We start from the raw sequence: 72,089 nt of genomic DNA on the forward strand, positions 1-72,089 counted from the left end.
CGTGGTGTTCGACGCCAAGTCCTATATTCACACCACGTGAATTGTACTGCAGTACCTTGAGGGTCATTATCATTATCGGTGATTCCTCTCGCGCTTGTTAACGGTTTACATCATTGACCGGTAATCAAGCGATGTCTTTCCATGTTCGACTTCAGCGCAATTCTCACATGTATCGGCTTGTACTTAGAGTGAAGATCGAACGAGTTTGGAGACCCCGGATCTAGTTTCATCCATCCGGGCTGCGATATATATTCAGGAAATATAAAGACATTTGACATGTACATCATTGCAGCAGATGATCATCCTACTCAAAGGATGATAATTTCAGCAGAGAATTATCAGTCTACCATCAGACGATCGTCTGTTCTATATACCAAAATGAATTTATAAAGCTGAGCATGGGAATGCCCGCCTCAGCTAGATCATGAAAGCAGAATGAAAAATAATGTATTGTATTGTATTGTATTACAGGTCACCTCTCAGCGATTGAATGAACTTCGGATCCTCCTGATAAAGCATTTCACTCGATAAACGACCTCATACTTTAGGGGGCAACTGTTATAGACATTTTTGTGCCTTACAAGCATGAAATGTCCATAATCTAAGGGATCCAAAGTCCCTAAACATGTTGTTCCTACCCCTAGAGGAACAAGGTCAGCAAACCACAACACTGAATAGAAGTTCTCCACCTGAAAACACTAAAAAACAAGGCAATTCTGGATCATGTCAACTGCTCCACTGAGCATCTGCGCTGAATGTCAACTGCTCCACTGTCTACCTGCGTTGAATGTCAACTGCAAAGAAGGCTACCTGCGCTGGGCGAGTTTGGACATGTGGCACAGTCATTCCTCAAGGTGTCAATGCCCAGGAAGCTTCCAAAATGACACTTGGATCAAGGAATTCGACTGGTGATGAGTAAGAGGGTCTAGATCTCCAAGTGGAAGCAAGAACCTCCAAGTGGACTCAAGAACTGAAGAATAACTGAAGTGAGAGAGGACACTAGTCAGCTCTCAAGCTGACTCATCCTTTCTCCAAAAATCCTATATATAGATCTCTCTCATGAGGTCTAAGGAGGCTGGAATCTTGTGAATATAAGGAAGTGCTGTTGGTTTGAGTTTAGAACTATTGGGTGATTTGCTTTGAAGGAGGTGAAGAGGAGATTTCTTTCTGCTGGGAAGGTGATGCTGGATTGGGCCTCTTATGGTTGTATCACTTCCTGAACTTTACTTCTTCCATTAATAAAGCATTTGAGGTTCTTCTATATGCATGTGTTTCAATGATGTATTGTTATGCTTGTGTATTTGATTTATTCTAATCCTTGAATCAATTATGAATGTATGCTTCTTGTAGTTTCCCTCTCTTGCCTTTTTGCAGGATCTTGGTGTAGCTGGGCCAGTGAAAGAGCAAGGAGCTGGGAGCAAGCAGCAAGGAGAGAAGATTGGATCAACCATTAGCGAAAGACATCGGTTAGTGGATCTCTTTCTCCCCTATTTTACTTTCATAAAGAAGAAATCTTAGATAGCTTTGCTTTGATTGTTGCTGAGGTACTATCACCCTTAGAGTGGGATAGGGTCATTCCGTATTGGATACTTTTCCCAACAACACAGTGAAATGATTCTAGTAGAATTGTTGGGTTTTTAAATTGTGTTATAATTTAGAAACATTCCCAATGTTTTGAGTGGACTTCTTGCCCATCATTATGGAATCCAATTGAAGGTTTGGTCCCCTTCAAAATTTCAAAGCTTTGGTCCATATTTATTTTCAGCATGTGTTGACAGTCCCATGTCTTTTAATCTGAAAATTTCATTTCCAGAATTCTATATGTTGAATGTATGTTTATGGGAAAGGGAATTTAACTGAATGGGAGTGATAAGGCGAAATTAAAACTAGGTTGGAATTGCAGGAAACTTTTTTTTAGTCATCAAATTTCAACAGTAGCACTAATAAAAATAAAACTAGACCTAATGGAAGCACGATTTGGTTAAGATGGTTAAGTAGTGCCTTCCATTGGTTGTTTTCCTTTGCCTGATTTGGCTATTGATTATGGTTCCAATGGCATTACTAAATCTGCATTGTGATCAACCCCCTTGTCTCTATGTCGATATTAAAATCAACATCAAATTTAGCTGGTTGAGTTTCCTTTCCTCCACCCATTCTGATGTTGGATCAATATCATCAAACACAATGGGATCTAGATCAGGTTTTTTGTTCATCAATTGGTTGCACCTTAGTTTAAGGTTGTATTGCACAAAGATAAGATCATTTAGCCATTTTTGTTCCAAATGGTTTCTTTTCTTCCTGTGTATACGCTCAAAAATAGACTAATTGCGCTCACAACCATAAGCACTGCAAGCTTGGCTGAGGACTTCAATTTCAACTTTTGTAATTGAGGACATTGACCGCCAAATGACTCGCACCAATGTGCTACAAAGAAAAAGATATTAGTTAGTTCATTTCATTACTTAGTTTCAAGTATTTATAGTTTGAATTGTAAACAATTGAACTTTAAAAGAAAAACAAATTGGAATTGCTTACTTGGTTGATCCACATCTCTTGCCGTCTTTGTCGAGTTTTTGCCAAAGGTACTTGCTGCCATATTGAAAAGAGTAAGTTGTATATGTATTTCTAGCTTACCAGAATAGTTAGGGACCATGCGCTCCAAACAATCGTAAAACCCATCTCTGACCTCCCTATTGTGCACATCTCCTTGTCGAGCTATATAATGATACTTTGGGTTAAGGAAATACCCGACTGCATGTATAGGAGAATGGAGTTGATTGTTCCATCTATTATCAATGATCTCCCAAATAGGCCCATATATACCCTGGAATGGTCGTAGATGTATTTTGTGATGCACTTGGAATGCTCTACAATGTTTTTTACCCACTCCACTGTGCCTATGTCCTCAAGCATGAGGTCTATGCAATTTGCAACACATGGAGTCCAAAATATGGTTTTATATTTGGACTCTATTATCTTTCTAACAAGAACATGGTTTGAGACATTATTTGTGATGACCTGCACAACATTCTCCTCCCCATTGCCTGAATAATTTCTTCCAAAAGCTCAAATAGAAGGTTTGCATCCTTCACCCTATTAGATGCATCAATTGATCTCAAAAACGTGGTTCCTTGAGGGAAAGAAACAAGGAAATTATTGATAGTGCGCTTCTTTCCATCGGTCCATCAACCTAACATGATGGAACAACCTGTTTTGGCCCATGACTCTCTAAATACTCATCGATTTAAAAAATCTCTTTTTGCAAAAGAGTTCCCCTCAAGTCATGCACACTATGGCCTTTGAAGCCCTTTCTTGCAGCTATAACAAAGTCCCACACAACTTGGTAATAAGGTGAGCATCCAACATTAAATGGGATATTTGCATCATACCACCATCTAACAATGCATTGAAAAGTAGATTCTTTGCATTGCTTTTTCTAATGCTCATCCAAAGTGGTTTGACGTTGAGTTAGACTTAGTTGGGAGGAAGTGGGATTAGTAGAGGCAGTGGTGTGCTTGGCGGCAGAAGTTGAGAAATAAATTTGGATGTTCATCCTCTTTTTTCCTTCAATTGTTGGCCTTGATTATAAGACCTAAGAACAAGAGGAACATAATGAAAGGGATCATTGGTAGAAGGGATAGAAAAGGAGTCTTGGATCTCAATCTTTGAAGTTCATACCCACCATCTCTCATGACTTGCAAAATTTCCTTCTTCCTTGCAATTTCTTCTTGGATAGCCTTATCCATAGCTCTTATTCTCCTTAAACTTCTCAAACTTCGCAAGGTAATCTGCCCTAATATCACTTTAGTGCTTTACATGGCTTTACTCAGACACTCATCCCATCCCAGTGTTGTTTCAACCTGAGAATACCCCCCCTCCAATAGATTTTTGGCAATATTTGTAGATCATTTTTCCATTAATCATTTCACAATAAGCCCATGTAGTGTCGGCTTTTGGAGGCATGGTGGCTACTAGCTAGTGAAATATTTAAAATTTGCAAATGAAAGAAATATGTAAATTAATCAAAAAAATTGTATCCAAGTGCAAAACCTACGATAAATTTGGGGAAAATTGGGGCATGTATAGCCTATAAACAGGTTGAAATTTAAGACTTGAAAACTAGTGGTGGAAATTTGAAAAACACAAAAAAAAATCAAATACATGGACAACAATGAAATATGGATTTTTTCAAGTGAAAATCCTTACCTAGAAATGAAAACTAGCTCCCTTAGCGTCATCTTGAAGATGCCAACTCCAATAAGAGCTCGAAAGTAGCTCCAAGATGATTACTCCATCAAAAAACTTAGCACTCTACAAGCTCCCAATGAAGCTCACAAAAACTCCAAATGAGATGTGTGAGGCAAATGAGGGGAGACACCCAATGTTTTAAAACCCAGACTCGGCCTCAGCACTGGTGGAGGGTCAACTCCGGCTCGGAATCGACTTGAACAAGTTGATTCCAATGACTCGCTCTTTGTAAAAAGTACATTAAATATTTAATTTTTAATGAAAAAACATATTTTTTAGATTTTCATTCATGTTACCAAACTCAAAGCATTACAGTAATAGAGAGAAGACAGCATATGATCAAAGCATGCTCATGAATATATCTATTATATCAAAATGGCACCCAGTGCACTGTCCAATACATGTAATATATGGTGATCAAAACAAAAACACATAACTAAGGAGGCTCTAAATGGCTTGTACAACAAAACAATACAATTGCAGAGTACAAGTCATTAATACAGAATACTATCTCATTGATCAACATGATCAATGATCAATCATCAGTGATCACTACTGGTAGAAATGAGAAGATCATTTGGCTCAGACTCTGGATCAGAGTCGACAGGGAAACCTATGGCTCCTCCTCTTCATCAAGATCTCCAACTGCAACTGTAGAAGTAGTAGCACTAGCACTAGCTACACATTGAGATAGATGAGATATGCGCTTGCGTCATGAAAAGTAGAGGAAGTTCCTGCAGTTGGAGGACTTGGGGCTGGTACTAGTGGATCTGCATCTAACTAATTGGTCCCTAATGCATCCCATATCAACATCAAGATCAATATCCTTGTTATTGACAAACTCTGCTGGTTGAGTCTCCAATACCCAATCTGAGGTTGGATAAATATCTTCCAACACAATGGGATCTGTATCAAGTCTTTTGTTCAACAATTGGTTGTGTCTTAGCCGGATGTTATATTGGACGGAGACTAGATCATTTAACCATTTTTGTTCTGAATGGTTTCTCTTTTTCATGTGAATCCTCTTAAAGACAAACTAATTGCGCTCATACTTGGAAGCACTACAAGTTTGAATCAAAATTTGGATTGCAAACTTTTGCAATTGAGGACACATGCTACCAAATGCCTCCCACTAGTGTGCTACAAAAAACATAGTTGTGTAATGAGTTAGTTCAACAAATTATATCCAATTTTCAAATTATAAACAATTTAACGAAATAAGAATTTGAAAATTGAAATTGTTTACCTAGCTCATTTGCTTCCCTTGCAATGCTTGCTAGGTTTTTGCTGAAGGTACCTGTGTGGCTCTACTGAAACAATTGATCTGTCAGTGTATCTCCAACTACTCACTCTCTTTAGGGACCATGTGCTCAAGGCACTCATATAATCCATATTTCACTTCCCCAATTTGCAATTGAGGATACTGGCTACCAAATGCCTCCCACTAGTGTGCTAAAAAAACATAGTTGTGTAATGAGTTAGTTCAACAAATTATATCCAGTTTTCAAATTATAAACAATTTAACGAAATAAGAATTTGAAAATTGAAATTGTTTACCTAGCTCATCTGCTTCCCTTGCAATCCTTGCTAGGTTTTTATCGAAGGTACTTGTGTGGCTCTATTGAAACAATTGATCTGTTGGTGTATCTCCAACTACTCACTCTCATTAGGGACCATGAACTCAAGGCACTCATACAATCCATATTTCACTTCCCTAATCAACTCTTCTCCTAGTTGAGCTTTATGATGATACCTTGGGTTTAGGAAATACCCAGTTGCATGAAATATCCATGAGTGATTGTAGATATACTTTGTTATGATTTTGGCATGCTCTACAATGTTCTTGATCCAATCTATTTTACCAATATACTCAAGCATGAGGTCTATGCAATATGCAGCACATGGGGTCCAAAAGATGGTTTTGTGTTTATCCCCTTAACATTTTCCTAGCAAAAATATAGTTAGTAGCATTATATACGATGATCTGAACAACATTAGCCACCCCCACCTTTTCAACAACCTCATCCAAAAGTTGAAACAACAAGTGCACATCTTTTACCTTATTAGATGCATCAACTGATTTTAGAAACATGGTTCCCTATTGGCAAAAAGTAAGAGCTTTCATCAACTAATTTTAGAAACATGGTTCCCTATCGGAAATGTTTATGCAAAAGAGATTCCTTTAATTCATGCATACTAGAGCCTTTGAAGCCCTTACCAGAAGCAATGATGGCATCAAAGTTCCAAACATAGGTTCATAATACAGTGAATGAGCAACATTGAGGGGGATGTCAATATCATACCACCATTTGGCTATGTATTCATAAGCAATTTCTCTACATTCCTTCTTTCAATGCTCATCTAGAGTAGGTTGGATTTGACTTCAATGAGCTTGAGGACCATGTGCTCTATTAGAGGGAGAAGAGGGTGAGAAATAACTTTTGATACCACCCTTCTTTTTACCCTTACCCTTATCTTGAATAGACTTCAAAGAGGGAGGAACAAAGAGAAAGGGGTTGGATGCATTAGTACAAGGATGAAGAACTCTCATAATCAAAATTGGGGTTGGCCACCATCATTCGTTTTAGACTCCTTTTCTCACTATTCCAGCCTCTATTGCTTTTTTCTTAGCTTTGTCTTCCTCAAACTTCTCAATTTTTTCTAGCAACTCCTTTCTAATTTCCCCAATCTGCTCTGATTGTGCTGCACATGGGACAATTTGGCCTCTAATACCGGCCAAGTGTTGTTTCAGCCTGTGAATGCCCCCTCCCTTAATTTTTTTATGACAAAATTTGTAATACATTTTGTTGTTGATCATTTGAGCAAATGCCCAAGCAATGCCTTTCACTATAGGAGCCATTTTTTTTATAGTTGGAATTGGAAATGAAAGGGCAAAAGCTTGAAAATGAAAAGAAAAGAAAACAATTCTTATTCTTTTCTAGAAAATTTACTCATTTCAATTTCCAGATTTGAAAAAAAAGGAAAAAAAGAAAAACATGGGCATATTTGAGAAGTAAAAAAAACATACTTGTAGCCTCCTTCAATGCTGCAAAAAAAACCAACTCCTCAATGACAAATGCTGCTCCAAAAACCAACTCCAACTGCTCAAAAGCTCCTCACAAATGCAATGAGATAGTTGTGAGGAAACATGATGGTTTTGGGTTACCTTTATAGGCGTGGGAGAGGGGTAGAGGGGCTAGGGTTTTAGAAAAACAAAAAAATATAATTTTTGGGGTCCCCAAGCTCGTCTTTTTTTGCTGCGGCTGTGCTAGTCCGGTTCAAGTCATTCTCGACTGATTAGACCGGTTCGGTACAGGACCTGTCCTCGATCCTAGTTAAGGGTCGAGTCAAACCAGAATGGGGTTCTGATCGGTTGAACCGACCGAGCTTAAAAACATTGGAGATATCCTTTTAAAGGCTTGGAGGGGATGTTTTTGGAGGGAACAACCCCTAGTTTCCCTCAAAATTGCTTCAAAAATCAAGAAACCGCCTTCTGTGGGGTTTACGGCTGGCCTGACAATAAATTCGCCAGCGATTGGCTTATGGGAAAACCAACTAGCTTTTTGTAAACCAACTGATTTATGGCTGGTTATACCTAGAAACCTTAGGATGCAAGGATGTAACCATTTTTTCTAGTGGTTGGATGGCTTGGGCTAATGAACCAACTGGTTTGACCAGTTTACAGTTCTAACTGACCGGTTTTGAATACTATGAGTAAGCTTACAATTAAAAAATCTTCACAAAGACAACAATCACAAGGGGATTAAGAAATATATCCCCAACATTTTATTGAAATTCGTGCATGTGTGTGTCATGTGAGTGATCATATTATTAGTTGGTGGAATCCTCAACAAATTTTATGCCATGTTAATATTTATCAAGTTTGTAATTGCCTTTTTTAATTTTGTAGAGAACATTTGTTTGTCTCGTAGATGGTTGCTTTTGCAGTTACAAGAGTACCATTTAAATCGTCACATGATAAAGCATGAAGGAAATTCATTTGGGCACCCCAAAGATGATTGAAACTCGGTTATCATCTATGTCTAATTTGAAATGCCATGTGAAGCTGCATAGAGAGAGATACAAGGCATAGAGAGACAAGTGAGTCATGATGGAGTCTAAATCTACAATCCAGATAGGTGAAGAAGTATCCTTGCCCAAAGCCATGTTGTGGGAAGGTTTTTGAAAGTCCATCAAGGCTAGTGAAAACACCTGGATGATGTGCATTGTAAGTATTTACCCTCCCTCCCCCCACTGCAAATATTCCTCGTCTGTTTGCACAAGAACTGTGTTTGATTATTGCTCAGAATGATGGACCTGTGTTGGTTTAGTTAAGCATTTGTTATCTGTTCTACTTATTTATAGTTCTACACTAGGGGCTGCTTGAATATGGCTAGGTCAATCCTCCTACATATAATTTATTATTGACATCTAAGACCCATTGTATTGTTAGGTTCAAATGAACTTTCTACGGATTATCTTGTAGCAAACCTCCCTTTGATTCATGGGCCATGGGTTGCAGCGATGGCCTAGTCCTCTCAATTGGCTGGTGTCAGAATTTGCCTTTTGATAGCATGTCCAATTCCATTGTATTATGCCTCATTCTATCTTACTTTCATATTTGTAGAATTCTAATGACTATCTAGGTCGGATTCTAATGACTATTTAAGCATCACTAATTTGCTTCCTTTTTGTGGCTTTTGATACTAATTCTATATTAATTGGAAACATTTTTTAATATGTTTTATTGTTCGTTTTACCAGTTCTTAATACAGGAGCGATCAATCTTTCCTGTTCTATTTATCTTGTGAAATTCTCCATTGCACTTGTACATTCCATGTTCCCAAGACGTAAGCTTTCTAGCAGCCCATTTTGATTTGATTGTTTTGACACAGTGAAACCAGGATGGCAACACAACATGGGCAGTTTATCTTTCACTTTGAGTACCATATTTGCTTTCTTCACCTCAGATGAAGACGAACATGTTTTTTTTCACATAGAATTATGGCAGCGTACATATTTACTACTAACTTAGTAGATGTCTCTTTAAGAGAAGAATTTTATTAGTTTGTGCTGAAATGGCAGGAAACGAGGCCTGTGAGAAATTGGCAACTATATGTTTGCTTGCAAACATGATCGTCTACCTAACAAAAGAATTCAACATGTCAAATGTGGCCGCTTCATACATCCTTGACCCATGGGCATGAACGACAAACCTTTCCCCGCTGCTAAGGGCATTTATTTCTGATTCTTATATTGCCAGATATTGGACCATTGCTCTTGGCTGCATAACATCTCTTGTTGTGTGCTTCTTTTTCAGTTGTCTTTGCTCATTTCAATAGTCATTAGTATTTCAAGATGCATAGTCAAGAAATCCATTCTAGCAACTATAGATTTGGCTTGATCCTCGTTATTTAGAACTTTCTCACCCATTTTATATTAATACACATTAATATTTTAATTTTCCTAAGTTTAGACTTAGGAACCCCATTAAAAATATTAATTTTTTTAATATCTATTCATCCGGGTAGAATTTCTCCAAACGATTTTTGGGTCTTGGAGATCTCATGTGCCTTAGCCTCTCCACCAAGTTTCATGGCTAGAACACATCCGATGCTACCAAAAATCAACACTCTCTCTTAGTGAGGAATGTGCTCTAGTAATGCTTCACCATAGAAACATCACACTGATCCTCCGCATCGATACCTGTGCTGATGCTTGCATTGCTGCCTCACATCCACTGCACTGCTGCTTCCTGTACTGCTGCCCATGACACTGCCACTGCACTGCTGCTTCCTGTACTACTGCCCATGACACTGCCACTGCCACTGCTACATTTGTACTACAGCTCCCTCTCAACATGCCGCATCATGCTGCCATAGCATTGCCACTGCTAACTGTTGCACTGCAACTCAGTTATCGAGAAGTAAGTATTTGACTTCACCCAAACACTGACATCCTGGTCAGTCTGGAAGCCTTATGATGTTGAAGCTACCTCTATCGCTGCCTGTGCTCCCTCTGCTGCCACTGCGCTGCTGCAACCTCTACTATGCCTCTCGCGTTGCTAAAACCTCCACTGCGCTACTACAAACTTCTGCACTCTAGCACTGCCTTGTCGCTCCATCACACCTTGTTCCAAACTTCCACCGACACCTACTATCATGCCACTGTTGTTAAGGGCTCCCGTAGCCGTATGTGATCCAAAAGTTTGGGCACCTCAAAGATCCTGCCCCACTTCAGTAGTCCTCTTGACTACAACTCTATGTCTCCCCACCTCTTCTCTAGAGGTGCATAAGCACTCATGGCAAAATCATACTCAGTCTTGACATCCTTCTCCACCTTTGTTGGAGCAACCTTTGAGTCATAAGCTTCTCCCTTGTCTTTCTTCCTGGGGCATTGGGAGGCATAATGTCCCATCTCCCCACAATTGAAGCACTTGACCTTGGATATGTCCTTCCTCTTCCTCTTCTGAACCCCCTGGTGTCCTGCAAATGCTAGAGCTGCATCCTCCTCCTCTTTCTTGATTTGAACTCCCTTACCGCTACTCCCTGCCTTAGTCAACCTCCTGATCTCTTCTTGTCGAAGAGCTGCTCACATCTCCTCCCTACTGGGGAGAGTCGCTCTGCCCAAAATGCTTTGGACTAATGTCTCCCAGTCCTCGGAGACCACATCCAGAGCAATCTTGACCTTAAATTCTAGATCTAATGTAGACGCCATGGACGTAAGCTAGTTGCGAATTCCTCGCAATTTCAGAAGTGATCTATCTCCTCTCCTTTCTGCATCTGATATGACCTCAGCTGATTTTCCAATAACATCTTCCACTGCATGGAAGAGCCTTGGTATAAGGTGGTTAGGGTCTCCCACATCTCCCTTGCTGTTGACTGCTCGGCAATATGTGGTATTACATGATCCTTGACCCCGTCTAGGATCATGCATTTCGCCTTCACCATGGCCTCCTCATACTTCTCATTTGCATCAGGGTCAATTGGGACAACTACGGTTTTCAAAGCATAGTCCTTGATGTGATGTTTATCCAGGATTGCCAGGATCTTGGCCTTCCAGATGACAAACTTGGAAGCCCCGTCCAATCTGTCTTGATCCCTCAATCCGTTTACTGCCATCTCTGCCCCTCTTCTAGACTCCCTCTGAGTCTCGAATTCCCTCCTGGAAATCCTCTGGCCAACAGTGGAATCACTCCTCTCCAATCCTCCTTTGCCGCTGCAACTCGGATCTAGATTTTCTTGGCTAGAAATCTATCGAGGTAGTGCTTCCCTCTACCTTGGTTCCGTCTCCTTAGACATTGTTCTGCACAGACAGAAATGACGTCCCACTAGCTCCTCAAATCACAATCTGCACAACTCCGTTAGCCACAACAACTAAAGAATCTGAGCCCTTCAGGCTCTACGCAATCACGACTTGGGCTGAATCTGCTCCTCCCGGTGTTGGAAATACTGAGAGGGGGGGTGATTCATTATTCCTTTTCAATTGTTATTTTTACTAGTTAAATCATTTATATTTAGAACACAAAATGAACAAGAGGAATAAATGCTTTTATTGATATAATGTTAATTTTAGGTATGTTCTATGTTAGAACAATTTATTTCAATTTTCACAGTTAGCTCAATATCTTTTCCAAATTAGCAATCACATCAACATTAAAGTAAACTGCAGATAGAACATAAATATAAATCGCAGAAGAGAAGCCAGGACAAGAAGACACAAGATGTGGCGCTAGCCAGGGACAAACCCCAATGTGGGGAAACCCTTGATCAATTCTTCTTATATGTTCTTTAATAGTTCAGCAAAGAGAGAGAGAGATAGTACGTTTACAATAGAAGTCAACAATTTTGACTTATCTAGATAAGAGCATAGATCATCTCTAAGAAGATGATACATGAGATCAGTTGAAGACATGTTGCTTCAACGAATTCTCCAAGATGACTCCTTCACCTATCGTTGTGCTACATTTCGTCATCATGCTGCACCTCACTGTGCTGCACCCATTATCACTATGCTGCATCTCATCACGCTTCATTAATCATGACTGTACCCATCACTTTACTGCATTATGTGCCATTGCTGCACTGTGTTGCCATCCTGACCTATGTGTTGGCTGCACCTAGCTTGCTTGTTGTCCCTAGCATGCTTGTTGTTGCATGCTAGTTGTCCCTTGCATGCTAGTTGTAACATTGCATGCTTGGTGTATTTGCTGTTAAGTACCATACAACTGTCCCAATGTTAGTTAGCTATCCCTTGCCTGTTGCTCTCCTTCGAAGATAGATGCTCTAGCTATTCTCGGCAGTTTTGGCCCGGTAGTTCCTGTAGTTTTCGGCAGTTCCGGTTGTTCCCGGTAGTTCCGACAGTTCTAACAGTTCCGGCTTTTTTTGTAGTTCCGGTTTTTCTAGCAGTTCCTACTTTTCCAGCTTTTCCGGCAGTTGCGACTTTTCCCGCTTTTCAAGTTTTTTCGACAATTCCAGCTTTTCCGGATGTTTCGGCTTTTCCGACTTTTCCGGCAGTTCTGTCAGTTTCGTCTTTTTCGGAAATTCCGGCTTTTCTAGCTTTTCGGGCAGTTCCAACTTTCTGGTAGTTCCGGCTTTTCCGGATTTTCCGGCAGTTTCAGCAGTTCCGGATTTTTCGGTAGTTCTGGCTTTCTGCCCTCTGGATTAGCGAAACGTTATCCCTTAGGATCTCTCCTCCTACTAAAACCCAAAGACAAGTAGAGAGAGGAAGAGATCCCAAGTGTGTGTTGAAATGACTTGAAGGCCACCTCTATTTATACTAGAACGTTGAGCACATGTGGGGTTTATTTGGTTGCTGGCCGACCTTGACGAATTGTCTTATAACACAAATAAATTCATAACTCCATGAATACTTATTGGAATCGTATGATCTTTAGATCAATCCTACACCTCTGGATGAGAGGGATCCAAGAAAAATATCTGCTACCATAAATAAGATGACCCACATGGAGTTTGGCCCTAGTTGCCAATTTTAACACTCCCTCTCAACTAGGGAGAATTCCATCCATTGATCCATATGTCCGATTGTACGATCTCTGCCATCAGTGTCCTACACTGCTCTGATCTGATCTGATCTGCTCTGCGTTGCTCAACCATGAAGAAGAAGAATTGATCGAGAATGTCTCATACCATTCTCTACTGACTCGATGTCAGTTTCATCTAAAGGGAGTGTGTCACATCACTCTTACTAACCCGAAGTCAATTTCATTGATCCCGGATCAATGGAGGTCATCCTAGCATAGGGAGTACGGTAGATACAACGATGTGTCCATCGATAGAACTACTATGGTCCCTATCCTCATTTCCATGCTCATTGATCAGATGAGAGGTACTTCCCATGAGTCCCAGACTGCATGGGTAGGATGCCTCGACAAGAGAATGAATCTTGTCCATAGGAGAACGAATCATCTTGTCAGTGGATGCCACGGAGAACGAATCATCCTAGCCCACAAGAGAACGAATCATCCTGTTTCACAGTCGCCACGGAGAATGAATCATCTTGTTTCACAGTCGCCACGGAGAATGAATCATCCTGGCCCACAGGAGAACAAATCATCTTGTTCCACAGTCGCCATGGATAGCGAATCATCCTGGTCCACAGGAGAACGAATCATCCTGTAACACAGTCGCCACAGAGAACGAATCATCCTGGACCATAGGAGAACAAATCATCCTGTTCCATAGTCGCCACGAAGAACGAATCATCCTGGCCCACAGGAGAATGAATCATCCTGTTCCACAGTTGCCACGGAGAACGAATCATCCTGGCCCACAGGAGAATGAATCATCCTGTTCCACAGTCGCCACAGAGAACGAATCATCCTGGCCCACAAGAGAACGAATCATCCTGTTCCACAGTCGCCACGGAGAATGAATCATCCTGGCCCACAGGAGAACGAATCATCCTGTTCCACAGTCGCTACGGGGTATTGCAGGGAAAAGGTTGAACCTCTTACCCTGTACATAGTTCACTACCAAGGGATGGTGAGTCGCCCTGTGGTCACATGTCGCTCCAAGAAGTACCCGAAGCCCCCTAGACCTCCCAGAGCTCAATGTATGCAACATGCAGAACCCTTTTACAAAGGTCTCTCAACGACTCCAAGTCGTTCGGGAAAATCACAGATTTGATCTTTCTTGAGGCTTTGACAAAATGTCTGTGACCTGTACATCAGTCTCAATGCGATGGAGCCTCCTCGCTCATCGACTTACCATATCCTAGATAAGGCAGTATCTGATGTCTATTCGCTGGAGCAATCATCGAATACGAGATTCCTTAATAATCGAATCCCCCCTTTGGTTGTCACAGAGAATCACAGTGGTATTCATCATGTGTACAAACAACTCACTTAAGAGCTTCTGCAATCATGCAACTTCACACGCGATCATACTTGTAGCTATGTATCCGGTCTCGGCGGTGCTTATAACAACAGACTTTTGCTTCCTGCTCATCCACGATATCGAAGCAGAATCCAAAGAGAACTAGCACTGAGAAGTGCTCTATTGTTCTTCCACATTGCCTGCCCGGTCAACATTCGAATAGTCATGCAGTTTCATATTTCTGGTAATGTATCTCAATCCATGGGAGATTGTGCCCCGAAAATATCTCAGAAGATTCTTGGCACCAATCCAGTGAGGCTCAACCAAGTATGAGCTCACCATGGTAATTGCAAAACATATGTCTAGACAGAAGTTCACCAAGAACATAAACGCGAATGAGTTTATGAAACTTAGAGGCATTTCCCAAATCTGGTCCGACATCACTACCATGTAACTTCTGAACGTTAAGATCCTCGAGGTAGTCACAGGCTGTAGTTTATCATTCCACATTCGGAATCCAACTCCCTCTTACTTTTGCAAATGAGAGGGTTTGCACTTGTCAGAAATAGGTCATCCTCATAAGGTGTTGGTATGAGAGGTCTATCATCCACAACCTTCGGGTAATGGTTTGGATCGGTTTCACTCCTAGTGAATCTCAGCTTCATCTGACAACTATCAATCCTCTCATACTACGCCCGGGGAGTTTTGCTTCAAGCCATAGAGGGCTTTCTTCCACCTGCATAAGTGAGATTCTTGATCATCAATCTCAAACCCCTCGGGTTGTTCCAAACCTGTGGACGTGCTACATGAGGGGAATGGTCCCCTTGTAAGATTTTCCTTCGGTACATCTCAGACATGTACTTTCATGCTCTTTTTGAATTCAGGCATCTCTGTCACCATTTGACTCACAGCCCTTCGATGCTATGTGTCAATGGACATGGTTCCCAGTGGACTTCCTGTAACTTGATACAACCTTGAACTCAAAAACATATTTGAAAATTCTATTTTCAAACACGTACCTTTCCATCGATGAGTGCCACCCTGAAGACTTTGACTTCCATTGCTGAAATGGACACCAGGTTCTTCTTGCGATCAGGTACATAAAAGAGATTCTGTAAATGAATTGAGTTACCCTCATTCAATTGAGGGATAACATTCCCTAAACCCTTTTCGGGATAGGTGGCATCGGCTCCAAGTATAATCCCACGATTGTTTCCATCTCTACCAAATTAGAGAGTGCATCCATCTATCCGATGAAGTGCCTTGAAGCACAACAATCAATAAGCCAGATTCCCAAAGAATCTGAAGGAGAGGGCCAATACAAGATAATTCTTCTTCATCTTATTAGAAACAACATTTGATTCTTCATACCTGGGGTTCCTTTCTTTCTTTGAAGAGTCGACCATTTCCTTGATGACCTGCATTACTTGTCATTCCTTTGATCATTGAAGATGTCCCTGGAATGATTGTTATCTTCATCAAGAGATGTGTCTCTGCCATTCGGACACTCCTTCGCATAATGGCCAAACTTATTGCAACCAAGGCGTTCGCCTTTCTTTCCACCCTTGGATCCGAACTTCCCAATGAAGTGATCTTTAGGTAGGCCATCAGAAACTTCCGCTATGCCATTCTGATAATATTCTCTGCTTCGACTTCACCCTCGATGAATTTGAAGAAGGATGAGGAATCCATTGATCCTTTTGTCCTTTCCCAACTGTCTTCTGTGATTGCTCTTTCACTCTTGCTTGGGCATTGTCTTCACCTCAGCTCTGACACCATGTTAATTTTAGGTATGTTCTATGCTAGAGCAATTTATTTCAAGTTTCACAGTTAGCTCAATATCTTTTCTAGATTAGCAATCACATCAGCATTAAAGTAAATTGTAGATAGAACATAAATATAAATCGCAGAAGACAAGCCAAGACAAGAGGACACAAGATGTGGCGCTAGCCAGGGACAAACCCCAATGTGGGGAAACCCTTGATCAATTCTTTTTATATGTTCTTCAATAGTTCAACAGAGAGAGAGAGAGAGAGAGAGAGAGAGAGAAAGAGAGAGAGTACGTTTACAACAAAAGTCAACAATTTTGACTTATCTAGATAAGGGCATAGATCATCTCTAAGAAGATGATGCATGAGATTAGTTGAAAACATGCTGCTTCAACTGATTTTCCAAGGCGACTCCTTCACCTATCGTTGTGCTGCATTTCGTCATCATGCTGCACCTCACCGCGCTGCACCATGCTGCACCCATCATCACTATGATGCATCTTATCACACTTCATTAATCATGACTGTACCCATCCCTGTACTGCATTATGTGCCATTGCTGCACCATGTTGCCATCCTGGCCTATGTGTTGGTTGCACCTTGCTTGCTTGTTGTCCCTTGCTTGCTTATTGTTGCATGCTAGTTGTCCCTTGCATGCTAGCTGTAACATTGCATGCTTGGTGTATTTGCAATGTTCCACCAAGACTCCGGTGCGGGGAGACGCGGGTGCGGGGAGACGCACAGGGGGGACGTGTGGGAGTACCCTCAAATTTTAGGGAAATTTCGGGGGTGCGGGGAGTCGTCAAGGTATATATATGTATATATATATATATATATAATTCAAGTTCATATTCATTGTCCACTGTTCAATAATGAAAGCATAAAAATATTAAATAGACAATTGAAATTTAAATCATTGATCCATCCTCATCATTCATTTTGATACATACATCATTCATATGACATACTCAAGTGACAAGTCTCATTATTGAATTAATTATTATTCATACATACCATGAGATTCAAAAAACAAAAATAAAAATCAATAATAAAATATTCAAATACATTGATCGATATCATTCATCATTCAATGGTTCATCATTCTACAACAATGACTCGGCTCACTGTCCCTCAACTTAGCGTCTCAACGTTCAGGCAAACAGTGGGCTGGAGCAATGCAAGGCGACTGGCTCAGAGTCTTGGCTCAGCAGCGGCGGCAGGGAGGTTGGCTGGGCGTGTTCTCTGTTCACGCTTTCAACTGTGCGTGGAAATGGTATTTCAGCGCTGTCTGGAAATGCCTCTGCGTGGAAATGGAAATGACTTTGGATTGAAATGAGCTTTTAGTTATTTAGTTTTAATTTTAATTTTTTTTGTAGACTTTTAAGTTTTAGTTATTTAGTTTTAATTTTAGTTAAAAAAAAATTAATGGTTTTGATTTTTGAATTTTGAATTTTTAAGTCTTATTAGACAAATTTAAAGGGGGACGCCCAGGCGCACCCTTTTTGGGGAGTCTAGACTCCCACACTGAAGGGGGACGCCCAGAAGCACCCTTTTTGGGGAGTCTAGACTCCCACACTGGGGAAACGCACCCCCCTGCGTCTCCCCGAGACTCCCCAAAAAGGGTGCGTGGGGAAACGCACCCCCAAGAGACTCCCCGTCCCGGGTGCGTGGGGTGCGAGGGGTGCGCGCACCCGACCCTGGGGGACGCGTCCCCGTGGAACACTGTGTATTTGCTGTTAAGTACCATACAACTGTCCCAATGTTAGTTAGCTATCCCTTGCACGTTGCTCTCCTTAAGAGACAGATGCTCCGGCTGTTCCGGCAGTTCCCGACAGTTCTGGCAGTTCCGACTATTCCCGACAGTTTCCCCAGTTCCAGCTGTTTTCGACAGTTCCTGCAGTTTTGGCAGTTTCAACTGTTCCCGGCAGTTCCGGATTTTTCGGCAGTTCCGGTTTTTCCGGCATTTCCGGCTTTTCCAGCAGTTTCAGCATTTCCAACATTTCCAGCAGTTCCGGCTTTTTTGACTTTTGCAACTTTTCAGGCTTTTCCGGCTTTTCGGCAGTTCCGGCTTATCTGGTAGTTCTGGATTTTTCGACAGTTCTGGCTTTTTTGGGTTTTTCGACAGTTTCGGCTTTCTACCCTCTGGATCAGGGCAACGTTATCCCTTAGGATCTCTCCTCCTACTAAAACCCAAAGACAAGTAGAGAAAGGAAGAGATCCCAAGTGTGTGTTGAAATGACTTGAAGGCCACCTCTATTTATACTAAAACGTTGAGCACATGTGGGGTTTATTTGGTTGCTGGCCACCTTGACGAATTGTCTTATAACACAAATAAATTCATAACTCCATGAATACTTATCGGAATTGAATGATCTTTAGATCAATCCTACACCTCTCGATGAGAAGGATCCGGGAAAAATATCAGCTGCCATAAATAAGATGACCCACATGGAGTTTGGCCCTAGTTTCGAATTTTAACATATAATCTTTACAATAAATCAGATACAATATATATAAGGCTTTAACATGTTTCCAATCACCAACTTGGATTTTTTGTGAGGCTCCAACCTCCAGGGCACCAACCCTGTCTTGTCAAGGCACCAACCTTGGATTTAGGAGCACGAACTCCAAGGACACCAATCCTTCCAATTTTGAGGCACCAAGCCCAAGGGCTCTAACCCTTTGCTATATATTGTCTGGATATTTTTGGTAGTAATTCTCTGCTCCCAAAATTTTCTTCACTGAATTTTGTCAATCTACAACTTCATTGTAGTCTCCATGCTACATCATCAATGACAACTTGTCTTCATATGAAGGAGTCTTCACAACTCTTCATATTGCCCACACAGAGTCTGCAAAGTTACCTCATGATGATTTCAAATAGCCATCATGATCTCCAATAATGTCTCCAAGATCTACTGATACTTATCAACAAGATATCAACGCTAGGCCTCAATGTCTTTTCAAAAACAACTTTGTTTCGACCCTCTGTTCTTACTGTCACAGTAACTGCTTCGGGAGTGAGGCTTCAGGAGTAACTGCTTCAAGAATGACTTCTTCAGAGGAGTGACTATCGCAATTTCATATTGTGCGTTCAATTAAAAAAACAACCCTCCCTTGTTCATACTCAGATAATCTTCTTAGATCCACAGAGCGTCCTTTTGAACTGTTATCTGAAATCACTTCAAAACACAGGTCCGAGCTTTTCAATAAATAACCCAGTCAATAGAATGTTTGACGTTCGGTTTCCTCCTTCTTCCGCTGGGCCCTTCAGCTTCCTTCTTCACTCACGCTTTGGCTTCCTTTCTTCTTCTGCTAGACCTTTCGGCTTCCTTCTTCAATCGCTTGATCTTCGGCTTCCTCTGCGCTCACTCGACCTTCTTCGCTCGCTTGATCTTCGGCTTCCTTTGTGCTCACTCGACCTTTCGGCTTCCTTCTTCGCTCGCTTGATCTTCAACTTCCTCTGTGCTCGCTCGACCTTCGGCTTCCCGATCTTTGGCTTCCTCTGTCTCTTCGAGTTCACCAATACTCAAAAGACACGTTCATTTGGAAGAGAGGCTGAATTACAATAGATGTTGCATATTAAAATTATATCAGAGAGGCCCTTTTTTTTAATATTCATACAATAGACTCATTATTTACGGAGGATTTCATAGGAGAGACCGTACCCAATGAGGTCCCACATCCACGTCATCAATCGCAATCGCAACTTTTGGAGGTCCTGCAATCACAACTCTTAACATCACCGATGTAACATGGCCGATATTCATACTGCCGATGAAATGGACATGATATAATATTAAACAGTCGTCAATAGATCTGTTGGGTCCATAGCTCCATTGTAATCGGCGGTCTGTTGGGTCCACAAGTCTTATCGCAATCACAGTTTACCATCGTTACATTTCTTCAAGATTTGCGATATGCGATATTTCAATAAACAGTTGTTAATAAATCCGTCGGGTCCACAGCCTTATCTTAATCGACGGTTTGCGGGTCTTCGATTGGCACATGGATTATAAATGGCCTTAACCCTCGCAGTTGACCGTGATCTAAGGGTTGACAATGAGATCGACGGCTAGGATTGAGTGCGGGACTTCAGGCACGATCAAGGAAGTCCGTACTTTCCTCACCCCGCTCTTTCAATAGCTGTTGCTCCTGTGACTTGTTTCTTTGATGGCATTCGATAAACTCTTCATCTTACTCTTTGGCTTCTTGCTCCTGTTGCTTTACTGGATCTACTGCGTCATTTGTTGTTCAATTGCTGATCAATTGATCTCTTGCGTCATTTATTGTTCAATTGACATGTCATTTGCTATTCAATTGACCTCTTGCTGTTCAATCCACTTGGGTCCTCCATCTCATCATATCATCATATATCAAACTTTGCCCATTATGATCAATGGGCAATCATGTATCAAAGAATTTTTCAACACAAACACTGCTATATTGACATCAATGACAACCTAGATTAACCCCCGGCCCACTGCGTTAATCCTTTCTGGCTGAGAAGGATGATGTGGCTTTGCATGAGCCTGTTATGCCCAGCTCTGATTCTGCGCTAGCCCTTCTCCTGGCTCAGAATGCTGACGCAGGCTTTGCATGAGTCTCTACATCACCCTCTTTGCACTGCGTCACTCCTCTTGCCTCTTCAGCTCTAGAACAACGCTGTCTCTCAGGACAGCTTCTTTGCTGCAAATTTTCAGATTTCTTAGGCTGGTGTCTCCAGTCCTCTTTGATTTGCAATCCCTCTAATACCATGTGAAAATTTCTAAATCTAACACATTAGAAACCCCTACTGCAATTTCATGTTTACTATCTCCTACTTTCTTTATATTGACAAGTTATTTAATTATTGATCCAGGTGGACGTTGGTGGCCACCCACCTTCCACGCTTGGACCCCCACAACTGTCTCTTTCAGTTTTTCAGTTTCCATAATTGTAGCACAATTTACTATTTTTAGCAGTGTTTCGGGTCCTAAACTTCCGAAGCCGTATTGAGGTCCTAAATGACGTTTTTTTGAAAATCTACCACAAAATTGTCTTTTCTGTCGTAGTCCTTGGAGAGATCTTTCCAATGGGTTATCATTCGCGTCAAACAGAGATAATATGACCAAGTCACGACCACGGGAAGTTGGCTGTCCAACTCAACCCAACCCCAACGGGGCCCATAAACTCTTGGTGTTACATCTCCTCGGGTTAGGGTTTTGGTTGTTTGGGGTTTGCTCTTATTGTTAAATAATAAAGAGGCACTTGAGCCTCATTGTAAGGCAGTTCAAAGGCATGTAGTTGCCACATCTCTTCTCAGAGATAAGCTACCATCACCCTAGCTGGTTTATTTCCATTTCTGTTTGTAAGAATATTTTAGTATTTTACATTAATGAAATGAAGTATTATTTCCGCTGCATCTTTGTGTTTATGGTTATCTCTGTAATTTGTTGCGTTCTTGTTTAAATCCGGATCAGTGGTATCAGAGCGGTCTACTTTTTTCTTTGTTTTTCTTTGCATGTCTCCAACGAGGTTGGGATATAAGGAGTTAGGGCTTGAACTGGTCGAACCTTTGCAAGTATAGCCCTGCAAACCCCGACTGCCTCCCATGGCAGACGAGTAGAAAGACAAGGGGGCAAGAGATCCTATCAAAATCTTGCTTGAAGAAGCCCTCGAGCGGTAAAGGAACGCGATGATGGACAACTTTGCCCAGATCCTTCAGCGGCTACCCAGGGGCGATGCATCAGCTTCCAACAGCTACTTTGGAAACGCCACACTGTTTAAGGTACAAGTTAATTTCGAAATCCCCATATTCGAGGGTCAGATAGATGCAAATGCTGTAGATAAATGGTTAAATCTGCTAGATGGGTATTTTTCTGTTCATGATTTTTCCAGTCGGGAAAAGATTATTTTCGCTCTTCTCAAAGAAGCCCCCCACGTCAAGGACTAGTTGAAAACCTATTGCGAGCAGAAGGATGAAAGTACGGGCTCACTATTTTTAGCTGCACCCACTTGGAATTCATTCCGGGATGCCATTAAGGAGCAGTATTACCTTGTCAAAAGCTATGAGGACAAATACATAAAGTGGACCATGTTGCGACAGGGAAGGGACCAAGATGTGCCAGAGTTCACAAACATTTTTCATACCCTTCGCACACAACTAGGTATTAAGGATTCTGAGCTACATTTGGTACTCAAATACCGCGACTGCCTACACAGATACATCCAGGAAGAGATGGAGTTCCTGAACATCTTCTCGCTCGGCACAACATACTGATATGCTGTCAAGATCAAGCAGAAGTTTAAACAGAAGAAGCGAGACTTTGGATCTGCGAATCCAAAGACCAAAAGACAAAGCCAAGGGGGGGTGACCCAAGACAACTCGTCGAAGCTGCAAGAAAAGAACAGCACCACAAAGTCGAAGAAGGACACAGAAAAGTGGTGTGAGTTCCAAAAGAGTCCCACTCATAACACAAGTGAGTGCCAGACCAAGCAGTCGCTGGTGGCCGAGTTGAAGGCTTCCAAATCAGATACATGTTCCGACCCTGAGTCAGAACTCGACAAGGGGAATGGCAAAGGGAAGCAAATCATTGACGCGGAGCCCAGCACCACTGTTGCCACTGCCAAGGTGCAGAGGAATGAGCCCGAAGATCCAGAGGAGGGGGATCGTCTTTTCCACTCACAAATGTGGGTGAAGGGTTCGTCGCTGCAATTCATTGTTGACAGTGGCAGCGAAAAGAACCTCATTTCAGCAGAGGTCGTGAAGTGGTTGGGCCTATCGACTACACCACACCTGTAGTTGTACAGTATCAGGTGACTTCACCAAGGACGAGATCTCCGAGTTTGCCAATAGTGTCGCCTTCCTTACAGCATCAAACCCTTCACAGACGAGGTATTGTGTGATGTTGCACCTCTGGATGTTTGTGATGTACTATTTGGCCAGCCATACTTGTGGAGGCGACATGCTGTGTATGAGTCAAGGCCTCGCGCTGTTATTATTACTTTGGGTAATTCATTATACATGATACCAGAGGTAGCCCCACCTATCGCCACCTCTTTGATCTCTGCTAATAAATGCACCAAGATCGTCTCCTAGACTAGGAAATTCATTTTCTATCTGGTTCGCTCCCAAAGTAAGGGGAAGATCGTCGCCACATCCATGACCCCCGCGAAGGGTTCCTCCACGCAGCAACAGCGACAGAGGGATACGGTCATGAATGAACACATGAACAACTTATCCTCACCCACAGGGGCACCACATAAGTTTCAAGTGGGTGACAAAATTTGGTTACATATGTAGAAAGAATGCCTTGCAAGAGCCCATCAAAAGCTCAGACCACTCTGACATGGTCCTTACAGCATTACCAATGCTGTGGGAAACAATGCTTTGGAGCACAATATTCCTGCATTTCTTCGCCTGCACCAAGTGTTCAATGTGTACTGCCCTCGACCATGCTTCCCACCATTACTGGACACATCCGAGATTGCAGAACAGCTCACTAGGGACCAAGTTCAGTAGATGGAGGAACTCAACGCAATGGGGACCATTGCTTCCTAAGGGGGGAGGAATGATCCAGGTGGATGTTGGTGGCTACCCACCTATCCCACTTGGACTCCCACAACTATCTCTTTCAGTTTTTCAGTTTCTGTAATTGTAGCACAATTTACTATTTATAGCAGTTTTTTGGGTCCTAAACTTCCGAAGCCGTTTTGAGGCCCTAAACGACGTTTTTTTGGAAATCCACCACCAACGGTTTTTTTGTTTAAAATCGTCTTTTCTGTCGTAGTCCTCGGAGAGATCTTTCCAACGGGTTATCATGCGCGTCAAACGGAGATAATATGACCAAGTCACGACCTCAGGAAGTTGGTTGTCCAACTCACCCCAACAAGGCCCATAAACTCTTGGTGTTGCATCTCCGCGGGTTAGGGTTTTGGTTGTTTAGGGTTTGCTCTTATTGTTCAATAATAAAAAGGCCCTTGAGCCTCATTGCAAGGCAGTTCAGAGGCATGTAGCCGCCACATCTCTTCTCAGAGATAAGCTACCATTGCCCTAGCTAGTTTATTTCCATTTCTTTTTGTAAGCATATTTCAGTATTGTACATTAATGAAATGAAGTATTATTTCCGTTGCATCTTTGTGTTTATGGTTATCTCTGTAATTTGTTGTGTTCCTGTTTAAATCCAGATCAATTACATAAGCATTGAAGTAAACACAAATGCAACCTTCACAGATATACAAATCATACACTGAAGTAAACAGAAACAATAACACAAGGGACATCATTATTTTTGGACAATCGTCCCCGGAAAAACCCAATGCTGGAAAATCGGTGCAACAAATATGAAGGTTTTATTATGAAGCAAATTTCTGAATACAACTAGGGTGCCAGAAATGGCTCACCCAACAGAGAATATCCTCGACAGTAGTACCTCTATCCGAAGACAAATATTCCGGCAAATCAGCAACCGGATGATCAATTCCACAGTGACTCTGGCTATTCCTTGTGTTGGATAGCGAAAGCTGCTCCAAGCACTGCTCTGGAACTGCGTCACCCTCTCTTGGCTCTGCGTTCACTGATTTGTGCCTAGTTTTCGCCTTAGAATCTCCCAGCGCTGTCTCTGAGCCCTCTGTGTCCTCTACATCAGCCTCTATGGCTTCTGCGTCAGCCTCTACAGCCCTCTGTGCTGGCTCCTTCGGCTTCTGCGTCAACCCTTCTTGGGCCTGTGTTGTCTCTCCTGTCACTTCACTGCCTCTCTGCTGTGTATTCTTCAACCTTGGATGAAAATCCCTTGCTGAACTGCCCCTCGATGCAACTGATCACTAACTCGATTTCCTCGGCAAACCCAGCCCCAGAAAATCGAATTCTTGATCTCTCTTCAATTGACCCTCAAGCCTCCTCTGATACTTTTCCTATTGAGGATTGAACGACTGAGATTAAGTCCCTAATCAACGGCTAAGATTAGATCTGGATTGATCCTCGTTGTTTAGAACTTTCTTGCCCATTTTTTATTAATACACATTAATATTTTAATTTTCCTAAGTCTACCCCATTAAAAATATTAATTTTTTTAATATCTCTTCATCTGGGTGGAATTTCTCCAAACGATTCCGGGGTCTTGGAGAACTCGTGTGCCTTAGCCTCTCCACCATTTTTCATGGCTAGAGCACATTCGATGCTACCAAAAATCTACAAATCCATGTAACACAATTCTCATTGATTTACTCTTAATAATGAGTGTTGGGCTGGTGGCTTGTTTGGGTATTTTTGCGATGGTTTGGAAGCGTAGGAGGACATGGTCATATTGTGGGGCTATGCAGGGAGAGGATGCAAGCGTAAAGGATTCATAACCAATGTGTTTCACAATAGTAGAGATAATTTGAGTGATATTCCATTTGTTTGGATTGCACTAAATGTTGAAGAAAGTGTAACTAGGTTCGGTCTTCATAATGACATGATCTTTGTAAATGATGAAATAAAAGAAATACATTTATTTTTGTATGCCTTGATATATTGGTTTCATGAGCAAGAGGTTTATTTGTTAGTGGCTCCCATTGAGAGCCTTAGGATTTATTCAAAGAGTCAATGTCATATGAAGAAGCTCTTCTTGAGCCTATGTTTAATGTATAGAAATGTGTAGAAGCCCTCCAAAGACAAGCATAATCCCTCTTGAAGAAGTCAGCCTCCAAATGATATAAAAAGAAGTCATGTTAGCTCATATAAGGAGACACAACAATTCACTCTCTCATGTCGGCTTACATGCATGACTAACCACTATAAATAGGTGTGTAAGATCCGCATTACAGGAAAAATAGGGACTCAGATGCCTCTGAAACTTCGGTGGTAATTATAGTGAGTAATTACAGTGTTAAGACCTCGCAATCTTAGAGATCTCTGTTCTTCAGATGGGTACCACAGAGATGATTTTTTCGGTCTCCTCATTGTCTTAATGAATATAGTCTCGGCCTCCTCATGGTCTCGGTGATCACAATCATCACTGAAGCAGCATTATAGTCTCGACATATTTGTGAAGAGGAGGATCTTGAAGTGACACTCCCTGTCTTGACCTATGTTGATTTGGGGTAGCATCGGATGTGCTCTAGCCACAAAATTTGGTGGAGAGGCTAAGGCACATGAGATCTCCAATATCCAGAAAGAGTTTGGCCAGATTCTAAACAGTTTGGGAGATATTAAAATAATTAATATTTTTAATGAAGTCCCTAAGTCTAAACTTGGGGAAATTAAAATATTAATGTGAATTAATATAAAACTGTGTTAGAATGGTCCAAAAGTCATGGATCAAACCAGATGTAATCTTAGCCGTTGATTAGGGACTTAATCTCGACCGTTGATTTGTCAATGAGAAAAGTATAAGAGGAGGCTTGAGGGTCACTTGGAGAACACACCAAGAGATCAAGATTTCGACTTTCTGGGGCTGGGTTTGTTGAGAAAGTTGAGAGAGTGATATGGAGTTGCCGCTGAGAGGCAGTGAATACAGAAGTAGAGAGGTAGAGATAGTGCCAGGAGGATCAGCGTAGCAGCTGGGAAAGCTGACGCAGAGAGTAGAAGCTAGAACTGCCAGAACTGTCGAGAATTGCTAGAACAACCGGGAAAGCTGACGTAGAGGGCAGAGGCTGGAACTGTTGGGAATAGCCGATGCAGAAGCCGGAATTGCTGGGAACAACCGGGAAAGCTGACACAGAGGGCAGAAGTCGGAATTGTTGGGAACAACCGGAACTGCAAGAACTATCGGGAAAGCTGACACAGAGGGCAGAAGAGGTTGACACAGTCCCTAGAGGCTGACGCTGGGGTTTTTCGTGGGGTTGAGGAGTTGCCAGAGTGTTTATCTGGGGTTTCAGTCGGAGCATTTGTCTCTGAAGGAGAGGTACTACTGCAAACATTTTTCTCTTTTGGGTGAGCCGGATTTGGCACCTAGATTGTATTATGAAACTGCTTAATAAATCAAACCCTCAGATAGTTGCATCGGGTTTCCCGCAATGGGTTTTTCCAGGGACATTAGTCCAAAAATAACGGTGTCATTTGTGTGCTTGTTTCTGTGTCCTTCAGTTGATGATTTGTAATGTGTTGAGCATGTACTTGTGTTTATTTTCAGTATTTAAATGGTAAATAACTTGTTAATTAATCAGAACAAGTAGGAAGGAATAAATCAGAAAGTACATGGAGGGTTTCTAACTGTTAGACTTAGAAACTTCAACATGGTATCAGAGCGTGGTTGCAGATCACAGGAGAACTGAGGACATCAGCCAACCATAGTAGCAATAGCAGAAAACAACTGTCCCGAATGATAGAAGCTGTTCCTAGCAGCAAAACAACAAGGAAGGGGTGACGCAGTGCCTGCATCATCAAGTTCGGGCCAAGAAGAGGCTTGCAGAGGCTGAGGGAGGCAAAGACAAACTTACGCAGAGCAACGCAGAGGCCTGGAGGGCTGACACAGTTGGATTACGGAGCTAGTTTGCCGGTGCTGGGACTGTGCAAAGCCTAGGAGCTCTCACCTTCAGGTTGCTTGGGTTTAGGAGGTTGTGGATAAGTTGCAGAGTGGAGCTGGTGGGGCACTGTTGTCAGAACAATACCTAACAGGGCAAGGCCAAGGAGGAGGGAGTTGCTACTGAGGGTTTCTAGCCGAGAAATCTGGATCAGTGGTGCGGTTGCACAAACAATTAGAGTGTTGATTTGGGGGTAGCATCGGATGTGCTCTAACCACAAAATTTGGTGGAGAGGTTGGGGCACATGAGATCTCCAATACCCAGAAAGGGTTTGGGCAGATTCTAAACAAATTAGGAGATATTATAATAATTAATATTTTTAATGGAGTCCCTAAGTCAAAACTTAGGGAAAATAAAATATTAATGTGAATTAATATGATTCTGTGTTAGAATGGTCCAAAAGAAATGGATCAAGCCAAATCTAATCTTAGTCGTTGATTAGGGACTTAATCTCGGCCGTTGAGATGTCAACAGGAAAAGTATAAGAGGAGGCATGAGAGTCACTTGGAGAACGCATCAGAGTGATCAATTATTCTATTCTCTAGAGCGGGGTTTGCTAAGAGAGATAGAATCAGTGATCGGAGAGCAGCTGAGGGGCATTGAGTACAAAAAGATAGAGAGGTAGAGATAGTGTTGGGATAGTAGCAGAGCAGCCAGAGAGAAAGACGCAGGAGTAGCCAGTGCTCACACATGGCCATGTAGAGGCAGCTAAGCGCTGCGCAGAGCACCAAAGGGGCTAGCGTAGCTGACGCAGAGGCTCAAAGAGCTGACGCAGGCAAAGAGAGGCTGACGCAGGGCTAGCGCTGGGCTAGGAGAGGCTGACCGAGTCCAGATTGGGCAAACACTGGGGTTTCTAGGGCAGACTGGTGCTGAGTAGCTGCTAGAAGGATTATCTGGGGTTTTAGCCAGTAGATTTGTCAGAACTGAGAGGTATTACTGCCAAGGAAATTCTCTATTGGGTAGGCCAGTTTCGGCACCCAGATTGTACTATAATATTACTTAATAAGAAAACCCTTAGATAACTGTACCGGTTTTCCCACATTGGGTTTTTCCAGGGACATTAGTCCAAAAATAATGGTGTCATATGGTGTGTTTATTCTTGTTTCTTTTAGTTGCTGATCTGTAATATGTTGAGCATGCACTAGTGTTTATTTTCAGTATTTACATTGTAAATAAATTGTTAAGGAAAATAACAAGTAGGTAGGAATAAATCAGATAAAGTGCATGGAGGGTTTCTAACTAAGATACTTAAAAACTTTAACACAAAGTAGGGGGCGTCTCGACATCGACAGAAGGATTTCCAAGAGGGAAATCGAGGCTCAGAGGGAGTCACATCGAGAACTTCTAGGAGGCAAGTAGAAGAGCAGCGAAATGGCACTACATGGAGTAAGAGACCAGGACAGACTGGACGGAGCCTCAAACTTCGTAGTCTGGAAGGCCAGAATCTTATCCGTACTTGACAAAAATCGTGTCAAGCACTTCGCTTTGAAGATGATAACGGTCCCATTTGACCCAACTGACAATGACAGGTATGAGGAAGCAATGGCGAGAGACAAGACTATCATTCTTGACGAGGTCAAGGATTGTATAGTACCACATATTGCCGAGAAGAATAAGACACAGGAGATGTGGGTGGCCCTGACCAAGTTGTATCAACATACTTCCGTGCAGAGGAAGATGCTCCTAGAAAATCAGTTGTGGTCATACTAGATGCAGAAGGGAGAACATATCGACACCTTCCTTGGTTGATTTAAGGAGATCCGAGATCGACTGACTTCCGTAGGGGCCACACCAGATCCAGAGTTGATGGTGAGAACAACTGTGAATGCAGTCTCAGAAGATTGGGAGGTGTTTGTCCAGAGTATACTGGGCAAGGCGACCCTTCCAGATTGGGAGGAAATGTGGGCGTCTTTCGCCAAGAAGAGATCAGGAGGGTGACCAAGATGGGAAGCAACAGCATGGGGATCAGAATCAAGAAGGAGGAGGAGGTGGATACTGCCCTAGCATCTGAGGGTAAGCAAGAAAAGTTAAATAAGGACCTCTCCAAGGTCAAATGCTTCCATTGTGGGGAGCTGGGTCATTATGCGACCTAGTGTCTGAGGAAGAAGAGCAGGGGAGGCGCTTCCGAGACCAAGGCAGCGCCAGCAAGGGCAGAGAAGGAAGTGGAGACAGACGATGACTGTGCCATGAGTGCACACACACCACTTGAGCAAAAGTAGGGAGACATCGAGTTGTAGTCAAGAGGACTATGGAAGATGAGGGGCAAGATCCTCGAGGTACCCAACCTCTTGGATTATACCTGGCTACGGGAGCCCCGAAGAGTAGCAGGATTGGCGGATGTCGGTAGAGACGGATGAGGATGGAGCGGCAGAGAGAGCTACAGTGCAGGATTCCCAGGACAGCGCGAGGCTAGCAGGCTGCAACAGTGCGAGAGGCACGGGAGTGTTGCACCAGTGCAGGATGGCACAGAGAGGTGTGCAATGGTGATAGATGCAGGGAGTTGTTGCAGCAGTGCAAAGGTTAGAGAGGGAGCACTTGTTAGCGACAGAGGGAGCTTCAGCATCGAGAGTGTCTCTAGGCTGACAAAAATATCAGAGTTGGGATATCAATTACTTACTTCTCAGTAACTGAGTTGCAGTGCAGCAGTTAGCAGTGGCGGTGCTATGGGCAGCATGATGAGAGGGGATGCAGTGTAGATGCAACAGTGGCAGTGGCAGGGCCATGGGCAACAACACAGATGCAGAGGGAGCTGTTGTACAGATGCAACAGTGGCAGTGGCAGAGCCATGGGTGGCAGTACGAGATGCAATAGTACAAATGATGGGCAGTAGGCCTAGCATCAGGGACCGATGCCGGATGATCAGAGTAATACTCAGTAAGGAGTATTGCTAGAGCACAGTCCTCGCTAAGAGGGAGTGTTGATTTGGGGTAGCATCGGATGTGCTCTAGCCACGAAATTTGGTGGAGAGGCTAAGGCACATGAGATCTCCAATACCCAGAAAGGGTTTGGGCAGATTCTAAATAGTTTGGGAGATATTAACATAATTAATATTTTTAATGGAGTCCCTAAGTCTAAACTTAGGGAAATTAAAATATTAATGTGAATTAATATGAAACTGTGTTAGAATGGTCCAAAAGTCATGGATCAAGCCAGATCTAATCTTAGCCGTTGATTAGGGACTTAATCTCGGCCGTTGATTTGTCAGTGAGAAAAGTATAAGAGGAGGCTTGAGGGTCACTTGGAGAACACACCAAGAGATCAAGACTTCGACTTTCTAGCGCTGGGTTTGTTGATAAAGTTGAGAGAGTGATCTGGAGTTGCCGCTGAGGGGCAGTGAATACAAAAGCGGAGAGGCAGAGATAGTGTCGGGAGGATCAACGCAGCAGTCGGGAAAGTAGACATAGAGGGTAGAAGCTAGAACTGTCGGGAACAGTTGGAACTGTTGGAACAGCCGGGAAAGCTGATGCAGAGGGAAGGAGCCAGAACTGTTGGGTACAGTCGGAATTGCTGAGAAAGCTGACGCAGAGGGTAGAAGCCGGAACTGTCGGGAACAACCGAAATTGTCGGGAACTGCTAGGAAAGCTAACGTAGAGGGCATAAGCTAGAACTGTCGGGAACAACCGGGAACTGCCGGGAAAGCTGACGCAGAGGGAAAAAGAGGCTGACGCAGTCCCTAGAGGCTGACACTGGTGCTTTTTGTGGGGTAGATTGGAGCTGAGGAGTTGCCAGAGTGTTTATCTGGGGTTTTAGCCGGAGCATACCTCTCTGAAGGAGAGGTACTACTGCCGAGATTTTTCTTTGTTGGGTGAGTCGGATTTGGCACCTAGATTGTATTCTGAAACTGCTTAATAAATCAAACCCTCAGATAGCTGCATTGATTTTCTTGCATAGGGTTTTTCCGAGGACATTAGTCCAAAAATAACGGTGTCATTTGTGTGCTTGTTTCTGTTTACTTCAGTTGATGATCTGTAATGTGTTGAGCATGTACTTTTGTTTATTTTCAGTATTTACATGGTAAATAACTTGTTAATTAATCAGAACAAGTAGGAAGGAATAAATCAGAAAGTATATGGAGGGTTTCTAACTGTTAGACTTAGAAACTTCAACAACCTACATTCTAGATGTAGTCATAATATCGGCATAGAAGTAATCATGTAGACACAGTTTTGATCTTGAAGGAGGCATAGCTGCAAGGTCATAATCTCAGTGAATCTAGATGCAACTCTCATATATACATACATATCTCAGTGCATAGATCTTGTTGTTTTGGTGTAGATCTCGATGAAGGTGCAACAAAGTTGCAACAATGATGATCTTGGTTATGGCCTTGGTGTAGCAACAATGATAATCATCTCAACAGTGACAAAGAAGAGGGTTGTTGTCTTGGTCTTGGAGTGGCCTAATAGGTCAAGGGTCATGGTCTTGGTATTCGTCAATTGGAATCTCTATAAGAAGAATTTTGTGCGTGTTTTCCTCTCAGAGAGTGAGAGGTTTTGGCCCGGGTAGAAATCCAACTTTTTGTGTTCTTGTCTCTTTCGTTTTGGTAACTATTTGATGGACTTCAAAGACACTCTAATAATAACAAGAGAAGATTGTGTTAATAAGAAAAGTTAAAAATACCTCACAAATAGTTATCATGGCGAGAAGAACCTCATTAACTTAATTGGCCCTAGATTCTTCAATGTGGTATCAAAGCTAAGGCGCTGAAGTCAAAGGAAGGGCATAAAAGAGACATTCAAGGATCAAGTTTCAAGAAGGGCATCAAAGCAAGTTGAAGGGCTTTGTGTTTCAAAACCTACATCAAATATTGAAGAATCAGTCTACAACAACAGTCTACAATGGCAAGGGCTTTTGTCTATATAATCAAGGAGACAGTCTACAACAACAAGACAATTCAGGATAAGTACTACAGTGAGACTGATTTGATCCTTATCTGAAGTTCTTGGTTGGTGATATGACTACAATCTCGGGTTCCAGTCAGGTGACATACTACCCACAGTCCTGGTACCTTCCACAGATCATTCATGGCTCGGATAGTTTACCTAGTGCTCAGAACTCGGATCACAGTCAAAAGAAGAGAAGGCAGTTTTCGGTACCTCTCACAGTCTTGGTGCTAATTCAGTCTCTCTATTTAGTCTTGAAATAACCACGGTGCTAGCCACAAATTTGGTGTCATTACAATCTCTGTCATACCACAGTGATCTCAATAACTTATAGTCTGGAGCAGTTTCGGTGCTTGGTGCTAGATAGTGCAAGAAGGTCTCAAAAGAGATCTTTGAAAAGGGATTTCAGTTGTTCATGCTAGGAAACTCAAGCAAGGATCTACAATAAAATCACATCAACTCAAAGATCACTCGGAGGAAGCATCAATGCATCTTCAACGTGATCAAGGTGAAGATTCTATCTTCTCTTGCCAAGTAAGTATTTTTCATTCTATAATCAAGTTTGGTTAAATGACTTCATGTTTGCAAGGAAATCTATAAACTGGTTGGGTCATCAAAATTCCTTGCATGAGAGAGGAAAGATATCTTACCTGGAAGAGAAGTCATTGATGTCTATGGAAAAGTCTCTGAAGATCAAGCATTGTTTGAATGCATGTAAAAGGATCAAGGGACTCATAGGATTCTTATGAAATCAGTCAAATGTCCTCTCATCCCTATATAGCAGGAGAGGAGACATAAAAAGAGATATATGAAATGCTAGAAGATATATTCTCTGAAAATGAAGTAAAGAAGGTCATATCACTTGGACCTAATCTACACAAAATTGAAGGTATCAAAGAATGAAGGAATATCTTCATGAGATCTCAATTGGGAGATCTGGGAGAGATGATAAGAAGATAATCATCATTGTTCTAACTGATAAGCAAGGTAACAAATGTCCATGAACAAGAAGGTTGCCTCATTTGACAACTTGTGGTCTCTATGCTAGATAGAAAAAGACAAGTTGAGGGCAAAAGTGTTGAAGGTTAAAGGACTCAAACATTTGCAGAAAGGAAAGGGAAGTTTGGTCCTCAAACAAGACAAAATAGTATAGCTCAGATTCAATGCTATGCAAAGATTATGGAAAGAAAGCTCATATCTCTACTATGATTGAGATAGTATCCCAAACAAAAGGGTCTTATCATAAGCTCCTCAATATTTTGATATGACCATGATAATGAGATTCATCATGGAAGCATTGGAAGCAAGAGGTCGTGCTATCACCACGGGGAATCGTGAAGGACATAAAGATCAAAATCCATGGCAGTCAAACATGAAGGATATAGCTCTTGGGAACCTCATTGGATATTGAAAGAAATGATGAAGTCATCACATCAAGTCAAAAGGAAACATTTGCTAGATGGGGATATGCAAGATACTCAAGATTCTCTGATGGATTCCTCATCGAAGGGATCACTAATCTATAGAGGAAGCAAGTGTTTCATCAGGAACTCCAACTTATGGAATTCATGGGATGATGGTATGATGAAGCAGATCAAGGGATTGAAGATCTTTTCAATCAAGGAAGTAGCTGAAAGAAGCCTAGATGACCTAAAGGTAAAATGAGGTATGTATGCTTGTATTTAATATTATGAAGTCATGTCGTATGGTTGCAGATAACATGGATCACTACTTCTATCTCGAGAAGCATGATTAAGAGAAAAATGATCTCCTCTGAAAGGATGCAGGAAGACATAAGTCACACAAGATGAAATCAACATAATATGTCCTCATATGAAGTATGAGGTGGTTGACTACAATAAAAGAACTCTGATTGAAAGCTCCTGGGAATGTGAGGAAGGAAGAGATCATGAGATATGCAACACTTGAAGGCAATAAACATCCAAAGGACCAAAAAGATTTGAGTAGAAATCTCCCGGAAAGATATGAAGACTCTGATGAAAGTGTGGAAAAGATGGAAGCCCTTGACAATGGATATCTTTGGGAGATATGTCAACATGTATGCAGGATGTTGATACCTACATGAAGATGTCATGATGAAGAGCCATCTTGTAAGGTACTATTTGATTTCTTGAATAATATCTAGATGAGTTCATGCAAGGCTACTGGAACAAGAGTTGTAAGTACAGGTACAACTAGCATTCATGTGGCAGATGGAAATTCCTGAAAGAAACATGATGAGGAGGAAGTAGCCATATGACGAAGCTTCCAGATATGTATCAAGAAGGCCACCTTCCATGAAGAAAAGAATGACATGACGAACCAAGAAGGAAAGTGATCAATGGCTAATTCCCTACAAGGAAGAAGCTCCACTGAGTTACACGACATCAAGGAAGGAAATTGATCAAGCAACTGAAGGACCCACGAAGAAGAAGTTTTTGATGAAAAGGAGAGTCTCTAGTTAAGAGGGAGATCTGACAAGTCCCTAATTGAGAGGGAGCTTGGGCAAGTTCCTGGTCAGAGGGAACTTGGGTACATTCCTTAACAGGAGTGGGCATATCTTCCCTAGTTGAGAGGGAGAGATAGACACAACATTCTTGTCTTTACTTGGGAAGAAAGAATGGAGGATTGTGTGATCATCTGGCATTTGATGCTCTTTGAGGACGTGTAGGGCATCCAAGATAAGAGTAGGCAAGAGGATTGATATTCTTTGAGGGCTGGGAACCCAAGATAAGAATATTCCTTGAAGGTCATACTTAGTGAACACCTGGGTGGGTATGTACCTTGAGAGACAATGATGAAGGTGTCTATAGTCATTGGTCTCGCCAACATTGTGCTCTGATCTGATGAGAGATAGAGATGTGAGTCAAGGCCTTGCTGTGGAAACAATGTTGGTTACTATGATGCTATATAGATGGGTTACCAATTTGATTCTTCTTATGAGAAATTCTTCAGATTGAGAATGACCAAGTACCATTATGAATATCTCCATAGTTAAGAGGGAGTGTTGAAGAAAACGTAACTAGGTTCGTCTTCATGATGACATGATCTTTGTAAATGATGAAATAAAAGAAATAAAATTATTTTTGTATTCCTTGCTGCATGAGTTTCATAAGAAAGAATTTTTATCTGTTAGTGGCTCTCAATGAGGTTTATTTGTTAGTGGCTCCCATTGAGAGCCTTAGGATTTATTCAAAGAGTCAATGTCATATGAAGAAGCTCTTCCTGAGCCTATGTTTAATGTATAGAAATGTGTAAAAGCACTCCAAAGACAAGCACAATCCCTCTTGAAGAAGTCGGCCTCCAAACAATATAAAAAGAAGTCATGTCGGCTCATATAAGGAGACACAACAGTTCACTCTCTCATGTTTGCTTATATGCATGACTAACCACTATAAATAGGCGTGTAAGATCCGCATTATTGGAAAAACATGAACCTAGATGCCTCTGAAACTTCAGTGGTAATTATAGTGAGTAATTACAGTCTTAAGACCTCGCAAATCTCAGAGATCTCTATTCTTCGGATGGGTACCGCAGATGCATTTTTCGGTCTCCTCACTATCTTAATGAATACGGTCTCAGCCTCTTCACAGTGTCGGTGATCACAGTAATCACTGAAGCAACATTGCAGTTTCGGCATATTTGTGAAGAGGAGGATCTTGAAGTGACACTCTCTGTCTCGGCCTACATTCTAGATGTAGTCATAATCTCGGCATACAAGTAATCATGTAGACACAGTCATGATCTTGCAGGAGGCATAGCTACAAGGTCATAATCTCAGGGAATCTAGGTGCAACTCTCATATATACATACATATCTCATTGTTTTGGTGTAGATCTCGATGAAGGTGCTGCAGAGTTGCAGCAGTGATGATCTTGGTGATGGCCTTGGTGTAGCAGCAGTGATAATGATGATCTCAACAATGACAAAGAAGAGGATTGGTGTCTTGGTCTTGGAGTGGCCTAATAGGTCAAGGGTCATGGTCTTGGTATTTGTCAATTGGAATCTCTATAAGAAGAATTTTGTGCGGGTTTTCCTCTCAAAGAGTGTGAGGTTTTGGCCCTGGCAGAAAGCCAACTTCTTGTGTTCATGTCTCTTTTGTTTTGGTAATTGTTTGATGGACTCTTTTTTGTTTTGGTAACTATTTGATGGACTAAGAAGACACACTCTAGTAGTAACAAGAGAAGATTGTGTTAATAAGAAAAGTTAAAAATACCTCACAAATAGTTATCATGGCGAGAAGAATCTCATTAACTTAATTTGTTTGCCCTAGATTCTTCAACACTAAAGTCCTTTTTGTTTGATTGAAATTGGTGTCATTTGTTTTTATAACTTAACTGAAATGGGTTTTCATTTATTTGGATAACATTCAAATCGTTTCCCTCTGCTGAAATGGGTTTCAATTTCAATTTGTTTTTGAAATTGATGCAACAGATTGTAGATCAGCACACATTATATGGGATGATCTCCACATTTCATCTCAGACTGAAACCAGAAGTCGGAGATTTAGAACTGTCCAGTCAAAAAGTTCCATGATTTCTCAGGATTCTTGTAGCTCCCCCAGACGAATCTTGCTCGTGGAAGACAGAAATCAACTCGTGGAAGACAGAAATCAAGTTTCAACAGAGTAAGTTACATCTGGAATAATCCGTTGGTTTGTTTTAAGGTAGTGCTTGTGGCCATATAGGGTTAATTTTGCTAGGGCTAGGATCTCATACATTATTTTTCACTCAATCAGCCTCAGATAATTTTCGGGAGGGTGCTTCAAACCCTTAACCTTCCCTGTGAAGAAGCTGAGAATGGAAAGGTAGTAGTGGACTACTTCAAGCAGGGCAGAACATCTTGTGTTAATGGACAAAGAGATGCCTGTTATGGATGGGCATGAGGTATGTAAGTTTTAAATCATTAGAACTTATAATTTTGAAGTCTGGTTTTATTTTGCCTGCTTGTCCGAGCTTCTGAATTAATCATTAATTTTGGGCTCATTCTTATCACCGAAATGACTGCTTTTACTTCAGGCAACAAGGCAACTGAGATCAATGGGAGTCAAGACACCCATTGTTGCACTTACAGCAAATACCTTGCAATCTGATAAAGACCTTTTCTTTGAGGCTGGTGTGGATGATTTTCAAGCAAAGGTATGTAAATACCTGTCCGACATGTTCTTCAAGCATGAATTTTCTTTTAGGTGATGTGCATTCCATTTTATTTATTTCTGAAATGATGTTGGATATTTGTTACAATGCATCCAAATTCTGATTTATGTTTGGTATCTATATCATCTGGCCCCTTTGCAGCCTCTGTCTAGAGACAGACTTGTAAAATTACTGGCTCGATATGGTGTTGAGGGTTGTGCTTCCAACAGGAGTTGAAAGAGTTTCAAGATTTCATTGTATTATACCTACGGCTTCGTTATGAAAAATACAGTGCAGGTTGCCTACTTTGTAGGTTTCTGATTCTTGACTCGATCGGCATTATTGCAGTGCCTTGATTAAGTGATGAAGAATATGGTTTTAGGGTTTCCAGGCATTTGCACTACAGTAATCTTCCTAAACAACACTGAATTTTTCTCCATCTTGGGGAAGGCAGGCTAGAGCTGGAAGTAAAATCTTCCTAATCAACACTGAATTTTTCTCCATCTTGGGGAAGGCAGGCTAGAGCTGGAAGTAAAATCTTCCTAATCAACACTCAGTTTTTCTCCATCTTGGGGAAGGCAGGCTAGAGCTGGAAGTAAAATGTATCAACTGATTCGAAGTAAGGCATTATTTTTTCAATTATGAGTGTCAATGTTGAAGTTGCAGCACTATCAAAGAGCGAATATATCAGAAATATCAGAAATTTGGAAATGAACTTGGGTAGGAAGGATCCCAATTGACCTTTTGTGAAGGACTTTGCCAAAGGTAAACCGACAAAATTCAAAATCAGAATATAACATCAATAATTTAAATATTTTCTTTTCTCGTATAATAATCTCATTAAAAGTATATTGCATAAGGAAGATTTAAAATGCAAATTAAGATTTCTCTTTAAAATCATTCACAATGCATTTGTCCTGTGACATGTATTCTGATGGATGCATTAGCAAGTTCTAATAAAATGTTATAATTTCAGGAGTTCCTTCTCAATATCCAGTCAAAGCGGGTGTGAACCATATTCATTGGAAAGAGGCTGGAATCAACTTTTCAATATCCAGTCAAAGCGGGTTTGAACCATACTCATTGGCAAGAGGCTGGAATCAACGAGAAGACCATGAGAGAGCTTTTACCTTTTTAGTGAAACCGAAAGAGTGGGACTTGGTGGGAAATACCCATTCGAAATTTTCGCTCTTCCTCTATATGGGTGGCATGCACAATTTGTATCTGCTAAGGATTATGAAATTATGTTACCAATATTTTGGATGCTGGTTGTCCACAAATTCACCGTGGTTATTCAAAAAATGTTTTGAAGTCATCTAGCAGTGTCTCCGAGAGAGCATTTTATTTTCACTTCCTTTTTGTTGAGGGGCATTTACATTAAAGTAAAATAATGAGTGTTGGTCTGGTGGCCTGTTTGGGTATTTTTGGGATGGTTTGGAAGCTTAGGAGGACATGGTCATATTGTGGGGCTATGCAGGAAGAGGATGCAAGCCAGAGAACTCAGGAAGCCCAATGCTCTAAAGGATTCATGACCAATGTGTTTCACAATACGAGAGGTAATTTTAGTGATATTCCTTCATTTGTTTGGATTGCATTAAAGTCCGTTTTGTTTGATTGAAATTGGTGTCATTTGTTTTAACTTAATTGAAATGGGTTTTCATTTATTTGGATAACATTCAAATCGTTTGCTCATTTCAATTTCAATTTGTTTTTAAAATTGATGCAACATATTGTAGATCAACACACATTATATGGGATGATCTCCACATTTCATCTCAGGTTTTATTATATGGGATGATCTCCACATTTCATCTCAGACTGAAACCAGAAGTCCGAGAAACCAGAAGTCGGAGATTTAGAACTGTCCAATGAAAAAGTTCTATGATTTCTTAGGATTCTTGTAGCTCCCCCCAAAAAAATCTTGCTCATGGAAGACACAGAAATCAACAGAGTAAGTTATATCAGGACTAATCCGTTGCTTGGTTTTAAGGTAGTGCTTGTGGCCATATAGGGTTAATTTTCCTAGGGCTTGGATCCCATTCATTATTTTTCAGGAGGGTGCTTCAAACCCTTAACCTTCACTGTAAAGAAGCTGAAAATGGAAAGGTAGTAGTGGACTACAACCAGGCGGAACATATGATCTTGTCTTAATAGACAAAGCGATGCCTGTTATTTGGGCATGAGGTATGTAAGTTTAAAATCATTAGAACTTATAATTTTGAAGTCTAGTTTTATTTTGCCTGCTTGTCAGAGCTTCGAATTAATCATCTCTCAGTTTTTAAAATTGGGCTCATTCTTATCACCAAAATGCATAGCATTCATTTCAGGCAACAAGGCAACTGAGATCAATGGGAGTCAAGACACCCATTGTTGCACTTGCAGCAAATACCTTGCAATCTGATAAAGACATTTTCTTTGAGGCTAGTTTGGATGATTTTGAAGCAAAGGTATGCAAAATTGTAAATATCTGTCCGACATGTTCTTCAAGCATAATTTTCCTTTAGGTCGTGAGCATTCCAGTTTATTTATTTATTTCTGAAATGATGTGAATTCCTTTGAATCTTCATTGAATTTCTCAGAATATAATAGAACAGTAATCTTTGTTATGCAGGGTATATAGTTTAATTGTTTAATAGATGGATGTTTGGCAATTAAATTTCAGGTTTCTGAACAAGGCTTTTATAAAAACTCTTTAGCAAAGAATCAAACAAAATATAGAACACACCAAGGCAGAGATAAGTGTGAAGGCTCCGATACCAAATGATAGTTTATCACAGCGATTCTATATGCAGAATTAGAATTTTAAAGAAATCATAAATACTGGATGCCCAAGTATGCTTACCTCCAGCCATTGATGTTACTTCTGCTGCAAACCAAACTTACTGCGGTGTTTGAAACAGTCCCTGCCTCTTAACCAGTGCTCACAACAACGGATGCAGAAACACGTGATTTTATGCTGCACAATCTCAACACTACGCTTCCGCGGCTGTTGGTGGATTCACAACAACCTATCTAATTATTCCTTCGCTGCAAATACTCTGATGTGTTGTAATGAAGAACAGTCTTCAAGTTTAAATCAGACGGATGGATCATATATGTAAAACAAAAATTTATGTGAACAGCGCTATCAAATGCATATAAACTTACAACTGCATTAAATCTAAAAGCAGAGCTTTCAATGCAGAATTTGTAGAGCTTCCAACTATGGGAGCGTACAACAGCGAAAAACAACAGCAGTAAAAATAATGTAAGACAATCTTCACCCAAGCAAAAAGAAAAGAATACAGAGAAAATCTGAAGGTACTTCCAAGCTCTACTCTCTCAGCTTGATGGTGTAAAAACTGAAGGGGATTGAGATGCTAGCTTGGGGACCAAACAGATAAATTTATAGCCAAGCTTCCATCAAGCTTCTGATGGCTATGTGTCAGGTGTTCCACAGATCAAGTTAGAGAACTCCAAATGGAGTAATGGACCATTTCAGAAGCTCCCAACAAGAAAATTAATTAACTGCAGTTGATTTCCTTAATTTAAGGAAATTAAGGCAGATGGTTTCCAGAAATTAAGGAAAGACTGCAGTTGGCTTCCATAATTGTAGGCAGAAGTTGGTAAGAAAATTAATGGAGCTTAACAGTCAACACCATGTACTTTTCTTTCCATAGTCTCTAATGATCATTCCCTACAGCTTGAGGACAAGGGATCTAAAAAAGATGATCCACTGCCAAAAACAGCGCTGCTTTCATCTGCATATGCTATGCTCTTTTTCAAGAGAGTGTTGATTGTAAACATAAAAACTTGATGTTGCCCAACGATATGGCACTCTTCCTATCAACGATTTTAGCTCTTCCACTTGCTGAAGATTGAATTGACTGCAAACACAAAAGGCTGATTGTTCAAGATATGGCACTATTCTTATCACCGATTTTAGCTCTTCCACTTGCTGAAGATTGCACGGTCTCCATGGATTGCCCACGGATCCGTCTTCGTCACAGTCTCCATGGATTGCCCATGGATCCGCTGTGGTATATGGCATATAAATCGATATTGGTCTCTGTGTATTATCGTCAAAAACCAATATGTCATGCACCTCACCAGCATATATACGTAATAAATTACGTTTTATGATGTTTTAGCTCGTGTTCGTAAAGAGTCAATTCGATAAAGCTTTCAGACTAAACAGAAAATCGTATTAAGCATAGCGGATTAACTCTAAAAGGGGGCAATAACTAGTACGGTTCATCATGTATTTCCATGATTCATGTTCCAGACTTACTTTCACAGTTAATATTTATCTGTTAAATGTTGCCCTGAAACATAGGAAAATGTGAAACATGCATTCAAATTTGGGGTTTAATTTCAGATATTTAGAGTGTGAAAAGCATAGATTTCAAATATACCCGAAAGGCATATTTGATTTGGAATTAACTGTTTAATGTGTTAGATCTGTTTAAAACCCAGAAATATTCCAACGCAAAAGAGAACTCAACATTAGACCTAAAGACGAGATCATTCAATATCTGTTTGCATCGATGCAATTCATTAATGTGTTTAGAGCATAAGACCAAACCATTAAATTGTTTGGCAAGATCTTGCATCGAAATGATCTTTTGTGAAATATTTAGTAAATTTTTATTTTTTAATTTTTATTTTCCACCATAATTTTTATTTCAAAATGATTCAAAATTACATTTAGTTAGTATAACACATATTGCATGTGTTTCATATTGTTCTAGATGTGTTTTTGGTGTGCTTTAATAGTTGCCTATTTTCTAGCATTTGCTCAGTAAGAGCTATATACATAAATCTGTAAATGTTACTCTGGTTAAAGAAATGTTTATAATTTTATAAGGATTTTTTTTTTAAGAGTTTGATTACTGCGGTAATTGTTTCCGCTTTCCATATATATATATATATATATATATATATATTGTTTATGCAATTTATAATGGATAATGTCTAGTGATCCATATAATTTTAATTAATTAGAGAATAGCCACAACATCTTTAATTAAATAAAATTATATATTATGATTGGTTAGATCACATAAAGATTATTTAGACATTAAATTGTAATTAATTAGACTAAATATAATAAATTTTATCCCACAGGAATTTTTATTATATTTATGTAATTAATTAGGATAAAATTTCATAACCTACCCACAGGAGTTATGAATTAATAAGTTTTATCATAAAGTTCAGAATTATGAATAATTGAATATGTTTGAATTGAAAATTTAGCCCACAGGCAATTTTTATGTCATTAGATTCAATTTTGAGCATGATTTACATTGGTAAAACATGAAATTTTATCTAAGCCTCAATTTTAACATAAGCATGTGATTTTTAATTTTGATGCAGTTGTACAATCTACAAATTTCTCTGAAATTCGTTGTGACATTCTCGAACTTAAGGGAGATAACTATAAGGTTTGGAAGGAGAGGATTCTCCTTCATTTGGGGTGGATGGACATAGATTATGCTATTAGGAAAGATGAACCACTTGCACTCACTAATACCAGCACTGCAGCGGACATCACGCTTTATGAACGATGGGAGTGATCCAATCGTCTAAGCATGATGTTTATTAAGACTAAAATTTCAGCTGGTATTCGTGGTTCTGTTGATCAGCATGAAAAGGCCTGAGACTTGTTGAAGGCCATTGATGATCAATTCGTCACTTCAGACAAGGCACTAGCAAGCACCCTAATCATGAAGTTCTCATCCCTAACGCTCACCAGTGTGAAAGGTGTGCGCGAGCACATCATGCAGATGAGGGATACTGTGGCTCAATTGAAGAAACTCGAGGTTGATATATCGGAGTCCTTCCTAGTGCACTACATCCTGAACACCCTTCCGCACCAATATGGACCTTTCAAAATCTCATACAATACACATAAGGATAAATGGTCAATTAATGAACTCATGACCATGTGTGTTCAAGAGGAAGAGAGACTGGTGATGGAACTGGGAGAGAGTGCAATGCTGGTAACGCGTGGAAAGGGCAAATCTCAAGCCAATCGGAAAGGGAAAGGTAAAGTACCTCCCCAAGCCGATATCAAAAAGGATTCCAAGTGTTTCTTCTGTAAAAATAAGGGACACATGAAGAAGGAATGCGCCAAATTTCAGAAATGGCTTGCGGACAAAGGTAATTTAATCTCGTTTGTTTGTTATGAATCTAATATGGTTAACATCAATATTAACACATGGTGGATTGATTCTGGATCAACAATTCACATTTCGAATTCCTTGTAGGGTTTGGAAAACCTAAGGAAACCAGTGGGAAGTGAGCAAAGCATCTTATCAGGAAACAAGATGGGCTCGCATGTGGAAGCTATAGGAACATGTTATTTAACTTTAAGTAGTGGCTTTGTTTTAGAATTAGAAAAGACCTTTTATGTTCCAAGTTTTTCTAGAAACTTGATTTCAGTTTCAAGGCTTGTACCTTTTGGATATTCCTTAAACTTTTCAGAAAAATCTTTCAGTCTATTTTATAAATCTGATTATGTTGGGAATGGTATTTTGTCTAATGGTCTTTACTGCATTAATTTACAAAAAAATGTCACTTATGATTCAATGCATGTTCACACTGGCACTAAAAGATGTGTTATTAATGAAGATTCCTCTAAATTATGGCACCGGAGACTAGGTCATATCTCCATAGAAAGAATTAAAAGATTGGTAAATGAAGGGGTACTTAATACTCTGGATTTTACTAATTTTGAGACTTGTGTGGACTGCATAAAGGGAAAGCAGACCAACAAGTCAAAGAAAGGTGCCAATAGGAGTTCAGACATATTAGACATCATACATACTGATATATGTAGTCCAGGCATGGACTCACATGGTCAGAGATACTTCATCTTCTTTATAGATGATTACTCACGATATATGTATCTCTACATGCTTCATAAAAATAGCGAAGCATTAGATGCCTTTAAGATCTTTAAGGCTGAAGTAGAGAAACAATGCGGCAAACAAATTAAGATCGTGAGATCAGATAGAGGTGGAGAATATTATGGTAGATACACAGAAGATGGACAAGCACCTGGGCCATTCGCTAAATTTCTTCAAGAGCATGGGATTGTTGCCCAATACACCATGCCTGGTTCACCCGACCAGAATGGTGTAGCAGAAAAAAGAAACCGAACTTTATTGGACATGGTGTGGAGTATGCTTAGCAGCTCCAATCTTCCTAAATCCTTGTGGACTGAAGCACTTAAGACGACAGTGTATATATTAAACCGAGTTCCAACCAAGGCGGTTCCTAAAACGCCATTTGAATTATGGAAAGGTTGGAAACTGAGTTTGCGACATATGCGTGTTTGGGGATGCCCGTCTGAAGTGAGAATTTATAATCCACAAGAGAAGAAGATGGACCCAAGGACCATTAGTGGGTATTTCATTGGATATGCTGAAAGGTCTAAAGGTTACAGATTTTATTGTCCATCTCACAGCACTAGGATTGTGGAATCAAGAAATGCAAAGTTTCTTGAAAATGACTTGATCAGTGGGAGCGATCAAACTAGAAACATAGTTTCTGAGAAGGATCATTCAGAATCTCAACCTTCCACTTCAAGTGATAGATTGGTTATTGTTCATAGCACCTCTCAAGTACAAATTGGTGTTGAACAACCAATTGTTGAAGTTCCACAAGCTGCTGACGATATTCTAGTAGATCAAGGAGTTCAAGAGTTGCCAAGAACTTTTGAACAACCAATTGTTGAAGTTCCACAAGCTGCTGACGATATTCCAGTAGATCAAGGAGTTCAAGAGTTGCCAAGAACTTTTGAACAACAAGTTGAACCACATACTTCTCAGGAAGATGATGGTACAACATTAAGATCTACTAGACCAAAGAGATCAGCAATTCCTGATGATTATGTTGTGTATCTACAAGAATCTGACTACAACATTGGAGCCAAAAATGATCCCGAGTCATTTTCACAAGCCATAAGTTGCAAAAAATCAGAACTATGGTACAATGCCATGAAGGAAGAGATGAATTCCATAAAGAGTAACGAAGTCTGGGATCTTGTTGAGTTGCCTGATAGTGCAAAAGCCATTGGATGTAAATGGGTCTTTAAGACAAAGAAAGACTCATTGGGCAACATTGAGAGATACAAGGCAAGACTTGTTGCTAAGGGATTCACTCAGAAAGAAGGAATCGACTACACAAAGACTTTTTCTCCTGTATCTAAGAAAGATTCCTTGCGCGTTATTATGGCATTAGTAGCCTATTTTGACTTGGAGTTGCAACAAATGGATGTGAAAACCACTTTTCTTAATGGAGATCTAGAGGAGGAGGTTTACATGAAACAACCTGAAGGATTCCCCTTTAGTGATGGTGAGCAATTGGTTTGCAATCTCAAGAAGTCATTATATGCTTTAAAACAAGCATCCCGCCAATGGTATTTGAAATTCCATAATGTAATTTCTTCTTTCGGTTTTGTAGAAAACATTATGGATCAATGTATATACCTGAAAGTTAGTGGGAGTAAAATTTGTTTTCTTGTTTTATATGTGGATGACATTTTGCTAGCAACCAATGATAAGGGTTTGCTACATGAGGTGAAACAATTCCTCTCTAAAAATTTTGATATGAAGGATATGGGTGAGGCATCTTATGTCATTGGCATTAAGATCCATAGAGACAGATTTCGAGGCATCTTGGGTCTGTCACAGGAAACCTATATTAATAAAATTTTAGAGAGATTTCGGATGAAGGATTGTTCACCAAGTGTAGCTCCTATTGTGAAGGGTGATAGGTTCAATTTGAACCAATGCCTGAAGAACGACTTTGAAAGGGAACAAATGAAGAACATTCCATATGCTTCTGTTGTTGGAAGCCTAATGTATGCTCAAGTCTGCACAAGACCTGACATTGCGTTTGTTGTGGGAATGTTGGGACGATATCAGAGTGATCCAGGTTTAGACCACTGGAGAGGTGCAAAGAAAGTAATGAGGTACCTTCAAGGAACCAAAGACTACATGCTTATGTATAGACAGACGGACAACTTGGAAGTAATTGGCTACTCAGATTCTGATTTTGCTGGATGTGTTGATTCACGCAAATCAACATCAGGTTACATTTTTATGATGGCCGGTGGCGCTGTATCATGGAGGAGTGCCAAACAGACCTTGATTGCCACTTCCACTATGGAAGCCGAGTTCGTCTCCTGTTTTGAGGCTACTTTACATTTTTATGATGGCCGGTGGCGCTGTATCATGGAGGAGTGCCAAACAGGCCTTGATTGCCACTTCCACTATGGAAGCCGAGTTCGTCTCCTGTTTTGAGGCTACTTTACATGGTGTATGGCTTAAGAGTTTCATTTCTGGGCTTAGAATTATGGATTCTATCTCTAAGCCATTGAGCATATATTGTGATAATTCAGCTGCTGTTTTTATGGCTAAAAACAACAAAAGTGGGAGTCGAAATAAACACATCGACATTAAGTATTTAGCTATAAGGGAACGTGTTAAAGAAAAGAAAGTGGTCATTGAGCACGTCAACACTGAGTTGATGATCGCTGATCCTTTGACTAAGGGCATGCCACCATTTAAATTCAATGATCATGTAATGAATATGGGACTTGGTCCCATTATGTAGTTTGTCATTGTATGGACAATGTTATTTTAATGAAATTCTTAATTATTGTGATGTTTTTTCTCATATTTATGTGCACCTTAAGTTGATTTGAGAAAATTCATTTAAGAAGGACCAAGAATAAACATAAGGTTTATTCATTAAGAAATTGTTGCCACATAAATTATGATAAGAATAAATACATAGTAATACATGGAAGATAACACTCCTCATTAGAGGACTTATCGCCATGATTCATGTATCTATTACTTAACACAGATTATCAATGGGTTTTAAGTTGAGACATTAAGTTTGGAAGTATGGATCAAGTGGGAGAATGTTAAGCTCCATTAATTTTTTTACCAACTGCTCCCTACAATTATGGAAGCCAACTGCAGTCTTTCCTTAATTTCTGGAAACCAACTACAGTAATTTCCTTAAATTAAGGAAATCAACTGCAGTTAATTAATTTTCTTGTTGGGAGCTTCTGAAATGGTCCATTACTCCATCTGGAGTTCTCTACCTTGATCTGTGGAACACCTGACACATAGCCATCAGAAGCTTGATGGAAGCTTGGCTATAAATTTATCTGTTTGGTCCCCAAGCTAGCATCTCAATCCCCTTCAGTTTTTACACCATCAAGCTGAGATAGAAGAGCTTGGAAGTACCTTCAGATTTTCTGTATTCTTTTCTTTTTGCTTGGGTGAAGATTGTGTTACGTTATTTTTACCGCTGTTGCTTTTGGCTGTTGTACGCTCCCATAGTTGGAAGCTCTACAAATTCTGCATTGAAAGCTCCACTTTTAGATTTAATGCAGTTGTAGGTTTATATGCATTTGACAGCGCTGTTCACATAAATTTTTGTTTTACATATATGATCCATCCGTCTGATTTAAACTTGAACACTGTTCTTCATTACAGCACATCAGAGTATTTGCAGCGAAGGAATAATTAGATAGGTTGCTTCGAATCCCCAACACCCGCGGAAGCGTAGTGTTGAGATTGTGCAGCATAAAATCACGTGTTTTTCATCCGTTGTCGTGAGCACTGGTTAAGAGGCAGGGACTGTTTAAGTAACATCAATGGCTGGAGGTAAGCATACTTGGGCATCCAGTATTTATGATTTCTTTAAAATTCTAATTCCGCATATAGAATCGCTGTGATAAACTATCACTGACACCATGGGCTAATTTCAATTGTATGGTTCTTTGCACTAGATTGAAAGTGGTAAAAAATGTAGAACAACGTATTTTACAAGATTGAAATGCTATTAGACGCATCTTTTAGTGGTAAGATGGCAAGATGCCCTTGGTTACCATAAGCACTAGATTATGCCCTGCCAAAAATTTCTATGGATGTGGGAGGGGGTTGAAATTTTTGTCTATAGTTCTGCTTTGAGGTCAAGGTCTTTTCAGCTGTATTTGATATTTAATATCATATAATGTACACATCATTAAGTAAATGAACATGTTACCTCATGCACAATGTATTATGTAAATGTATTACGTATTCTGATAAGGGGTTTACATTTATATCCGCCACTGATTTCTATGGATGTGGGAGGGGGTTGAAATTTTTGTCTATAGTTCTGCTTTGAGGTAAAGGTCTTTTCAGCTGTATTTGATATTTAATATCATATAATGTAAACATCATTTTTCATTTACAAGTAAATGAACATGTTACCTCATGCACAATGTATTATGTATTGTGATAAGGGGTTTACATTTATATCCACCACTGATTTCCTTTTATATTACATATCAACTATATTATTCAGGCAACAAGGCAACTGAGATCAATAGGAGTCAAGATAGTGGGAATCAAGTTGCACTTACAGCAAATACCTTGCAATCTGATAAAGACCTTTTCTTTGGGGCTGGTGGGGATGATTTTCAAGCAAAGGTATGTAAATTCCTGTCCGACATGTTCTTCAAGCATGAATTTTCCTTTAGGTGATGAGCATTCCATTTTATTTATTTATTTCTGAAATGATGTGCATTCCATTGAATCTTCATTGAATTTTCCTTTAGGTGATGAGCATTCCATTTTATTTATTTATTTCTGAAATGATGTGCATTCCATTGAATCTTCATTGAATTTCTCAGAATATACTAGAACAGTTTGTTATGCAGGATATATGGTTTAATTGATGGATGTTTGGCAATTAAATTTCAGGTTTCTGAACAAGGCTTCTACAAAAACCCTTTAACAAAGACGGATCCGTGGGCAATCCATGGAGACTGCAATCTTCAGCAAGTGGAAGAGCTAAAATCGGTGATAAGAATAGTGCCATATCTTGCACCATCAGCCTTTTGTGTTTACAATCAACTCAATCTTCAGCACGTGGAAGAGCTAAAACCGTTGATAAGAATAGTGCCATATTGTTGGGCACCATCAACCTTTTATGTTTACAATCAACACTCTCTTGAAAAAGAATGTAGCATATGCAGATGAAAGCATTACTGTTCGTGACAGTGGAAAACCAAGTACATGGTGTTGATACCATCCGCTAATTTCACTTGTATGGTTCTTTGCTAACAGCACAACCGGCTAATTTCACTTGTATGGTTCTTTGCTAACAGCATTTCAAGTGTGTTTTACAAGATTGAAATGCTTTTCAGATACGTGTTTTAGGGGGTATGCTAATTTCGCTTGTATGGTTCTTTGCTAACAGCATTTCAAGTGTGTTTTAGAAGATTGAAATGCTTTCAGATACGTGTTTTAGGGGGTAAGATGGCAAGATGCCCTCGGTTACCACCGGCACTAGATATGCTATGCCAAGAATTTCTATTGATGTGGGAGGGGGTCGAAACTTTTGTCCTTTGAGGTCGAGGTCTTTTTAGCTGTATTTGATATTTAATATCAATTAAATTACACATCATTTGCAAGTAGTAAATGAACATGTTACCTAATGCACAGTGTATGTATTGTGATAAGGGGTAAATGAACATGTTACCTCATGCATAGTTTTATATTACATATCAGGTATATATTAGTGTATTGCAGTTGCTAATGCACAATGTATGTATTGTGATAAGGGGTAAATGAACATGTTACCTAATGCACAATGTATGTATTGTGATAAGGGGTAAATGAACATGTTACCTCATGCACAATGTATATATTGTGATAAGGGGCTTACATATATATCCGCTACTGAATGTTTGAATGTATTTTTTTAATATTACATATCAGCTATATTATAGTTTTATATTACATATCAGGTATATTAGTGTATTGCAGTTGCAAATACACTATATTTGCGGTGAAACTACTTATTCCTTATTCAAGGAGTCAACAATTAAAATATATTCCTTATTCAAGGAGTTAACAATTGAATAAGAGTTAACAATTAAAATATATTCCTTATTCAAGGAGTTAACAATTAAAATATATTCTTTATTCAAGGAGTTAACAATTAAAATATAAAACAACTTCTGATTCCTTTTTCAAGGAGTTAACAATTAAAATATATGCTTTTAATAATAAAGCATGTTTACATGCATTTTTTATTAAAATTTCAATTATGGGAATGTGGAAGATAATTTTAGAAAGCAATATGGGAATGTGGAAGATAATTTTAGAAAGCAATGGAGTTATTAATTTAATGGTTTACTTTATTTAGTACTTTTCAATGGTAGAGAGAATTAAGATAATTTTGGAAAGCAATATGTTATTACTTTATTTATTGCTGAGTTATTATTTTATTTATTGAAAATTGCCTAGTTATTACTTTATTTATTACCTTTCAATAGTAGTGAGAATTTTGAAAATTTTTTGAATGTATAAATTATTTAATGAGAATTTTGAAAATTTTTTGAATGTATAAATTATTTAATGATAGTGAGAATTTTTTGAATGTATAGTTTTTTGAATGTATAAATTATTTAATGGTAGTGAGAATTTTTTGAATATATAAATTATTTATTACCTTTCCATGGTAGAGAATTTTTTGAATGTATAAATTATTGTAGTATATGGATTTTAAAAATATGATACATTTAAATAAGTAAGCAATTATTGTAGTATATGGATCTTAAAAATATGATGCATTACATTTAAATAAGCAATTATTGTAGTATATGGATCTTAAAAATATTATACATTTAAATAAGCCAATACAATAAGCCTTTTATAAGCCTTTTCAATGGTAGTATATGGATTTTATAAGCCTTTTAAATGGTAGATTATTGTAGTATATGGATCTTAAAAATATGATACATTTAAATAAGCCAATACATTTAATAAGCCTTTTCAATGGTAGTATATGGATCTTAAAAATATGATACACTTAAATAAGTCTTTTTAATGGAGAGAGTATTATTTATTACCATTGCCTTTTCAATGAGAATTATTTATTACCTTTTTACTTTTTTATGGATTTTATAAGCCTTTTAAATGGTAGATTATTGTAGTATATGGATCTTAAAAATATGATACATTTAAATAAGCCAATACATTTAATAAGCCTTTTCAATGGTAGTATATGGATCTTAAAAATATGATACACTTAAATAAGTCTTTTTAATGGCAGAGAGTATTATTTATTACCATTGCCTTTTCAATAAGAATTATTTATTACCTTTTTACTTTTTTATTACCTTTTAATGGTAGATAGAATTAGATAGATTAATATTTATTACCATGAGAATTATTTATTACCATTGCCTTTTCAATGGGAATTATTTATTACCCTTTTATTACCTTAGATATATTTATTTGAATGTATAAATTATTCTAATATATGGATCTTAAAAATATGATACATTTAAATAAGCTATCATATTTAAATAAGCTTTTACATGTAGATAGAATTTTTTGAATGTATAAATTATTTTACATTTAAATAAGCTTTTACCTAGAATTTTTTGAATGTATAAATTATTTTAATATATGGATATTAAAAATATAGAATTTGTTGAATGTATAAATTTATTCTAATATATGGATCTTAAGAATACGTATATTTAAATAAGCTTTTTTATAAAGCCCTTTCATAGCGAGAATCTTTTGAATGTATAAATTATTGTAGTATATCGATCTTAAAATAAAAATATAATACGTTTTATTCTTATTGAAATCTCAAATACTTATATATATAATTATAATCATGGAAATCATAATTTTAATAATTGTTTTTTTAATATTTAAATAAGCTCTTTCAATGATAGAGAGAGATTATATATATATATATATATATATATATATATATATATAATCATGGAAATTTTAATTTTAATAATTGTTTTTTTTAATATTTAAATAATCCCTTTCAATGATAGAGAGATTATATATAATCATGAAGATCTTAATTTTAATAATCGTTTTTTAATATTTAAATAAGCCCTTTCAATGATGGAGAGAATCGTTTGAATGTATAAATTATTGTAGTATATGGATTTTAAAAAATATATACTTTAATTTTAATTATTGTTTTTTTATGTTTTAATAAGTCATTTTTAATGGTAGAGAATTTTTTGAATGTATAAATTATTATAGTATATGGATTTTAAAAATATGATATAATCTTAATTTTAATAATCATTTTTTTATTTATTTAAATAAGCTCTTTTCATGGTAAAGAGAATCTTTTGAATGTATAAATTATTGTAGTATATGGATCTTAAAAAATATGATACATTTTATGATTATTGAAGAGTATATATATATATATATATTTTGAGATTATAGAAGTTGAAAAAGTTTAATGTGTGTTTGTAATGTGACTTTGCAATTTTGCACAATTTGATTTAATAATTTTTTTCTTTTAAAATAAAAATAAAGACTGATGTAAAATATAACATGAAAAATACATTCACGTGGTAAAAGTTCTAGATCAACTTGGACAACAATTTGCAATGCTTATCATTCCATATAAACTAATTACCTCAATAAGCAAAACTTTCTTAAGTTGCACTCGCAAATCTCTAAGAACATATTTAATATTCAATGTTAAAAACTCTTCACAGTCATAATTTATGTAAAAAAAACTTAAATATTTCATTATTTTTTTTTATTAAAACTAATAAATTTATAAAAAGTTATTAGTTAAAATCCAAATCACTATAGCTAAAGGATCTTAGCTCGAGTGGTTTGGTGAGCAATTCTCCATAAATATGTTGTATTTAGCTCATCTTAGCTCGAGTGGTTTGGTGAGCAATTCTCCATAAATATGTTGTATTTAGCTCGATTGTGGCATTTATGAAATAGCTATATTTAGCATATGGGTTTCAAAATTACGAATTCTTATGAAACTCTCATTATGATTAAAAAAATAAATTCATATCACTATAATAGAATGACATTGACATAAAATTGAAATATTTAGAGATGAATTACCAAATGTTGACACTTTAATTTTAATTTACATATTGAGAATATAAAAGATAGTTTGTTAGATCTAGATCTCTAGGTGCTATTCACAAATCATTGAGTGCATAGTTTTTTTTAAGTAACCGGGAGGGCGAAGTCCCCTGAAGAAGCTATATTAGGCCCGATAATCAATATACAATATATACAAGTATTACATCACATCAATCAACATATGCTGCCGCAGCAGCGCTACAACAGGGCTCGAACGCGGATCGGGTGCGAGAAAACTGGCATCCCGCGTGACCATGCACTCAAGTGCGAGTGCATAGTTTGTTAGATCTAGATCTCTAGGTGCTGGTCACAAATCATTGAGTGCCGACCAACTTTTCATAACATAAGTTATCAACAGATAAGTTAGTCACAAATCATTGAGTGCCGACCAACTTTTCATAACATAAGTTATCAACAGATAAGTTATAGACATATAAGTTTTATGATATATCTTATCAACTGATACCTTGTTTTAAGATAACTTATAAACAGATAAATTATCGCATAGAAGTTACTCTATATATAATTTATTAGATGATAAGCTATCTACATAGAAATTATCCAATGATAACCTATCTAAATATAAGTCCTTTGAATTATCAGATAATAATGGAATTTCTAATGATAACCTATCTATATATAAGTCCTTTGAATTATGAGATAATAATTTATCCATGATAAATTATCGACAAAACTTATCTGCCAATCAGTTATTCACCATAATTTATCCATGATACTTCGCTGTAAATTTTTTTAAGTAGATTTACCTGTTTTAGTCCACCGACCGGCCGACACTTACAGGGAAAAAATCGAAACCAGGCAGACAATTTACATATGCGTCCGTCGTGGCGCCATCTCAGCCGCTGGATCTGATCCACGGATGCCCAATACGTTGCGTCACGGCAGCCGTCGGAACAGGTTCACGGATTGGCGACATGTGGTGCATCACAGCGGTCGGATTTGATGAACGGATCGACAACACGTGGCGAATACTCAGCCGTCGGATCTGGTGCATCCACCGCCACACGATCTAGTAAACGCATGGACGACACGTGGCACATCCTCTGGTAGCATTTGGTGCACGATGCCCGACACGTTTCGCATTCACAACCACACGATCTGGTACACGGATGTCGGACATGTGGCACATCCTCAGCGGTCTGATCTGGTACACGGATGGCGGACACGTGGCGCATCCTCAGCAGTCGGATCTGGTGCACGGATGGCCGACACGTCCTGCAACTTCAGCGGTCGGATCTTGTGCAAGGATGGGCGACACGTGGCGCCCTCAACGGTCGCATATGTTGCACGGATGGCCAACACGTGGAGCATCCTCAGCAGTCGGATCTGGTTTGGAGATGGCCGAATCGTGGCACATCGTCAGCGGTCAGATCTGGTGCACGGATGTTCGACACGTGGCACATCCTCAACGGTCGGATCTGGTACACGGATGGCCGAAACGTGGCGCATCCTCAGCGGTCGGATCTGGTGCGCGGATGACCGAAACGTGGTGCATTCTTAGCCGTCAGATCTGGTTCGCAGATGGCCAACACGTGGCGTATCCTCAGCGGTCGAATCTTGCGTATGGGTGACCGACACGTGGCGCATCCACAGCGGTCTGATCTGGTTCACATATGGCCGACACGTGGCGGATCCACAGCGGTCGGATCTGGTTTACAGATGGCCGAAACGTGGCGTATCCACAGCAGTCAGATCTGGTTCTGTGATGTTCGACATGTGGCGTATTCACAGCGGTTGGATCTGGTTCATAAATGGCCGACACGTGACGCATCCACAGCCATATGATCTGGGCCACGGATGGCCGACACGTGGCTCATCGTCAGCCATACGATCTGCTGCACGGATAAACGACACGTGGCACAGCCACAGCCATACGATCTGGTGCACGGATAGCTGACACTTGGTATATCCTCAGCCATACGATCTGGTGCACGGATGGCTAACACTTGGCACATCCTTGCCAATACGATCTGGTGCACGGATGGCCGAAACTTGGCAGATCCTCTGCGACACGATCCTCTGCACGGATGGCCGACAGATGGAGCATCCACAGCCATACGATCTGGTGCACGATCAACACTTGGTACATCAGCCATACGATCTAGTGCACGGATGGACGACACTTGGCACACCCTCAGTCACACGATCGGCTGCACGGATGGCCGACAGGTGGAGCATGCACAGCCATACGATCTGGTTTAGGATGGCCTGCACGTGGCACATCTTCAACAGTCGGATCTTGTGCACGAATGGCCGACACATGGCACATCCTCAGCGGTCAGATATTGTGCACGGATGGCGGACACATGGCACATCCTCAACCACGTGATCTGTTTCACGGATGGCCGACACATGGCACGTCCTCAACCACGTTATCTTGTTGACGGATGGCTGACACATGGCACGTCCTCAACCACGTTATCTTGTTGATGGATGGCTGACACATGGCACGTCCTCAGCAAGACTATCTGGTTCACGCATGGCGAACACGAGGCACATCCTCAGCCACATGATCTGGTTCACGGATGTCCAATGCGTGGCATATCCTCAGCCACACGATCTGCTGGATATGGTCGACAGGTGGCGCATCATCAACGGTTGGATTTAGGATGGTGGCCTAACCTCGCCGTTCAAAGCGCATCCATAGCCTCTGGATCTCACCATTGAATTACCGCCAACTGACACATCGATACCCCGGATTCTCTCCGCGTGATGGTCGCCGCTCTGATCAGCACCGCCACGCTCTTCAGCTGTAGACATGTACTCGGCAGTCGGCAGCGATCCCTCCAAAGACACCAACGATTCCATACTTGGCAGCTTTGTTCACTGCACCAACCATGGTTTACCCAAAGACGCTTCGCTGCTGCAGTTGGCTCCTTCCTGTAAAACCGGTGTCCGCTTATTCATTGCACTACCAGCAGGAAGGAGATGAAGTTATAGCATCCCCCACCTGTTTAAAGGCCAAGCAATATGTATTGGTTGCTTGCTTCAGCTGCCCGTGCCTACCATCTGAATGTACTTTCAAAGTTGATCGATGCTTCAACTCTACAGCCTGACTGAACTAGTTAAAGATCAATGCGGGGAAGCCCCAGTGATCGGGAGTCTTGTGAAGCTATCTTATAATGGAAATAGAAAGATGAGTCATCCATAATAATATTTGAAAAGATTGTTATAGAGAGGAAAATGTTGATGTGGGGGTAAAATTTAAATGGTGTATGATATAGTTTATTATTTTCTTTTACTCTCTTAATCACTTTTATAAATAAACGAACAAACCAGGTGCAATACTATGTAAAAGTAACTTTTATAATGGTATTTAAATATGTTTTAATGATTACTTATTATATTCATTACAAGGGTATTTGAATAGGAATACTAAATTATAAGGGTATTTATGATAGAATAAATAAATTATAATGAGGTTATTTGTGTTAAGAATATTAAATTGATAAAATAGTTATGATGGTAGAATTCAAATAAGATAGTGTGAACCCTCCAAACTCTCTTTTATCATTTTCTTATCATTTTACTCAAAAGTTTTATCATTTTCTTATCATTTTACCTCAAAAGATTGGATGATTAACAAATGACCATTAATTATTCAGGCCTATTTTATAGCAACTTTTAATATTCCAATATTACAGAGATCCATTATTTCTTAGCTATATCAACCTTTATTATAATCTAGGCTTATAGTTATTACCCAACATCAAAGTTGTTTGAGAAAATTTGATGTTTTTATTTGTTATAATCTAGATGTATAGTTATTGCTCACTATCAAAATTGTTAGAGTTAAGAAAACTTATGTTTTTATTTGTTATGGCCTTTGTACAAAGTCACAAATCATATTTATGATATTTATGTGATCTGGAAGATAGATTCACTCTTTTTATATATTTATTTATGAAAATTAAAAATATTTTAACATATATTTATTATATATATATATATATAATCATAATCGTATTTATTTTATCTTTTAATATTTAGTTATAAAAATTCAAAATATTTTAATAAATTTAAATTAAATATACTAGATAAAAATGATATATATATATATATATTTCTATTTTATTGTTGTTTATTAGGTCCCAAATAAATAAAAGGTTTTTAATTTATTAAAATGAATAAGATAATAATTTATCTATTAATTTTATAATAATATTTTAATAAATTTAAATTAAATATATTAGATAAAAATTATATACATATTTCTATTTTATTGTTGTTGATTATGTGCCAAATAAATGAAACGTTTTTAATTTATTAAAATGAATAAGATAATAGTTATCTATTAGTTTTATAATAATTTTATTAAATAATCATTTCCAAAGATAGTTCTCTTAAGATTTGTTAATTCAGCTATAATTAATATAAATTAAAATGAATAAGATAATAGTTATTTATTAATTTTATAATAATTTGATTAAATAATCATTTCCAAAGATAGTTCTCTTAAGATTTGTTAATTCGTCTATAATTAATATATTTAAGCTGATATCATTACCCTAAGTTATTAATATAAAGTAATATTGTTTACATATATATTAATATAACTTATTATAAATAAAAAATGAATAAGATAATAGTTATCTATTAGTTTTATATAATTTTATTAAATAATCATTTCCAAAGATAGTTCTATTAAGATTTGTTAATTTGTCTATAATTAATATATTTAACCTGATATCATTACCATAAGTTATTAATATAAAGTAATATTGTTTACATATATTAATTTAACTTATTATATTCATTAATAAAAAAGAGAAAGTGTGTTATTTAAAAGTGGAATTGTGTTATTTAAACACAAGTACATAAGATTCATCCCTTAATTAAATGAAAAATTAATTATTAATTAATGCCTTTAATCATGTTCCTTAAAATAAATAAATGTGAAACCTTTTCTTTACTAAGGAGATGTTATTACTCTCATTTTTTTCAATAGCACATTCTGCATGGTTATTTCTATTGGACTAGCTCTTCTATTGGGTTCATCTCTATGGTAGTTGTATCCCGTCTTGTTTAGGTGTTTTGATAGTGTCTTGATTAACCTTGTGTGTTATGAGTCTTCATTGTGGAGAATTGGATAATATTCTATGCGTTGGTCCTCTTGTTTGGTCTATAGGAGATGACCTTATTGCTTTTTGGTCTTGGTTGGATGGTCTCTCGCTTAATTCCTCATATAGTTTCATTGGGTGTCGGTAGTTAAGTCAATGTCTTGTGTGTCTTTTTGCTTATGTCCTCATACCTCCAAGACAGAGGATGAGTAGTTGAAGAGGATATTTTAGTCACTTTGGCTACAAAAGGGCGTACCCTTTCACTCATGATTTTGTAGCCTCTGCATTTGATGCGCTTCCCCTGGAAATTCAATCAGAGATTCTCATCCTCGAGAATGCATAAGCTGTAGATCACCCATATTATTCAGATTCATAATTAGTCTCAGAGGATGAGAAATGGCTGCTAGCTCTTGGTATATTTTGTTGGAGGAGGTGGCATTTTCTGAGTTCCTTGGCTTTTAACCAACAACTCATGACCTTGTTGTTTCTTATCTTCAAAGACGAATAGGTCAATAACTACAATGTTTTATTTGCTCTAGAAGAAATTAAGGGAATGCTTCATACCTATGTAGTTTTTTTTAGAGAATGTTGATGCTTGTCTGCCAAAGATTAAAGGCTTTTTTCTTAGTGACTCTGCATCTAAAGATTTGATAGACCCTCCTACGGATGACACTCTGTTGTCTCTTACTATACCCTCCACAATCCATGAGTAACTCATTATAGATTTGTTTTTCTCTTCTGGTGATTAATTCTTAATAAGTTATTTACTGCTCTTGTTGTGTGGCAAAAATGTTGGTCTCAACAGGTTGATATGGAACTCACCACTGACTTGTTTGCTGGTCTTGGGACCACTTCCAAAACACTGGTTTTGATAATGGAATCATACTCCTCAACCATTACATCAACCCATACTGGTTGTTGCACTGCTTCCTTGAATGTGGATGGCTCAATATTTACACTCTCGCTCATCAGAGCCATGTAGCCAGTGTATCGATCTAGTGACCTCCTCTGCCTACGTTGTGATGTGGGTGCTCCCACATTCTCTCTAGCATCATGCATCAATCTGTCAGCCCCTTTGGTACTCTTCCTTCCATCTTTGGAAGTCTTTGCATGAGAGGGTGTTTCCACTCTCTGCTCCTCTACATGTGGCTTCTCCACATCATCCTGAGGTTCTTCCTTTGGAGCTAAAAGCTCCTCTTCTCCATGCAATTGAAGCTCCCTCTCAAGGGAACATCTCATGGCCTTCTCTTCATCAAACTTCACATCTCTACGAACCAATGTCATCCTATGAGATGACAGATACACTCAGTAGTTGCGAGGTGTATCAGTGTACCCCAAAAATATGCCCAACTTAGCTGTTGGTTCTAGCTTTTTCAGTGCATCCTTGGTAACATGATAGTAAACTGATGAACCAAATATTCTGAAGTGTGCCACATCTGGTTTCTTACATGAAAAAGATTCTTATGGTGTACTCATCCCAATAATCCGATGAGGACTTATGTTCTGCACATATACAACTGTGTTTCATGCTTCAACCCACAAGTGCAACGGTAAGTGCTTATCAAGTAACATTTCCTATGCAGCTCCCACAATACTTCTATTATTCCTTTCAATCATCCCATTTTGTTGTGGGTTATGGGGTGCTATTAACTCACTTAGAATTCCTTCTGATGCACAAAAGTTCTTGAATTCATTCGACACTGATTCTCCACCATTATCGCTCCTGAGAGATTTAACTTTCCTACAAGTATCTTTCTCAACAAGTTCTTTAAATTCACAAAATTTAGCGAACGTTTGATATTTCTTCTACATGAAGAAAATCTAGGACTTACGAGAAAATTCATCTACAAATATTACATAATACATGTGCTTGGTCGTGGAGGCTATCGAGAATGGTCCACACACATCTAAGTGAACTCTTTCAAGGATCGCTTATGCTTGACATTATTTATCATGAAAGGTAGCTTTGGTGTACTTCCCCATTGTACACCCTTTGCATGTGTCTCTTTGCTTTAGTATACCCTTGGGAAGTCTTGAAGAAATTTGCTGCATGATCTTCAAAGCTTCATGGTGCAAGTGACCCAATCTTCTATGCCACAGCTCAACGATGTCTTGGCTCTGCACATTCTTTGATTTTGTGCTCAAAACAACACAATATTCTACATCCAACTTGTAGAGGTTCTTCACTTGAACCTCGATCTGCTTCACTTGTCCTAAGGCTATGTGATGAAGGAAAACCTTTCGTTTGCTAAATATCACAACGTAGCCATGGTCCTCCAACATGGAAACTGAAACCATATTATTATTTAAACCCAAAACATACATGGAATCTTTTAATATGAGGTGAGAACCAGATTCCCTTTGAAAGGTAACAGTACCGATGCCAGTTGCGTTATACATCCCATCATCTCCCATTTCGATGTGCATCTAGAGGTCCTTCTCCTCCAAGTCAATGAATAAATCTTTGTTGTTGGTCATATGGAATGAGGCTCCACTATCCAGATACCACAAAATACCCATCACCGATGTCACCATGCAAGCGAAGAGGGTGAAATCCAGCTTGAATTGTGAAGCAAGAGCTTCACCCATTGCTCCTCTAAAGGGATTATTGCCGACCTTCTTGTGCGGACACTTCATGGCATAATGTCCCAACTCGTGACAATGAAAACATTTAATCTTCAACATGTCCTTCTTCTTGCTGCCCTGACTGAAATATGATTTGGAATGTTTCCATTTCTTCCTTTCTATCTAAGGCACAATTCTCCTCCTCATCATTCTTGGATGAGGATCCATCTTAGGTGTTTCACCGAATCTCTTCTTTCACCAAGTCGGACCACAAACGCTCCCACTCTGGTAGATTCTCCCTCCCATTAATTAAGTCCTGGTAGCTGTGCTAGATCTTGGGAGGGCCTAGAAGTGCTAGGGTGACTAGATCATGTTCATCAATTGTAACACTAACACTTCCTAGCTCATCCCGACATTGGTTTAACTTGGTCAAGTACTTTGGTATTGTGTCACACTTCCCCATCTTGATTTTTCTGAGCTTGTCCTTCAACGCCAACTTCCTATGGTCATTGTTGTTTTGAAACAGATAAGTCAAGGCCTTCCACATCGCATATGGAGTCTCCTTACTGTGGAGGTTCGAGACAATATGATCTCGAACTCCTTCTAGGATAATCCTTCTCACCTTTGTAACACATTTTCTCCACTCCACCAGATCTTGAGCATTAACTGCTGGAGGCTTAGGAATATATTTGTCTTTGAATTCCTTAAGCCCACTGTCTTCCAACACTACCTCCATCCTGTCCTTCCAAGAAATATAGTTCAAACTACCCTTAAGGGCATATTCGAGTCTCAATCCGTAGAACAACATCTTGCTGGATTTGAAGTATGATACTGCAAATTTGATTTCACTTGCAAAAGACAAACTTGTATTCTCCTCTTCTAGAGTGATTTATGCTTTGATACCATGTAGAAATTCCTTGTAGATTCAAATTGTGAATTGTAATATTCTAAAACAATAGACTTCAATCTACTCTACTCATCAACGAAAACAATTAAATGATCGCAAAATAACGAAGCATACAAGAGAAAAAATTCAATCAACACATTACACAATGATTTCCTCAGGAAATCCACATCCAAAAAGACCCTGCTATTTGTACATTACATTATTTAGAAAATATGAGAAGATTACAACGCATTTCTCAAGCCTGAGCAACCTTTGCACTATCTATATCTGTCTCACTACTTCCTAGACAAGCCCAGGCCAAATACTTGACCAATTTCCTTCTTTCCCGAGTCCCTATTTCCTTACATTATTCCTCAAGGAATTTCCCCCCTATTAATTAGGGAAATTCCTCAATATGAATTACGGAATCCTCATAGGCCTTCATCTGACTGCATGCACCACATGTACAATTCAGATGATCATAAAATTGATAATACACTGTCCTTGAACTCTAATCTCAATTGGGTATTTCTTAGATCTGACATGTGCCATGAGTTATTTATGAGTTAATCATCGGTTTAATTGTTTATCACTGCAGGAATCACCACACTCCACTACAAGAAACACCACACTACTAGACCTCCCACTAGTCCCTCCATCATTTGGAACTAGTTTAACTGAATTGAACTCAGTTACACTGAATTAATTAATTACAACTCAAAATAAACTCAACCAAGGCTCCTATAATGTACAAGACACTCTACATGACCCAAGTTAGACCCCGAACACTAATTAACTGAGCTAACTAAGTCAAATTAACTTAGTTAACTAATACAATTTGTCATGATATGTGGAATTAAAATTTTATTCACAATTTAATTTAAGGACAAAATTAAATTAGGATTCTCTTGTTGCATTTTCAAGTGGGAGAGGGAGAGAGGGAACAATAGCCTAATAGAAAGAGGGGAGAACCTTGCGAGGTCTTGTGTGTTGGTTTGAGTTGTTTTTAATAGCCATGTTTTTCAAAATTATTTATTTAGGATCTAATAATCATTTTTCCTTCCATGGCCATGTCAAGGGCCTTAACACTCATAAGTAGTGCTTGAAATATTATAAAAATGCATGTTTTCTTGCTTGGACAAATTTAAGTGAAAATCTCTTTATTTTCGACCTCACCTCAAGAATATATATATATACCTCATATATATATATATATAACCACCTATCGAATATAATATGATACGCTTTCCACGACCAATGACAATATGGAATATTGAAGTACTACACTTCAAATTAAAATTTTGATGCTAACATGCAGGCGTATTGGAAAGCCATAACTTTTCCATTGTTAAGTGCGAACAAATACTCATATTTAAAATTTATATATGATTGGTAACATGCAGGCGTACTAGAAAGCCAATATTTCCTCACATCGAATGTTGAGTTCAAAAATGGCGCACATGTCTAGGAAATACTGTAAGGTTCCCTGATAAAAAATATATCAATGTGTGACACACTAATTAATTAATTTAAATATGGGGAGAACTAAATGGATTTTTTAATAACAAAATGTGTTCACACTAAGATTACTAGGTTTTGACAGTGCTCGAAATCCGTCAACCAAGGGGATCTCCCCAATATGAATTCCCAATTAGACCTCACACTGTTTGGTGTAGGTGTCCCATCCGGTATAAAGCCTTGGTTGCAAAATCCTCAAAGATCTACCTTGGCTCTACCTGTCAGCACGAAAGAGTGATGAAATGGTATCTTCGAACATCAAGGTGAGTGTGCAACACAATTGTGTCTAGGTTCTCTTACTACAAAAGGGGGGAGAAAAGTGAACCTCTAAGTGAGAGGTAATAGTACCACCCAAGAAGAGACACACATGAACCAGAAGGGCCTATCCAACATCAAACGAAATAGTCCACAACGGATGTGACAATTGTTACAACCATTTGACAAGGGAAGATCCGCCTACCAGCCAGCGGAATAACCCACAATGGATGCGAAGGTTGTTATAACCGATGAGTAAGGGAAGGTCTATCTAGTATCCTGCAGAATATTGCACAAGGATGAGACAACAATGACAACCATTACAACACATTACCAACAAGATAAGTACTAAAACAACCAAAATAGTTCAACTATCTTAGTACATGTGGAAAAAAACATGAAATATAAATGCTCACAAAATAGTCTTACTAACATCCATAATTCATGCATGGAAATGTGCTGGCCTGAAAAAGCTTCTATAATCAAGAAAAAGTTCCAAGATATATATTTACATTGTACATCACTATCCCCAGTAGTGGGAAATTGGAGCCACTCCTTTCTCCTCAAAGAACTAAATGAACTCTTTATGCTTTGCGGGAGGAGCCAAGGTGAAAATTTCTTTGCTTATACAATGAGGGTGTATATATAACCAAAGGGATGATGCCTACCCCTTGTGACTCTTTGACTACCCTCATGACTGTTCAACTTCCTATGAATTTTCAACTTACATGACTCTTCATATTCATGTGTGTCCATTGGACTTCCATTTTATAATACATTTGATTTACGATATGCAAGGCCAACAATATTGATGTGGCATGCGCCAACTCATGACACAACTTGACATGACACTGTTAACATGGACTGGTTTGATGATGTGGCAATGTTAATCCGTTGTCGCTACTGAGTGATGGATGTGTTCTTGGATGTGATTTCTGCTCTCCTCCGCATATCTTGATGGTGCGGGGTCTTCAATGGTCTTCAATATTTGAAAAGTAGTTGAAAACTTGTGTCCCTTTGCTTGCTCTTGGTAGGTTCACTCATCTATTTAGGTATGAATGGGTCTTCATGCATGTTTCCTACTTCTTCTCCTTCTTCATCATCTCGCCATGATTTGACAGTGTACTTGCTCCTACAATTCACTCATGACGGGATGAAATCAATTTAAAAACTCCCTAGTCTAAGAAGATGCATTATTATCCATGTACTGAGCCCAGGACAAGTGACAGGCTAGGAGAGAGGGCCCAGTAACTGCGCATTATGCAGTTCCAGGTGACAGGGAGAGGAGCATGATCATTGAGACTGCACAGAGCGCAACTCAAGCTTGACTGCAGAAATTTTCGACTCAGTCCCCACTAGGGAAAGAAATTGCACAGTGGCCACTAAGAGTGAGGAATGTGCAGTTCAAGACAACCGTGGGTGATACAGGATGAGGACTTGAACGGGAAATTATTCGCAGTTTACAGAGGTAGGGAGGATTGGGCAGTAGCGACACTTGGGAGCCAAATCTAAACAGTTCTTGAGGACAATGAGCTCCGATTGAGGGAGGACACTATGGGACACCTCTTTGTAGTTATGGAGGCCAAGGGGGGTTGGGATCTCTGTGCACTGCAAGATTCCAACAGGCAAGGGAAAACCTTGAGCATTGAAAGTGCGAAGTGCGCAGTTCAAGGTAGACTAGGAGGCAGAACTACGCAATTCTAGGGGTCAAGGAAGGTTTCTAAAATCTGGAATTCCGCAGTGAAACTGCCCTAGAGGACAGTGACTATGCATTACACATTTCCATTCAGTAAGGTAACTTCATTGAGGGTTGAGACTACGCAGTGAACAACTCAATCGAGGTTTGGTGAAGCTGAGTTTCCCGGTCGGGAAGATTTCTGAAAATGGATAAGTGTGAGGAAATAGATGGACTTGTGATGAAATCAAACTGTGATCACACACTTAGCATATTTCAATGACACAACAACCATAGACTATCAAAACAATAAGAAAAGAATTACCCTCTGAGTGACGGTCTCATGAAAAGAAATAAGTGCGACATTTGAGATAGACTTTAGGATGACTGTGATGAAACTCGTAAGATAGTGCTGAAGACTTTGTTTATGAGTGCAACATGTGTTTACATGGATAGAAAAACTCGTTTACACAAGTAAAAACCTTTGAGATCACCATAAAATGTTTGCAAACATGTCATAATAGCCAAACTTGCAAAAGATGACAATCAATCCAACAAGCGAAAGGGAGCAAAATGATGAGATAAAACACATGGAATGACTTTGAGTACTTGCAACCATACATGTTATTGAAGACATAATGATACGAAAACGATAATAATTCATTCATACTATGCTAAGAGGTGTATTTAAACTTTATGCAAGATGTGCTTTATTTTCATACCTACCCTCCAAAGGGTTATGCATTAGATGAAGCCTTTATGCGGTCCCAATCTTCTATCATACCTCAGGTTCCTTGGTATTCTTATTTGACAACTATATTTTCTCCTCAGCTCCTTGAGTGTCATCTAGGATGTCCTCCTTCTTAATTACCTTCTTCATCATCTTTCCATAGCCTGGTGGAATTCCTGTATCTGTAATATACTCATGACAAGACGACATCGGTTTGATAAACCCTATTCTAATATGTTTCATGATAATCGAACGATTGAGCCAGAACTGGTATAAGGTCAAAGGGGACAAGGATCAGTGGCTAGGATGGACTAGGGGATAAGGCTGCACAATGCCCACTGTGGGAAAATTTTGCACAGTGTCCATTGAGGGACAAAATTGCGCAGTTCAAGTAGGCAGTGGCTGCTGCAGGATGAGGCCCTAGAAGACAACTCTAGGCAGTTTTCAGAGGCAAGAGAGACTAGAAAACAAAGAGGTTAGGAGGCCATATCTGCATATTTATTGAGGGTAGTGAGATCCACTGAGGGAAGATCATTGGAGAAAAAATTTTCACAGTTCTTGCGGACAGTGAGCTCTGGCTGAGAGAAGGTCACTGGAGGTGGCCTCTGCACATTTTTGGATGCCAAGGGATGCTGGTCTTTCTACGAATTGTGCAGTTCTAGTAGGAAAGGAAAAAGGCTTGAGGGTTGCAAATGCAAAGTGCACAATTTAGTAAGGCTAGATGAGGCTAGGTTGCTAGGAATTCTTTAGAATTTGGCTAAGTGTGGGATCAATGGAACTGATGTGAACAATGATAAAAATTGACTTTGACCACACACTTGAAAATGTAGTGATACAACATAGATCATCCAGAACATATGAGAATGAAAAATAAATTCAAAGTCCACAGATGCCTTTGTCATGGCGCTTCCTTAGCCGCTAGATCTAATCCACATATGCCTAGGACGTCGTGCCACTGCAGCTGTTGGAATAGGTTCATGGATTGTTGACATGTGGTGCATCCTTAGTGGTTGGATCTGGTACACAAATATTTTATGCGTGGCGCATCCTCAACCATAAGATTTAGTGTAAAGATAACTGACACATGGCGCATCTACAACCATACAACCACACACTTTGCTACACAGATTCCTGATACGTGGCACATCCACAACCACACAATCTGGTGCATGGCTGCCCGACACGTGACACATCCCCAATGGTCAGATCTAGTGCATATATGGCTGACACATGGCGCATCCACAACCATACTATATGTTGCATAGATAGTCGACACATGGCACATCCTCAACGGTCAGATCTAGTGCACATGACCGACACGTGGCACATCCTCAGTGGTCAGATCTAGTGCACATGGATGACACATGGCACATCCTTAGTGGTCGGATATAGTGCACATGGTTGACATTTGGCACATCCTCAGCGGTCGGATCTAGTGCACATGGCCGACATATGGCATATCCTCAGCGATCAGATCTAGTGCACATGGTCGACACGTGGCACATCCTCAACCATACAATGTGGTGCATGATGCAGACACGTGTCACATCCTCAATAGTTGAATCTGGAGATTGGATGGACGACATGTGGCACATCCTCAACGGTTAAATCTAGTGCATAGATGGCCGACACGTGGCACATACTCATCGTTCAGATTTGGTGCACGGATAATTGACACATGGCACATCCACAATGGTCAGATTTGGTGCACAGATGGCTGACACGTGGCACATCCTCAATGGTCATATCTGGTGCAGAGATGGCCGACATGCGACACATCCTCAATGGTTGGAGCTGGTGCATAGATGGCCGACAAGTGGCACATCCTCAGTGGTCAGATTTGGTGAATAGGTGGCCGATACGTGACACATCCTCAGCAATCGGATTTGGTGAACGAGTGGCCGAAACATGGCACATCCTTCACAGTCAGATCTGGTACATAGATAGCTGACATGTGACACATCCTTAGCGGTCAGATCTAGTGCACAGAAGGCCACCATGTGGCACATCCTTAGCTATCAGATTTGGTAAACGGGTGACCGACACATGGCACATCCTTAACAGTTGGATTTGGTGCACATATGGATGACATGTGGCACATCCTTAGCGGTAGGATTTGTTGCATAGATGGCCAACACGTGGGAGATCCTTAACGGTCAGATCTGGTGCACGGATGGCCGACACATGGCACATCTTAGCAGTTGGATCTAGTGAATGGGTGGCTGACACATGGCACATCCTCAACAATCGGATCTGGTGCACAAATGGATGGCACGTGACACATCCTGAGTCGTCAAAGCTGGTGAACGTGTGGCCAACATGTGGCACATCCTCAACGGTTGAATTTGGTGCACAGATGGCCGACATGTGGCACATCTTCAACGGTTGGATCTGGTGAATGGGTTGCTAACACATGACACATCCTCAGCGGTCGGATCTGGTAGAATCCAACTTCTTTTTTTTGGTTAACTCCTTTCGTGCATGGTCTTGTTTCTTTACGAAGTATTGATTCATCATGTAGATTACCCTGACCTTCCCACTTACCCCACGAACAACCATGGTTGTCTCTATACCTTCTCGGTTGAACACAACATAAGATTTAACATAATCACAATGTTTCGAGTTGGGAAGGGTAGTGTAGATCGTGAGCTTAATATTTTCAAAGTATGTGTTTTTCATCTCTGGTGTTTCTTCACTGCCAGTAGGCTTGGACAATACCTTGACAGAGTCATGTAGGAACACAAGCATTGCTCCACTGCCAGTGAACTTGAACAATACCCGGGTGGAGTTTCTTACTTCACCTCTTTGCATAGGAAGCCTTTCCCTTTTTTCGCATTTGTTTGTTTATTTAAAGAGAAATGTGCATGACACTTATTTATTTTGGGGTGGAAGAGGGATCCCGACTTATCGAAAGTAGGAGAGGTTGTTCCTTTAGAGAAGCATATAAATACCACTGATTTAGGTTTTCTCGTTTAGATTTTCCCCTTCTCCATTTCTACTAGTTGGATAAGCTTGAAAACACCAAATTAGAAAACTGAGCATAGGCATGATGTTCCTGGACTGGACATAGGTTCATGGTTGGATCAAAGCTCTCCTTACAGACGGATCGTATTTTCCATCAAAACTTCATCGACCAAAAGATGCAACCAACACAAGGAAGACAGATAGAACACTGACCAAGCGCTGCAGTGTCACAAGACTCTTTGAATTTCAGCCACACACATACTCGAAAGCCACAATGCAATAAGGCACAACACTTATTTACATGGTGAAAACCAAAAGGAAAACTCAAAAAGAAAGAAAACAAAGAAAAAAGAAAGAAAACATAGAACCAAGCAAAAAAACCAGAATCCAAGAGAACAAAATGACTAAAGAAAACATGATGTAGAAACAAACTAAGAAAATTAGGAAAAACTATAGGGAACGAGTGCAAGATGAGTGTAAGGAAGGGAAAACTAAGATGCAACTAATCATACCCTATCCTAACAGCTAGACGATCAAGGTTACATGTAATGAAATTCCTAGTGAAGGCATCATAGTTGTTCCCGACCTACATCCATAAATATATGACCGATTAAAAAAGATATAAAGTGATGTGCAACAAAGAATACAAAAAACTTGAAAAACTTGTACAAGAAAAGGAAGGTCTTTCATGTGGGAGGAAAGGTGTGTCGCACCCACTTATCTTATCCAATTCACATGCTTACCTTTTCTATGAATACCATTTTTTAACAAACCTTGGAAGCCTCTTGCGGATATATCTTGATCTACACCGAGCTCCTTGGCAAATGCAAGGAAATATCAAAATTTGTTGTTCACTACAGAGCTTTCCAGGTAAGATTGCTCCAACCATTCAACGATTAGATTGTAAAATTCATGATGGCCCTCTTGGAAACCTCGTGATCTTTGAAAAGATGAATTTTCAATTTGAGAAGCGGGGTCACGATGGGTATCTTGTAAGGGAAAATATATCTAATCATTCTTGGCAATCGTGCCAAGACAGTGAGGACCTTCCATAACCATCAATGAAGGCTGAAATGCCTCACCTACTTGACATAAATCTAAATGGAGAGATGTTGAACAATGAAGAACAAAGAGTGTAAAACAACTGTCATTGGATGTGCTGATGGGAAAATGATAAGTCGAATGACAATCACCAAAGACAGATAATTGGTCAGATGAGTTGATTGAAACATCAGATTCCCAGTTTGCAATGAACAAATAAAAATCAATTTGAACAATCTTGCGAATGCTCTGAACAATCGAACCAAGTTCCTTGCGAGCTAGATATGATAGACCACCTTCCTACAACTGGTGACCAATTGTACAAGCATCATAGTCATCAAAAGAGTTTAAAAAGGATGTTAGCACCATGAATGCATGAAACTAGTTGAGGCATGGTGAATGGAGAAGAACTTGATTCGTGTGAAAACTTGTGCATTCATTATCACACAGGGAGATTTTTGGTGTGATGAGAGGACAAATTTGCAATATAAGATTCACAAGAAGACTAAGGAGCTGACCATTAAGGGAGAAATTCAATAAGTATGATTCTTGTGGGAAAATATAGTCCTTGAGATGACCAACTTCAAAGTTCCATGACTTCATGAGAGATGGACATTCCCAACCCGAGTTTGATGTGAGAGATTTGCATGAAGACGAATGAACTGTAATAGATTCTTGAATTCGGTTAGAAGTAAAATCTTGAAAATTCAAAATATCACACTCGGAATACCAAACATTTTTCACACGGAAATCCACATCGAGTGAAACCATGCAGATATACAGATTGTGCTAGAGAAACCATATGTGATTTAGTTTGGGGGGCTTACGAGAGTCGCGATATCTTGACATAACCATAAACAAAAGTTGAAGTGCCTCGACTACCTAATAGATCTTAGAACTCTCCAGGATTGTAGAATCACATTTTGAAGCTTGAACTAAATCATGCATGGTTTGAGGATAGTTATTGTTGCTGATTTCAAAACTTCTCACCGAATGGTAGGCATCTCTGTCATCGGTCTCACCTAACTTTTCAAGTTCAACAATTATATTACTCAATTAGAGAGGATTTTTTGATAGGCACATCCAAAGATAAATGAATCGGCGAGATCTCATGAGCAAGCTGTTTTGAAGATTTGTCTTCATTCAAAAGAAGAGATGATGAGGGGTGGGAAGAGTTCTCTGTGTTTTGACTATTTTTAATTTCATCATGGACAACCTCACTGCCTTGTGTCAATCGAGGGGATAATTAATTGGGTAAAGAAACAAAAGAACATGGAGTATCTTTGTCGCAAGTGGATGTGTTGCGAATGGTAGGACACAAGGGATAGTGAGGTGAAGGGGAAGTTTCAATATGAACATCTTCTTTGACCAAAGTAGATTCTAGATCTAAATTAAAATCTTCACAAGGAACTGAAAGATCATATGATGTGCTTGGGAATTCATCATGACGTACAAAAATAGAGTTATTATCATTGGGATGATTATTTCCCAAGGCTAGGGGTTGATTGAAATAATTGATTGTACTGGATTTTGCACCGAGATTAACGTGAGAATCATTTAAGAATGGAAAC

The 72,089-nt window shown here is 39.4% G+C and overlaps 1 long non-coding RNA gene and 1 pseudogene across 1 annotated transcript; both read left to right on the forward strand.

Moving 5' to 3' along the window:
- Positions 1 to 17,465: 17,465 nt before the first annotated feature.
- LOC149164646 (uncharacterized) lies at positions 17,466 to 38,096 on the forward strand (annotated as a pseudogene).
- A 1,107-nt stretch (positions 38,097 to 39,203) lies between these two features.
- Positions 39,204 to 49,345, forward strand: LOC149164647 (uncharacterized). The gene is made up of 4 exons (XR_016260271.1): positions 39,204 to 39,810; positions 39,914 to 40,043; positions 40,187 to 40,306; positions 49,218 to 49,345. It is a non-coding gene; the product is annotated as an uncharacterized LOC149164647 (long non-coding RNA).
- The last annotated feature ends 22,744 nt before the right edge of the window (positions 49,346 to 72,089 follow it).

Source organism: Pinus tabuliformis, chromosome 5_1 (genome assembly GCF_031772625.1).
Source record: "Pinus tabuliformis cultivar Carrire ecotype Pingquan chromosome 5_1, CPIR1, whole genome shotgun sequence".
Lineage (NCBI taxonomy): Eukaryota > Viridiplantae > Streptophyta > Pinopsida > Pinales > Pinaceae > Pinus > Pinus tabuliformis.